This window comes from Nicotiana tomentosiformis, chromosome 2 (genome assembly GCF_000390325.3).
Source record: "Nicotiana tomentosiformis chromosome 2, ASM39032v3, whole genome shotgun sequence".
NCBI lineage: Eukaryota > Viridiplantae > Streptophyta > Magnoliopsida > Solanales > Solanaceae > Nicotiana > Nicotiana tomentosiformis.
Genome location: NC_090813.1, coordinates 10563792 through 10635880, shown reverse-complemented (window position 1 = coordinate 10635880; position 72089 = coordinate 10563792). Strand labels below are relative to the sequence as shown.

At 38.2% G+C, this 72089-nt stretch overlaps 5 protein-coding genes across 5 annotated transcripts; 3 read left to right on the top strand and 2 right to left on the bottom strand.

The window, feature by feature from the left end:
- The first annotated feature begins 1951 nt into the window (after window positions 1-1951).
- Window positions 1952-2503, top strand: LOC117277925 (uncharacterized). Its single transcript, XM_033657355.2, has one exon. The coding sequence runs from the start codon at window positions 1952-1954 to the stop codon at window positions 2501-2503; it is 552 nt and encodes a 183-aa protein (XP_033513246.2).
- Window positions 2504-21236: 18733 nt separating this feature from the next.
- LOC138904335 (uncharacterized) lies at window positions 21237-24959 on the bottom strand. Its single transcript, XM_070192836.1, has 3 exons — window positions 24191-24959; window positions 22090-22399; window positions 21237-21774 (listed from the first exon to the last, which is right to left on the bottom strand). Exons 1-3 carry the CDS (start codon window positions 24957-24959, stop codon window positions 21237-21239), a joined length of 1617 nt encoding a protein of 538 aa, XP_070048937.1.
- Window positions 24960-36681: 11722 nt separating this feature from the next.
- On the bottom strand, window positions 36682-40421 carry LOC104121179 (nascent polypeptide-associated complex subunit alpha-like protein 1). The gene is made up of 4 exons (XM_009633106.4): window positions 40220-40421; window positions 39238-39322; window positions 37399-37526; window positions 36682-37279 (listed from the first exon to the last, which is right to left on the bottom strand). Exons 1-4 carry the CDS (start codon window positions 40280-40282, stop codon window positions 36947-36949), a joined length of 609 nt encoding a protein of 202 aa, XP_009631401.1. The 5' UTR covers window positions 40283-40421; the 3' UTR covers window positions 36682-36946.
- A 1753-nt stretch (window positions 40422-42174) lies between these two features.
- Window positions 42175-52234, top strand: LOC104121178 (transcription elongation factor SPT6 homolog). Its single transcript, XM_009633105.4, has 17 exons — window positions 42175-42505; window positions 42640-42738; window positions 43765-43894; window positions 43963-44047; window positions 44172-44325; window positions 44401-44536; window positions 44659-44926; window positions 45055-45264; window positions 45346-45471; window positions 45560-45946; window positions 46690-46797; window positions 46886-47665; window positions 47839-47980; window positions 48053-49227; window positions 49412-49621; window positions 50508-50976; window positions 51607-52234. Exons 1-17 carry the CDS (start codon window positions 42472-42474, stop codon window positions 52026-52028), a joined length of 4935 nt encoding a protein of 1644 aa, XP_009631400.1. The 5' UTR covers window positions 42175-42471; the 3' UTR covers window positions 52029-52234.
- An 8365-nt stretch (window positions 52235-60599) lies between these two features.
- LOC104121177 (uncharacterized) lies at window positions 60600-66338 on the top strand. Its single transcript, XM_009633104.4, has 5 exons — window positions 60600-61019; window positions 63500-63612; window positions 63714-64085; window positions 64867-65596; window positions 65909-66338. Exons 1-5 carry the CDS (start codon window positions 60788-60790, stop codon window positions 65977-65979), a joined length of 1518 nt encoding a protein of 505 aa, XP_009631399.1. The 5' UTR covers window positions 60600-60787; the 3' UTR covers window positions 65980-66338.
- Window positions 66339-72089: the final 5751 nt, after the last annotated feature.

Below are 72089 nucleotides of genomic sequence, written 5' to 3'. Positions count from 1 at the left end.
AAAAATTCTTAGATAAATAAACTCACGTGGCAGATTTTGCCTTGAAAACATTGTGACTCTTCCATTCATTAAAATAGGTGGCATGAATCAAAATGAGACTTTGAGAAGGGATAGTTGGGAGTGGCAGTATCTAAAGGAAGGAAACATGGGAGTTAATTCCAATTCGTTCCATTCACTTTAAATTTAAGGAACATCTTTTGAAGAAGGGAGATATTATATTTTCTTGGGTGATCCGCAAAAACTAAGAGCAGACTCGTATCTATCTGCGGATTTCAACAACAACGAGCCATAAAATATTGAGGTATGTTAAGGTTAATACTTCTTTCTTTTTGCATGATCCAAGTAACGATACGGAAACATAATGTTATTTCATAAATGGTTCTTCTTTTAGTAACTAAGAAGGTCTACGTTATTCATTCCTATAAAATTATATTCAAGCATGTCTAAGTAAGTATCTAGTTCCCTATTGAGGTATTTGATAAATATGTTAATGTTCATAATGGTATTATATGCATCATCATTTACCACCGAGCTACGACCGGTTGGGCAGTTACACATTTACCATCGAGCTACGATTGGTTGGGCAGTTACACATTTACCACCGAGTTACGGCCGGTCGGGAAGTCATGCATTTACCACCGTGCTACGGTCGATCGGGCAGTTACCACTGATCAGTTGGGATGTTTACTTCATAAGAATGATGTAATCATAACTATTATATTGTAGTTTTATTTATATATACGAGATGTGTCTTATTCTATATGTTATGGCCATCAGTGGCAAGTCAGAGGTTATAAGTTGACTTTTATCCCTCCCTGAGATAGTATCTTATTATTGCGTTTCATTTCTGCCTTACATACTCTGTACATTCTTCGTACTGACGTCCCTTTTCCTGGGGCGCTGTGTTTCATGCCACGCAGGTGTAGATAGGCGAGCTGTGGACCATCCACTATTGGCTACCTCCAGATATCAGCTTTTGGTCGGGGAGCTCCACTTCTTCCTGGAGTATTGCCGAGTCACGTTCTATATATGTTATTTTATTTTATAAGGATGTCGGGAACCATGTCCCGACTTATATATTATGGTCATGATTTCTTAGAAGTTTTGCAGACAGTGTCATGGGTATAGTTTTAGGTGTGGCATATCAACGGCCTTGTCGACCCCTATGTATTTATATAAATCTTTTTAAATTAGTTATGTGAGTTAAGTTCTAATACTGTTAATTATATATATAGATGTAGCCTATCCGTGACGAGTCTTATAGTAAAGAAGGATAAGGTACATGGTGCTCGGTTGAGTAGGCATCGAGTGCCAGTCGTGTCCCTCCGATTTGGGTCGTGAAAAACTTGGCATCAGAGCAGATATGTCCTAGGGTTGTCTGCAAGCCATGTCTAGTAGAGTCTTGTTTATAAATGTGTTGTATGCCACGTTGTATAAACAGGAAACTATAGGGCATTTAGGGACCCATTACCCTTCCTTCTTGATATTAGATCGTGCAATAAAGCAGAGTCGTAGGGAATAAAGCCCTTGACCTTTGACTTGTTTTATATATACATCGATGCCTATGACCAGTAAAGCTACAACTAGTCAGAAGGGTAAAATAGTGGCAGATAAGGGCACGACTAGAGCACCAATGTCTAGTGAGGGACAGAGTGAGACCCCGAGGGGAATTGCGACACCCTCGTATAGTTCTCCGATTTCGCCAGCACCCGAGGAGATTAGGAGGAACCCAGTACCTCTACCTATTGCTCACGATGAGGATATGGATATGCGAAGTGTAGTACAGTTGTTGGCTAGATTGGTAGCCACTCATGCTTAGCGCCAGGTTGGTACAAGTGTTGGTTACGTTGACAGGGTTATTAGCGCGAGAGTTCGAGACTTTATAAACCTCGACCCTCCAGTGTTTACCGGATCCAACAAGGATGATGACTCGCAAAACTTTATAGATAAGATGCAGAGGACTTTGAGGGTGATGCATGCATTAGATATTGAGTCAGTAGAGTTGGCCTCTTACCGATTGTGGGATGTTGCGGTTCAGTGGTATGAAACTTGGGAATTGTCTAGAGGGACAAATGCACCTCCAACGGTATGGGAAGAGTTCTCAGGGGCTTTCTTGCCTCATTACTTGCCGGCAGAGATTCGTCAGGCAAGGGTAGACAGGTTCTTGACTCTTAAACAAGGGAATATGAGTGTGTGGGAGTATAGTCTCCAGTTTGATTCCTTGGTGAGGTATGCCCCCTCGATTGTGGATGAGATGAGTGATCGAGTGCATCGGTTTGTGGTAAGACTTGGGCCGCACCTGATTAATGAGTGTTTCACGGCCACTCTGCTTGATAGTATGGGTATTTCCCGCATCCAGGCTTATGCTCAGAATTTTGAGGATTGGCAACGGCAGCAATACGAGAATCGTAATGAGGGTCAGCGTAAGAAAGCTAGGTCTGCTAGACAACCTGAGGATTTTTCGGGTGATCCTATGCCACCATATCTTGTTAATAGTGTCTGACAGTTGCAGAGGCTGCATTATGAGGGATCTGTCTATTCTGAATCAGGCCAGGGCTCGAGAATTTTGGGTTTTCAGAGTCGGAGGGATTCAGCGCAGATGAGGGTGCCTCCTTCACGGTGTAGTCAATGCGGTAGAGCTCATTCTGGACAATGTCGTCAGGGATCTAATGTATGTTATACCTGTAGAGACCCTAGTTGTTACATGAGGGATTGTCCTATGAAGGACAGAAGCGTGATGCTTCAGCCCACCAGATCTATAACAGTCTCCTCCTCTTCAGTACGCCTTCTAGAGCGAGGCCCTCAGGTAGCTGGTAGAGGTAGAGGCAGGGGTGGAACATCTAGCTCCAGCAGTATTCAGAACCGCATGTATGCTTTGGCAGGCCATCAAGACCCAGATGCTGCACCGGATGATGTGTCAGGTACTGTGACTATGGGGTTCGATCTTATTAACGCAAATTAACTAGTTAATATGATTAATATAAGAGTGAGTTGACATTACGTGTGAAGGGTTGAGGGAAACCAAGGCTAGCTTGAAAAGCAAAGTAAGAACATAGGGATAGTGGACTAAGGGAGGAAAGAGGAGTAACCTAGGACATTAAGAAGTTAGAACTCTGATAGCTCTAATGCCCAAGGGAGGAAACAACATATAGTACGCAAGATTTTGGGAAAGTTAGTATAATGGAATAGAAAATAACTAAACCCGGTTATTAAGATTACAACTAGTAGGTGTCAGCGCCTAGAAGATAGATTAACAGAATCGTAGGTGACGAATGGATTAGGAAGTAGTTTTATGGAGGGACGATGTCTCGGCCCCGTGAGAGTTTGATATTTGTTTCATTGGAGTATAGCCTAGGAAGATATATACATTTATAATTGATGAGTAAGTTATGTACATCTTGCAAGTTTAAACATTCGAGGACGAATGTTTCTAAGGGGGGAAGGATGTTACATCCCACATTTCGTACGTTAAAGTTTTGTCGTAAGTTAATCGACGTAGACTCAGGGATGAGATTATTTTTGAGGTTATAAGAATTTATGTTATTTATAACAGGCGATAAGTAAGTGCCGTGAAGGTTAAAGGGTAAACAGATCAAAGAAAATGAGTTTTGTTTAGGGTTGCCAATTTGGGATAAAATACGGTCCGAGCTATAATACCCGGTATTTATGGATTAGTGTCATACCAGATACCACATAACAATGATAGTAAGGTGTGTAAAGTATGTTAAAAGTGAGTAGTATTTTAAGTAATTTAAGATAATTTTTAATTATGTGGATAATTAGATAATTAATGAATTTTAGTGGGAGATAATTAAAAATCCTTGGATAAATAACCTCACGTGGCAGCTTTTGCCTGGAAACATTGTGACTCTTACATTCATTAAAATAGGTGGCATGAATCAAAATGAGACTTTGAGAAGGGATAGTTGGCGGTGGCAGTATCTAAAGGAAGGAAACATAGGAGTTAACTCCAATTCCTTCCATTCACTTTAAATTTAAAATACATCTTTTGAAGAAGGGAGATATTGTATTTTCTTGGGTGATCCGCAAAAACTAAGAGCAGACTCGTATCTATCTGCGGATTTCAACAATAACGAGCCATAAAATATTGAGGTATGTTAAGGTTGATCCTTCTTTCTTTTGTCATGATCCAAGTAACGATACGTAAATGTAATGTTATTTTATAAATGGTTCTATTCTTAGTAACTAAGAAGGTTTACGTTATGCATTCCTATAAAATGATATTCAAGCATGTCTAAGTATATATCTAGTTCCCTATTGAGGTATTTGATAAAGATGTTATTGTTCATAATGGTATTATATGCATCATCATTTACCACCGAGCTACGACCGGTTGGGCAGTTACACATTTATCACCTAACTACGATTGGTTGGGCAGTTACACATTTACCAGCGAGCTACGGCCGGTCAGGTAGTCATGCATTTACCACCGTGCTACGGCCGGTCGGGCAGCTACCACTGATTAGTTGGGCATTTAACGTCACGAGAATGATGTAATCAGAACTATTATATTGTAGTTTTATTTATATATACGAGATGGGTCTTATTCTATATGTTATGACCCTCAACGGCAAGTCATAGGTTATAAGTTGACTTTTATCCCTCCCTGAGATAGTATCTTATTATTACGTTTTATTTCTGCCTTACATACTCAGTACATTCTTCGTATTGACGTCCCTTTTCCTGGGGCGCTGTGTTTCATGCCATGCAGGTGTAGATAAGCGAGCTGAGGACCATCCACTATAGGCTACCTCCAGATATTAGCTTTTGGTTGGTGAGCACCACTTCTTCCTGGGAGTATTGCTGAATCGCGTTCTATATATGTTATTTTATTTTATGAGGATGTCGGGAACCCTGTCCCGACTTATATATTATGGTCATGTTTTCTTAGAGGTTTTGCAGACAGTGTCCTGTGTATAGTTTTAGGTATGACATGTCAACGGCCTTGTCGGCCCCTATGTATCTATATAAAACTTTTTGAATTAATTATTTGAGTTAAGTTCTAATATTGTTAATTATATATATATATATATATATATATATATATATATATATATATATATATATATATATATATATATATATGGCCTATATGTGACGAGTCTTATAGTAAAGAAGGATAAGGTACATGGTGCTCGGTTGAGTAGGCATCGGGTGCCAGTCGTGGCTCTCCAATTTGGGTCATGACACTCACACTTCCTTACAGGGGCATCGGTGCATCTCCTCTTCACATGCATGTACCATCTCAGTTTTGCTTCCCGTATTTTGTCCACCGCCGCATCTTGTCCACCATTGAGGCCCCCCACCTTGTCTCGAATACTTCATTTTAATTTTATCATTTCTAGTATCCACACATCTATCTCAAGATCCTTATTTCCGAGACAAAAAAATTAAATATTGAGAATCCTGTTTGTTTGACGCCCAAGAGGAACAAAATATTGAGACCCCAAAGATTGGATCATAGTGGATAGTAATATTTTTACAATTGAGCCGAAACCGTTATTATAATTCTCGTATTATAATCCTAATATAACTTTTTCATAAACCAAATGATTCCTTCAAATACAAATAACATGGACTAGAGATAGCAGTATTTAAGATTTAATGTTGGACATGATAGAATATATTCAAAAATCTAATATACATATGGTGCAAATAAATAATCTACCATTTATATGAAATTAATAGTATGTATTTGAAACAAATAGAGCAAGAGTTGTAAAGAAGTTGATGACCGCCAAACCGGCCATCTTGATTGATGCACTAAATGACGAATATCTATTTGAACGTTTCAATAAATCAAAGAGTCAAAGAAAGGGTGCTGTACTTGATCGTACTACTGTCCTTTTTAGTTTGAATTGACTCAAATTTCTTTAAACTGTATAATAATCGCACAATTAGAGAAGATTGAATTTTGCTTCACTCGGTACCTTAAACTTAGAGTTGGATTTAACTTCATCATTAAAACATCACTCTGGAATTCCTTCTTTTCGTTCTACTTAGGTGGACCAATTTTAACTCTCAACGGAATTAAAATGAGGATCATAAATTTACATGTCTGTATAAACACCTCAACAAATTCATGTGAATATTCTGTATCCCTAAGACAATTTCTCAAACATGTTTTTAATGTTGTTAACCCATTTTTCTTTTCTTTGCTAATTTTTCTTAATGAAATTTTCATAAAATGTTCTTCTAAGTTTGCATTTTTGGAACACTTCCTCCAACAATGCTTTCCATTTAATTAGAGAATTTTTACCACCATTGCATTATTAGTTAATCCCTTCAGTTTGAATAATTGCGAAGAAACATTTAAACTAATTAGTTTTGAACAGTTTATTTGTGAAAAGAATTGACGACAAGAACAAGGTTCGTCCCGTTTGCATTCTAGTTAGCAATATTTTCGCTTAATTATCTTAGAGTTGTATTTTTTTTTTCCTTCTTTTGTTTCACTTTTCGTCAGTTTAACCTTTTAGGTAAAAAGAACACACCAGAAATCTTCTAGACCGTAGACTTACGTGGTAGTATTATGGTTGGGAAAGAAACAGAGAAATAAATTTGGGGTATTGTTGACCTACGACTTTGAGGCCCACTTTAGGGTGTTTGTTAGAAGAGCAATGACGTGTCCACTGGTCAATATCAATCAACATCCAATTATTAAATGAAATTTTTGGCAGTTTATAAGATGTCAAGTATGAAGTCATGCTTATTACAGCATGATGCTATAAGTTTTGTTTAGTATGATGAGTAATTCTGTATATAATCCTCGGGAAAAAAGTAAAACGAGAAGAGGAAAAGGAATACTCCCTCCAATTCCTTTTAGTCTATCTTTAAAAGAAAAATATAAATTAAATTTCTCATTTTACATTTAATGACAGTCTCTTATTACCACACAAGTATTATTGTGAGTTTACGATCACATGTTTGAAAAGTTTTATATTAAAAAATTCTATTAATATTGTTTTTACCTCTGTGCCTAATCAAATAAGCTCTATTAAGATAAAATATGAGATATTTTTCCTTTTGTTTTCTTTCTTATTTCCCGTTTTGCTTGGTTGGTCATGGGTACAAAGCATGAAAGCAAGAGGGAAGGATAATACTAAGCTTTTTTTTCCCTGAACGGCGAGATGTATTAAAGCAGGAAATTAAAGAGTGTTAATACAATATGGAACACATCTTAACGATGCAGTTCCTAACAAGTCTTTGCGATAAGTAAAGAAAGCAAATAAAGGCATTGTGCTCCAAAATATGTCTTCACGTTCAGCATTTCCTTCGAGTATTTGTGTACTTGCATAGTTTGCTAAAACGTGGGCAACTGAGTTGGCTTCATGGTATATGTGCTTGACTAGTGGCGGTCCATGGATGCGATGAGGAACCTGCAATCATGTAATAAATTTGTGTAAGCATCATTAATCATATGAGGTTTTATAACTATGGGCAATACCTGACAGCCAGTTTTCACTATCAGTGGCATTAAGTTCTTAGTAAATGCCAGCTCTAATCCCTTGAGTAGGGCTGTAATTTCAGCTTGGAGTGGCGTAGTTGCCACAACGTGGCTGAAAAACCCTGCTATCCAGCTTCCATGGAAATCCCTAATGATTCATCTTACTCCTCCATAGTTGGAGTTCTTTTTGTGTGCATTATCTATACTGAGTTTATAGATATTTGGTGGTGGTGGTTCCCACCGTACTTGAATTCTTGTGGTTTGCTGCTGAGCTGCTTTTTGGCTTGTGAGGCAAAGGTATTCAATTGGTTGGGCAATTGGTGTATTGCTAGTAATGGTTGCGGATAATTTTTTGAACAAGTTGTTATTGCGGTGTAACCAGATATGCCATAGGGTAATGGGGGTGATAATGGACAATGGGACTTGAATTTGGTTTGGTAGAGTTATTGAGCCATTGGAAGTGCATAGTTCTTTAACCCACATACTGAAATTTGGTGGTTCAAAGTCTATATGCAGAGTGTTCCAGATGATATTGTTTCGTGGGCAATGGAGGAAGATGTGTTCAGTATCTTCCACAACATTACAGTGAGGACAAAGCGGGGATGAAATTATTTTCCTGTAGTATAGCATGGATGATGTAGGTAGGCGCTTTATGAGTAACAGCCACAACAAGTGTTTGAGTTTATTATGGCAATTCGCTTTTCATATCTAAGTGTGTTCGAAATCCCTTGGAATTTGTGTAGAAAGGCATTGCCTAATTAAAGAGTAGGCTGACTGGGTAGTGAAGGAGCCATCAGTGGTTGGTTTCCAGAAGAAGTTATATGTGGCAGCTTCAGAGAATGGTAGATATGTGTTGTGGATTAGTGACTCAATGTCTGCAAAACGTTCAAAGGATAACTGGTTTAGGTCCCAAGAGTTTAATTGTAATATGTGTAAGAGCTTTTTTTCCCAAATTTGTATTTGTTAGTGGACCTTGTGTGATAGCCCAAAAGGTTATCTTTAAATTTAATAATTATTTTTATATTCTAAGACCTCAAAAATCACTATTCATCATTCACCGACTTGCGTGGACAGCCCGTATAATTTTCTGAAAAGTTTTTATGTGAAAAATGGATTAAATGTGAAATAGAGTCTTAAAACTCAAATGAGTTGACTTTGGTCAATATTTTTAGCAAACATATCCGAATCAGTGTTTTGACAGTTCGGGTAGGTCCGTATCGTGATTTGGGACTTGGGCGTATGCCCGAAATTTAATTTGGAGGTCCCTAACTCAAGTTATGACCATTTAACGGAAACTACTAATTTAAAGGCTATAGATTTTCAAAGTTTGACCATGGATTTGACTTTTTGATATCGGGGTCAGAATCCGATTCTGAAAATTGGAATAGCTCCGTTATGTCATTTATGACTTGTGTGCCAAATTTGAAGTCATTCCGAATTCATTTAACATGTATACGCGCAAGTTTTGTAAATTGAAAAGTTTGAAACTCAAAATTCAAATCGATGTGTAAATTATAATTTCAGCGTTGTTTGACATGATGTGAGACCCTGAGTAAGTCTGTATTATGCTATGGGACTTGTTGGTATATTCGGACGGGGTCCCAAGTACCCCGAGTGTGATTCGAATCGAAATCGGAACAAAAATTGGACTTAAGAAAAATCTGAAAGTTGTTGCTTCCGGTACCTTCGCTTCTACGAAGTGTTGGCCGCAGAAGCGAGCCATGCCTCGCAGAAGCGGACAGTCCGCAGAAGTGGATGAGTTATCGCAGAAGCGCGATCGCAAACGCGGCCCACGGGTCGCAAAAGCGGGAAAGGAGGAAGGGGCAACCTTGCGCAGAAGCGAACTCCACCTCACAGAAGCGAGTCCGCAGATGCGGAATTCGGTCCGCAGATGTGAAACAACTCGGCAGAATACATAAAAATCAGGTTTCAGCCATTTTTACTCATTTTTTAGTTTTGAGTCTCGGATTTTGGCGATTCCAAAGGGAGTTTTCACGACTTTGAATTGGGTAAGTGTTCAATAACCAAAAGTGATTATATTTCATAAATCCATGTCTATATTCATCATTTATTTCGGATTTAGATGGAAGAATTTGAAATTTTTGTAAAACTTTTCAAAAATAAAAAATTTAGATTTGAAGGTCAATTTGACATCGGAATTTAGTAATTTTTATAAGGTTGGACTCATCTCACAATGGGTGTTCGGATTTCATAAGTTTTTCCGAGATTCGAGACGTGGGCCCCACTGTTATATTTTTTAGATAAATTTCGGATTTTAATCCAGAAAAATAGTAAATTCATATGAAATAAATTCCTATGATTTGTATTGAGTATATTGAATTGTTTATGACTAGATTTGAGGATTTCGGACACGAATTCGCGAGGCAAAATTTTATTGAATTCTTGAATTTAGTTGCAAAGCGAGGTAAGTGTCGTGGTTAACCTTGACTTGAGGGAGTATGACTTAATTGTCTATTTGCTACATGATTTAATATGCGGGTACACCGTATATATGAGGTGATGAGTACTTATGCATTGTGGTTGAGTCAAAGCATGCGAGTGGAATTTGTTTATTGTGAAGAATTGTCTATTTAATTAAGATATTCCTGCTTATGTTTATTATTGATTATTTGATCATTATTCGTGAAATTATTATTCATTTAATTATTGTTGAATATTTTGGAAGGTGAAGTCGGTATTTTGGTATTGAATTAATTGATAAGTGTATATCCCCGTACTTAAATACTCTTATGAATTTTTATTATTATTTTTATGGTAAGGAAGAGTGTAAAAGCACGAAGGGTGTTGTCGTGCCATTTGTGAATGTAAAAGCACGAAGGGTGTTGCCTTGCCATTTGTGAGTGTAAGAGCATGAAGGGTGTTGCCGTGCCATTTGTGAGTGTAAAACCACGAAGGGTGATGTCGTGTCAAATGAGAGTAAAATCAGGAAGGGTGGTGCCCTGTCATTTTTATATTATCATTTGCTCATTTTATTGTTGATAAATTAATTGACTGCTTAGTGACACTCCTCCTGCTGAAATTATTATATCCTTCCCCTTCGCATGTTCCCTCCCAATTTATAAATTGTTATTTGTTGTATTATTGTTACTTTGTATTTGTATATACTTGTACAAGTGGTTTACATACGTGTATTGTCATAGCCTCGTCATTACTTCGTCGAGGTTAGGCTCGGAACTTACCAGTACATAGGGTCGGTTGTACTGATACTGTACTCTGCACTTCTTGTGCAAATTTTCGCAGTTGGTCCCAGCGGCGTACTGTAGATTTGCCCGGATACAACTACCAGTGGATACTTGAGGTATAACTGCACAACGTTTGCAGTTCTAAAATCCCTTTCTATATTATCTCAGCTGTGTATTATATTTCAAATAGCTTGAATTTTATTCAGACCTTTATTTGTATTATTTTGGACGCTCGTGCACTTGTTACTTCAGTTCTGGGATGGTATTTAGACATCGCTATTATTATGGAATATTCACTACATTTCAGACCTTACTTTCCCATTTGTTTCTTTGTTATTAATTAGTTTAAAATTATTCTAAAATGGTTAATAGTATTCTAACGTTGGCTTGCCTAGCAAGTGAAATATTGGGCGCCATCACGGTCACGAAGGAGAGAATTTTGGGTCGTGACAGTTGGTATCAGAGCACTAGGTTACATAGGTCTTACGAGTCACGAGGAAGCTTAGTAGAGTCTGAAGGATCGGTACGGAGACGTCTGTACTTATCTCTCAGAGGCTATGAAGTTTAGGAATAATATCCCTTCTTTCTTATTCTATCGTGCTATTTTATTCAATCATCGATGATTGAACCATTCTATTCTTATTCTCTCGCAGATGGTGATAACACGTAATACATAAATTGATGGACATGGACCAAAGCCCCCGGTGGCAACTATGGCTAGGGATAGAGGTTGAGGCTGAGGTCGTGCTAGGGGCCGAGGCAGAGGCAGAGGTAGAGCTCAGTCTAGAGCTCGAGCAGCAGCACCTGTTGTAGAACCTCAGGAGGATCTTAAGGAGGAGGTTCCCGTTTAGACTGTACCGGTTGGACCAGTTCAGGTCCCGGAAGGATTTATAGCTACTCCAGTGCTTCAGGACGCTCTAGTCCGCTTGGTGAGTCTTATAGAGGGCATGACCCAGAATGGTACTATTCTAGTGGCACCAGTCGTCTCACAGTTGGGGGAGGAGCACAGACTCCCACTACCCCCGCTCCGAAGCAAATGTCTCCCCAGAATCAGGCTCCATCAGCCCCGCCAGTTGGGGTAGTTCAACTAGTTGTTGCGACGCAGGCCAGTGATAGGCCCCGCCATGTCTTCTGAGGCCTTACTGAGACTGGATAAGTTTACTAAGCTCTTTCCAGTTCACTTCAGTGGTATACCTTCTGAGGACCCACAGGACTATCTTGACCGCTGCCATGAGGTACTGCGAAACATGGGTATAGTTGAGACCAATGGGGTCATTTTTGCTGTATTTTAGATTACGGGTTCCGCCAAGAGGTGGTGGAGATATTATACATTGACCAGACTAGTTGGATTGCCTGCATTGACTTGGGAACAGTTCTCATGACTATTTCTAGAGAAGTTTCTCCCTGTCACATTGAGAGAGGATTACCGTAGGCAATTTGAGCGTCTACAGCAGGGCGGTATGACTGTTACTCAGTATGATTCTCGTTTTATGGATTTAGCCCATCATGCTCTCCTTTTACTACCTACTGAGGGAGAGAGAGTGAGGAGGTTTATTGAGGGACTCACTCACCCTATCAGGCTTCAGATAGCTAACGAGGCCGGAAGTGAGATTTCCTTTCAAGCGGCTGCTAATGTCGTGAGGAGGATCGAGATGGTTCTTGCTCAGGAAAGAAGGCATAGGTCTGGTAAGAGGCCTCGTCAGTTTGGTGGTTTCAGTGGTGCCTCGTCTGGAGGCAGGGGTAATTTTGGTAGGGGTCATCCTCCCAAACCGTTTCATTCAGCACTTCAGGCATCGCTCGGTGCTTTAAGGAGTCACGGTCCTATTATGCCTTGCTCTAGGCAACCAGCATTTAATGCACATTCAACTCCTATTAATGCACCACCACTCCAGAGTCACTACAGCGGTTATTCGGCCCGTTCGGTTAGTCACAGCAGCCGAGGTCCTGTTATACTTGTGGTGATCCGAGGCACATTGCTAGATTCTGCCTCATGTCTCAGGGAAGCATGCAGCAGCAGGGTTCTCGTGCTATGGTTCTAGCACCAGTTGCTTCACCGCCTGCTCAGCCAGCTAGAGGTAGGGGTCAGGCAGCTAAAGGTGGAGGTTAGACCGTTAGAGGTGAAGGTTTGACCGTTAGAGGTGGAGGCTAGCCAGTTAGAGGCCGTCCGAGGGACACAATTCAGAGTGGCGAGGCCCAGCCCCGATTTTATGCTTTTCCAGCTAGGCCTGAGGCCGAATCATCCGATGTCATGATTACATGTATTGTTCCAGTTTGCCATAGAGATGTTTCAGTTCTATTTGATCCAGGATCTACTTATTCCTATGTGTCCTCTTATTTTGCTTCATATCTGGGATTCCTCGTGATTCTCTGAGTGCTCCTGTGTGTGTGTCCACTCCGGTGGGAGATTCTATCATGGTAGATCATGTCTATCATTCATGTGTGGTTACTATTGGGAGTCTTGAGACTTGTGTAGATCTTCTACTTCTTGATATGGTAGATTTTGATGTCATCTTGGGAATGGATTGGTTGTCACCTTATCATGCTATATTAGATTGTTATGCCAAGACGGTGACCCTAGCCATGCCGGGGTTACCTCGATTAGAGGGAAAAGGAACTCTTGGTCATTCTACCAGCAGTGTTATTTCTTATATGAAGGCTCGGTGTATGGTCGAGAAAGGGTGTCTAGCCTATTTGGCTTATATTCGCGACCCCAGTGCGGATGTTCCTTCTATGGACTCAGTACCAGTTGTTCGTGAATTTCCAGAAGTATTTCCTATAGATTTGCCGGGAATACCACCCGACAGAGATATTGACTTCTGTATTGATTTAGCTCCGGACACTCAGCCTATTTCTATCCCACCATACCGTATGGCCCCGACAGAGTAGAAAGAATTGAAGGAGCAGTTACAAGACTTACTTGATCAGGGATTCATTAGACCCAGTGTCTCGCCCTATGGTGCACCAGTACTATTTGTAAAGAAGAAAGATGGCTCAATGCGAATGTGTATAGATTATCGGCAGTTGAACAAGGCTACTATCAAAAAAAAGTATCGACTGCTAAGAATTGATGACTTATTCGATCAGCTTCAGGGTGCCAAGGTGTTTTCAAAGATTGACTTGAGGTCTGGATACCATCAGTTGAAGATTAGGGCATCTGATGTCCCTAAGACAGCTTTTCGGACTTAGTATGGGCATTACGAATTCCTAGTGATGTCATTTGGGTTGACAAATGCCCCAGGTGCATTTATGGATTTGATGAATCGGGTGTTCAAAACCTATTTGGATTCTTTTGTGGTTGTACTCATTGATTATATCTTAATTTACTCCAGCAGTCGAGAGGAGCATGAGAAGCATCTTGGGAGTGTGCTTCAGACTTTGATGAATAATCAATTATATGCCAAATTTTCAAAATGTGAATTTTGGTTAGACTCAGTTGCCTTTTTGGTGCATGTTGTATCGGCAGAAGGCATAAAATTGGATCCTAAGAAGATTGAGGTTGTTCAGAATTGGCCTAGACCTACTTCAGTTACAGAGATCTGGAGTTTCCTGGGTTTGGAAGGTTATTTTCGTCTATTCGTGGAGGGGTTTTCATCTTATAACAAGCCCATTGACCAGACTGACCCAGAAAGGTGTCCCATTCAGATGGTCAGGCGAGTGTGAGTTGAGCTTTCAGAATCTCAAGACTGCTTTGACTACGACATTAGTGTTGGTATTACCCACGGGTTTCGGATCTTATACGGTCTATTGTGATGCATCTCACGTTGGGCTTGGTGCAGTATTGATGCAAGATGGCAGGGTGATTGCGTATGCGTCGCGGCAGTTGAAAGTTCATGAGAAGAATTATCTTGTTCATGACTTAGAATTGGCAGCCATTGTCCACGCTTTGAAGATTTAGAGACATTACCTTTTCGATATTTCGTGTGAGGTATTTACTTATCATCGTAGCTTGCAGTATCTGTTCAGGAAAAAAGATCTCAATTTGAGGCAGAGAACATGGTTGGAGTTGTTGAAAGATTATGATATCACTATTTTATATCAGCCCGGAAAGGCCAATGTGGTGGCTGGTGCTTTGAGTAGAAAGGCTGTGAGTATGGGCAGTCTTGCGTATATTCCGGTTGGTAAGAGACTGTTAGCTGCAGATGTTCAGACTTTGCCTAATCAGTTCGTGAGGTTAGATGTTTCGGAACCCAGTCGGGTCCTAGCTTGCACAGTCGCTCGGTCTTCTTTATATGAGCGCATCGGAGAGCGGTAGTATGATGATCCTCATTTACTTGTCCTTAAGGACACGGTGCGACACGGTGATGCCAAACAGGTTGTTGTGGGTGAAAATGGAGTTCTGCGAATGCAGGGTTGTATTTGTGAGCCTAATGTGGATGGGCTTCGTGAATTAATTCTTGAAGAGGCACACAGTTATAGGTATTCTATTCATCTAGGTGCCGCCAAAATGTATCAAGATTTGCGTCAACATTATTGGTGAAGGAAGATGAAGAAGGATATATTTGCATTTGTAGCTCGGTATCTGAATTGTCAGCAAGTTACGTACGAGCATCAGATACCTGGTGGTTTGCTTCAGAAGTTAGAAAGTCCTGAGTGGAAGTGGGAGCGTATCACTATGGATTTTGTTGTTGGGCTTCCACGGACTCAGAGAAAATTCGACGCAGTTTGGGTCATTGTAGACAGTTTGACCAAGTCAGCATATTTCATTCCAGTGGCAGTTACCTATTCTTCAGAGCGATTAGCTGAAATTTACATTCGTGAGATTGTCCGCCTTCACGGTGTGCCCGTGTCTATCATTTCTGATCGAGGTACGCATTTCACTTCGCATTTCTGGAGGGCTGTACAGCGTGAGTTAAGCATGCAGGTTCAATTGAGTACAGCATTTCATCCACAGACAGACGGACAGTCAAAGCGCACTATTAAGATATTGGAAGATATGCTTCGCGCTTGTGTTATAGACTTTGGAGGTTCTTGGGACCAGTTCTTGCCACTTGCGGAGTTTGCTTATAATAATAGCTACCAATCGAGCATTCAGATGGCTCCATATGAGGCATTATACGGAAGGCGATGACGTTCGCCAGTTGACTGGTTTGAACCGGGAGAGGCTCGGTTGTTGGGTACCGATTTGGTACAGGATGCCTTGGACAAAATCAAAGTTATTCAAGATCGACGTCACACAACTCAATCTAGGCAAAAGAGTTATGTCGACAGTAAAGTTTGTGATATTGCATTCATGGTTGGAGAAAGAATATTGCTCCGGATTTTACCTATGAAATGTGTAATGAATTTCGGAAAGAAGGGCAAGTTGAGCCCTAGGTATATTAGACCTTTCGAAATTCTTGAAAGGGTGGGTGAAGTAGCCTACAGGCTTGCACTACCATCTAGTTTATCAGCAGTTTATCCGGTGTTCCATGTGTCTATGCTCCGAAAATATCTTGGTGATCCGTCCCATGTGTTAGATTTCAACTCAGTCCAATTGAACAAGGATTTGACTTATGAGGAGGAGCCGGTAGCTATTTTAGCCCGGCAGGTCCTACAGTTGAGGTCTAAGAGTTATCCTTCAGTTCGAGTACAATGGAGAGGTCAACCGGTAGAAGCATCTACTTGAGAGTCCGAGTCGGATGTGTGGAGTAAAGATCCACACATTTTCACCAGCTCAGGTACTTTTTCTAATTCTGTTCGAGGACGAACGTTTGTTTTAGAGATGGAGAATGTGATGACCCAAAAGGTCATCTTTAAATTTAATAATTATTTCTGTGTTCGAAGACCTCAAAAATCGCTATACATCATTCATCGGCTTGCGTGCGCAGTCTGTATAATTTTTTGAAAAGTTTTTATGTGAAAAATAGATTAAATATGAAATAGAGCCTTAAAACTCAAATGAGTTGACTTTGGTCAACAATTTTAGCAAACGGACCCAGATTAGTATTTTGACACTTCCGGTAGGTCCGTATCGTGATTTGGGACTTGGGCGTCTGCCCGAAATTTAATTTGGAGGTCCCTAGCTCAAGTTATGACCATTTAACGGAAACTAGTAATTTAAAGGCTAAAGATTTCCAAAGTTTGACCATGGATTTGACTTTTTGATATCATGGTCGGAATTGAAAATTGGAATAGCTCTGTTATGTCATTTATGACTTGTGTGCCAAATTTCAAGTCATTCCGGATTCATTTAACATGTTTAGGCACAAGTTTTGTAAATTGAAAAGTTTGAAACTCAAAATTCAAATCGAGGTGTAAATTATAATTTCAGCATTGTTTGACGTGACGTGAGACCCCGAGTAAGTACGTATTATGTTATGGGACTTGTTGATATATTCGGATGGGGTCCCAAGTACCCCGAGTGTGATTCGAATCGAAATCAGAACAAAAATTGGACTTAAGCAAAATTTGGAAGTTGCTCTTTTTGGTGCCTTCGCTTCTGCGAAGTCTTGGCCGCAGAAGCGAGCTTGCAGAAGCGAGCCGTGCCTCGCAGAAGCGGACAGTCCACAGAAGCGGATGAGCTGTCGCAGCGCGACCGCAGACGCGGCCCATGCGTCGCAAAAGCGGGAAAGGGGAAAGGGGCAGCCTTGCACAGAAGCGGACTCCACCTCGGAGAAGCGAGTCTGCAGATGCGAAATTCGGGCCGCAGATGTGAAACAACTCGGCAGAATACATAAAAATCAGGTTTCAGCCATTTTTACTCATTTTTTAGTTTTGAGTCTCGGATTTTGGCGATTCCAAAGGGATTTTTCACGACTTTGAATTGGGTAAGTGTTCTATAACCAAAAGTGATTATATTTCAGAAATCCATGTCTATATTCATCATTTATTTTGGATTTAGATAGAAGAAATTGGATTTTTTGTAAAACTTTCCAAAAACAAAAAATTTAGATTTGAAGGTCCATTTGACATCGGAATTTAGTAATTTTTATATGGTTGGACTCATCTCGGAATGGGTGTTCGGATTTCGTAAGTTTTTTCGAGATTCTAGATGTGGGCCCCACTATTGATTTTTGAGATGAATTTCGATTTTAATCCAAAAAATTAGTAAATTCATATGGAATTAATTCCTACGATTTGTATTGAGTATATTGAATTGTTTATGACCAGATTTGAGGATTTCGTACACGAATTCGTGAGGCAAAGTTTTATTGGATTTTTGAATTTGGTTGCAAAGCGAGATAAGTGTCGTGGTTAACCTTGATTTGAGGGAGTAGGACTTATGTCACGCCCCAAACTAGGGGAGGCACGACTGGCACTCGATACTGTATTCGATCGAGTTAGCCACTAAACATACTAGCTAACTAGACTGGGGGCCCAACAGATCGGGCAGCACAACATCTGAAATACTAAGCCTGGACCGTAAGGTTATGACATGAATAACAATAAGCCATATAAACATAGGTAGACAAGCCAAAATAATAAAATACTAGTTGGCTGACGAGGCCGCGACTGAAGACATACATGCCTACACACCTATATATACATGCCAAGCCTATGGGCTGGAGACTGAAAGTAGGAAAAAGAAACCCAGAATATTATGTCCACAATAGCCTCTAAGAGTGTCATAAGCACTGTCGGGATAAGGCCCCAACTATACCCAAACTGTACAACAAAAGTAACCATCCTATGAAAGCTCCAGGAAGAGGTAGAGCTTACCAACTCACAGCTGAACCCCGAAATCCTAGCGGAGGGGTCGATTAGAGTCCCTACCTGGACCTGCATGCACGAAACAAAAATGCAGTGTCCCCAGGCAACGGGATATCAGTACGAATAAAAATGTACTGGTATGTAAGGCAGAAAGTAGAATCATACATAGCTGATGTAAAAAGGTAATAAAGATACCCCCTGACACTGAAACTCTGATAGCCTCTATGGCCGACATCCGACCTCATAGTAATAAAATATGTATGGTATGCTCGTGTAATCGTATGTCCTGAATACATATAAATTGATGTAAATGCATGACATACCCAACTAAATGCTAGCAATGGCGGTCTCTCCCGGTAGCTAACCGGTATCATATTGCCAACCTGTGGCCATTTGTACAATATATATAGTCTTTCGGGCAAATAGGCCCCTTACCTCCGATTATAGCTCGAAGTCCATGCATAATATGTTATGTATGATATGAACTTTGAATGCACATAATAGGCCATAACAAGAACTTAGCCAACCTTGGCTCATTGGTACTCTTATTCTCATAATCTCATAATCACCTTCGTATAGCATACAAATATCTCGTGGAACCTCATATCTTTTTTTAATAAGTTTGAAAACTTAACTCGACTTTTAGAAAGATAACTTAACTCTGAATATGTTCATAAAAAGCTTAAGGTGCTTCACTTAGTCCTTATACCTGATTTCTTGATAATTAGTAAAAGAAAGTATTTCAAAAAAATCAAATATTTTAGTAGTTTAAACATAAAAATTATATTTGAGAATTTTGAAATCGACGTGTCACTTTAGAGATTTTAAAATATACTTTAACAAGGAAGAAGGACAGATCGCAAATACTAAATGCCTTTATTTTTAAGTCACACAACCCAAAGACGAATAAGAATTCATATATATGGACATATATGTAAGAAAGCCGACAAAATGACATATATAGATGTCGAATACCCTTTTTAACCGAACGAGTGGAATATCAACCTAATAGCATCATGAAAATACTTCAGCTACGATACCAATGCCTTTCACAGAAGGTCTTTCTAGCAACAGAATAGTATAATATCACATTTGGCGTCTTAGGAATTTCCCAAAATTCGTGCTAAAAGGAAGGACGAAGCTTAGCCTTAACATACCTCTCCAACGAATGTCCGAATGCCTGTAGTTCCTTCACGAAAGTTGTTCCTTACGTCCTAAGCTTCAAAACCACTATATATATACAGCTTATACGCACATATAAACAGTTCATAAATGAGTTTAAATCGGCAGATTTGCCATATGACCCTAACTTGACGAAATGCCTGTAGAACTTTGTAAAAACGATCATAAAAGAGTCCCAAGATGATTACCTTGGCAAACCAAGTATAAATCCTGAAGAACCAGCAAGAATAACAATTTCCTACCTTCCAAAAATAGCTCCAAACACAGCTAATAGAAGGGTAAAACGATTGCAAAGCGTAGAGATTGCGCTTCTAGGAACGGGGGCAAACTTTAACGATAGAAATCGTTAAAAACGTACCTTAATCACTCAAGAACACCATGAAACCCTCTCTTAAGCTTTCTCACTGATTTGGGACGAAGATGAAATATTTTGGGGTCTGAAAAGTCGGATTTTCCGACTTATACCACTTGTTTGACCCGACCCGATTCGCGACCCGATTTCAGCCCGGACAGTCCGCGGTAAAACAGTCATAACCTTTTACTCTAATGTCGGTTATATGTGATATTTCTTTGGTTGCAAACTAGACTCGTAGACCTTTGATTTGGTAGGTTGTGGGTCCCACAACTCTTTATATATTGGGAGAAATGATCATGATACATTTGACCCAAAGTTTAGGAAATTTATTAGAGAAATTTACGATAACTTTTGCTGACCTTTATTTCGCAACTTGCTTGACTCCAAAACTTAACATGTGACCAGTGTGATATTATAATACCTCATAACACATTATTCTTAGCATATTATATACTCTTAGTCTTATCCCACAGGTGCAAGTTAACTTAAACCTTCCGAACGCGCGGGGTGCTACCCGAGCTATTTCTTTAACCATGAACCTTTGTTTAAGGGATTCCTTTGACTTGAAGCTTTAGTTTAGTTCCTTGATATTACCACACATTTTCAGTCTTATTCTCCCAATGTGCTATACCTAATCATACCTAATATAACCACGCCACGTTACGTATATTACGTAAGAGAAGAGAGAAACACCTGGGGTCTCACAGTCTCCCCCTCCCTAAGAACATTCGTCCGCGAATGGGTCAAGTCAATTCTTTGGTTTCATTTCTTGTCCGCTAATACGTTATTTGCGAGGCTATATTTGTTACATTTGCAAAGTATAAATCAAATTCTGAAGATTCCAACTACTAGGCTTTGTATAGCTATCTCGCAATAAGAAATTTAAATTGCACTTTCAAGTCATTTAAAATCCAATTAAGTTGTTGTAAAGAAATAATTGGCAATTATTAAAATGCGACTCACCTTAAGTCGTAAATAGGTGGGGGTACTTCTTCCTCATTTCCTCCTCAGCTTCCCAGGTCATTTTCTCGATGTTGTTATTTCGCCATAACACTTTCACGGAAGCCACTTCTTTAGTTCGAAGCTTCCTTACCTTCCGATCTAAAATAACTACTGGTACCTCTGCATAAGATAAGTCTTCAGCAATGTGAATATCCTCAATGGGCGTAATACGTGAAGGATCTCCAATGCATTTCCGCAACATAGATACATGAAACACATGATGGACTGCTTCCAATTCTAAAGGCAAATCAAGCTCGTACGCCACCCTACCAATCCTCCGAATAATCTTATACGGTCCAATATACCTGGGGCTGAGCTTCCCCTTCTTTCCAAATCGCATGACGCCCTTCATAGGCGATACTTTCAGGAAAACCCAATCTTCTACATCAAACTCTAAGTCTCATCGTCGAACATCTGCATAAGACTTTTGCCAATTTTGTGCTGTACGCAGCCGGTCTCTAATAAGTTTTACCTTTTCCATTGCTTGCTGGACTAAGTTAGGACCTAGCAACTCTGCTTCCCCGACCTCGAACCAACCGATCGGCGACCTACACTTCCACCCGTGTAGTGCTTCGTAAGGAGCCATCTGAATACTAGCTTGGAAGCTGTTATTATAAGCGAACTCAATAAGAGGTAGATGATCATCCCAACTTTCTTTAAAATCTAGCACACAGGCACGTAACATATCCTCAACTGTCTGAATAGTACGCTCTGCCTGTTCATCAGTTTGCGGATGAAAAACGGTGCTAAGATTTACCTGCGTGCCTAGACCCTTCTGAAAAGATTTCCAAAAATATGCTGTAAATTGAGCCCCTCGATCAGAGATAATAGATAATGGCACTCCGTGAAAGCGAACAATCTCTCGAATGTAAAGCTTGGCATAATCCTCGGCTGAATATGTCATCCTGACTGGCAGAAAATGAGCAGATTTTGTAAGCCTATCAATAATTACCCAAATAGAATCATACCTCCGTGGAGTGCGAGGCAAACCAGTGATGAAGTCCATATTTATCATGTCCCATTTCCATAATGGAAGCTCAATACACTGAGTTAGGCCTCCAGGCCTCTGATGTTCGGCTTTAACTTGCTGGCAGTTGGGACATTGGGCTACCATCTCCGCGATATCTTTTTTCATTCCATTCAACCAATAGATATGTCGAAGGTCCCGATACATCTTTGTCGCTCCGGGATGAACTGCATATCTAGAATAATGGGCCTCCGAAAGAATCTTGGCACAGAGCTCTCCTACTGACGGTACACATAAGCGGCCCTGGTATCTAAGGACTCTATCTCCAGTTAGCTCAAATAAAGGTTGTCGCTGCTGTGGAATACTTTCCCTCAGTTTTATAAGCTCAGGATCCTCGTGTTGTCGTTCTTTCACTTCAGTAACAAAAGAAGATTTTGCCGTATTCTGAACGAGAATGCGTCCACCCTCTGCATCTACCAAACGCACCTGCAAACTAGCTAGCTTGCATAGATATTTGGTCATCTTGACCTTATCAGCTTCAACATGGCTTAGACTGCCCATGGACTTCCGGCTAAGGGCATCAGCAACAATATTAGCTTTGCCGGGATGATATAAAATATCAACATCATAGTCCTTTAGTAATTCTAGCCATCTTCTTTGTCGTAGGTTCAGCTCCCTCTGTTTAAATAAATACTGAAGGCTCTGGTGGTCGGTGAAAACATCAATATGAACCCCATATAGATAATGCCGCCAAATCTTTAGGGCAAATACAACTGCGGCTAACTCAAGATCGTGCGTAGGATAGTTCTGTTCATGTTTTCGCAACTATTTGGAGGCGTACGCGATAACCTTACCATGCTGTATAAGAACACAACATAGGCCAATTCTCGAGGCATCACAATATACAACATAACCCTCGGTGCCATCCGGAAGAGTCAAGACAGGTGCCGTAGTAAGCCTTTTCTTTAGTTCCTAAAAACTTTGTTCACATGCCTCAGTCCACTGAAACTTAGCTCCCTTATGTGTCAGTTTCGTCAATGGTGCAGAGATAGAGGTAAATCCCTCCACAAACCTTCGGTAATACCCTGCCAAGCCTAAAAAGCTACGAACCTCTGTCGGATTCAAGGGCCTCGGCCAAGTCATCACAGCTTCAATCTTTTGGCCATCAACCTTGATACCATCACCGGTAATAACATGACCAAGAAAAGTTACAGAAGTTAGCCAAAATTTACATTTAGAGAATTTAGCATATAACCTGTAGTCTTGGAGAGTCTGCAATACAGCTCGCAAGTGGTCGGCATGCTCGGCTTCCGATCGTGAATATATTAGGATGTCATCAATAAACACAATCACAAATTCATCCAAGAATGGTTTGAACACCCGGTTCATAAGATCCATAAAGGCTGCTGGGGCATTTGTAAGCCCGAAAGACATGACAGGGAATTCAAAATGGCCATACCTCGTCCTAAATGTTGTTTTTGGGATATCAATATCCCTGACTCGTAGCTGATGATAACCGAATCGCAAGTCGATCTTCGAAAAGCATTTGGCACCTTGTAACTGGTCGAACAAATCATCAATCCGTGGAAGAGGATACTTATTCTTGATAGTGACTTTATTTAGTTGCATGTAGTCAATGCACATCCGCAAGGACCCATCTTTCTTTCGAACAAAGAGCACCGGAGCACCCCATGGGGATGTACTTGGCCTAATAAAGCCTTTATCGAGCAAGTCCTTCAGTTGTTCCTTCAATTCCCTTAGCTCTGCAGGAGCCATTCTGTAGGGAGGAATGGATATAGGCTGCGCATCAGGAAGCAAATCTATAGCGAAATCGATTTCCCTTTCGGGGGGAATTCCTGGAAGCTCGTCAAGGAATACCGTCGGGAATTCATTCACAATAGGAACCGACTGAAGAGTCGCTGGCTCCTTATCTATATCCCTAACATGAACCAGATGGTATATACAACCTTTAGCAATAAACTTCCGAGCCCTAAGGTATGAAATAAACTTACCCTTGGGCGTGGCTGCATTACCTTTCCATTCAAGGACAGGCTCACCAGGAAAATGAAATCGGACCAACTTTGCACGACAATCAATATTAGCATAACAATCTGCCAACCAATCCATACCCATAATGACATCGAAGTCTAGCATAACCAATTCAACTAAATCAATAGAGGTTGGACGGTCATTAATTAACACTGTACAATCTCGATAGACATGATTAGCTACAATAGAGTCGCCAACTGGCGTAGACACCTCAACTGGCTGTGGCAACAACTCAGATCTCATGTCAAGCTTACCAACAATAAATGGAGTAATATATTAAAATGTAGAGTCGGGATCCATCAATGCATAAATGGCATGAGAATGTATTGTCAATATACCTGTGACTACATCTGGTGATGCCTCTGAATCCTGTTGGCCTGTGAGTGCATAAAAGCGGTTCTGGTCACCACTAGAACCTGAGGTGTCTCCTCCACCTCTCCCCCTACCACGGCCCTGAGTAGACTGTGGACCTGGTCGGGGAGCACGGACTGAGGGCGAAGAGGCTACTGTGAATCCTGAAGGCTGAGCTGGTGTACCTCTGCCTAACCCCGGGCACCGGCTAATATAATGTCCTGTCTGCCCACAATGAAAACATGCACTCGAACCCTGTCTACATTGCCCGGTGTGAAGCTTACCGCACTGAGTACATGGAGGAGTAAGTTGTCTCATCTGTGCAGAACGCTCCTGTCGATGGCCCTCAGGCTGGCCTGAGCTCTGCCCTGGTCCTGACTGAATATAACGATCAAACCACTGGCCCTGCATCTGTGGTGGGAAACTACCTGCTGACCGAGGTGGATATCGATGGAGTGGGGGCCTAAAATCAACTCGTGGCTCCCTATAAGACCCCATAGTACGAGCCCTCTTACTCTGCTCCCTATCCCTGCGAGTATCACGAATCCGACGGGAAAGGTCCTCTGTAGTCTGAGCGAAAGCCTGTATGCGGGAAATATCTACATCATCCGATAGGGATGCAACCCTACAGTCTCTAATCAGATGATCCCCCAAACCATCCACATAATGATGAACTCTAGCCCTCATGGTACGTACTATATCTGGTGCATACCTTGCCAACGAATTAAACTTATGGCTATAATCCCTCACACTCATATCCCCCTGCTTTAGGCTAAGAAACTAGTCAAGACGGGCCTCCCAAAACTCCCGTGGCAAATAATAGGCTAAAAAAACCTCAGAGAAGTCCTCCCACTTTGCTGGCGGAGCATCAGGTCCTCTAGATCTCTCCCATGCCTCATACCATAGGACGGCTACATCACGTAGTCGAAAAGAAGCCAACTCCACAGCCTTAGTGACGGAGACATGCATCACCCTCAATACTCTATACATATGGTCTATAAAGTCCTGGGGATCCTCAGTGGAACTGGATCCTGTAAATAATGGAGGGGCCAAGTGAAGAAACTCTCGTACTGTCGAGCTTCCTATCCGATCTCTCCGGGCATCTGCTCCTGACTCTAGCTGTAGCTCATGAATAGAAACCATCCTAGTCAGCAACTGAACAGCCTCCCTCATCCCCTGCTCCCCAGTCTCTGATAGGGGAACAATAGGTGTTGGAGGTCCTGTGTCTCTAGCTGCCTCAGGTACCAATGGAACTGGTGAGGCTGGGGGTACTGTGTCTCCCTGGGCTCCAACAAGTGCTGGGGAAGCTGAAATTAGGGGTACTGGAGACTCATTGTGAGCCTCTAAGGGAAATCAATCCCTCTGACCCGGTGGGGAACGACTGGTACATTCTCCCGGATCCATACCTATCTCTCGCTGTGCCATCTCCTAAGCGTAGGTAGTCTATTAGATAGGAAACACAAAGCACAATTTAGATTTCATATGTTCTTATAACTTCGCTCTATTGCACGATCTATTAATTGAAAGAAATGTAACCATTCCTAAATACCTCATAGCCTCCTGATTATAAATGTGGTGCACAACACACCCATAAGCAAGACTCTACTAGACACGGCTTGCGGACTCCCTGGGATACGACCTGCTCTGATACCAAGTTTGTCACGCCCCAAACTAGGGGAGGCACAACTGGCACTCGATACTGTATTCGATCGAGTTAGCCACTAAACATACTAGTTAACTAGATTGGGGGTATAACAGATCGGGCAGCACAATATCTAAAATACTAAGCCTGGACCGTAAGGTTATGACATAAATAACAATAAGCCATATAAACATAGGTAGACAAGCCAAAATAATAAAATACTAGTTGGCTGACGAGGCCGCGACTGAAGACATACATGCCTACACACCTATATATACATGCCAAGCCTATGGGCTGGAGACTGAAAGTAGCAAAAAGAAACCTAGAATATTATGTCCACAATAGCCTCTAAGAGTGTCATAAGCACTGTCGGGATAAGGCCCCAACTATACCCAAACTGTACAACAAAAGTAACCATACTATGAAAGCTCCAGGAAGAGATGGAGCTTACCAACTCACAGCTGAACCCCGAAATCCTAGCAGAGGGGTCGATTAGAGTCCCTACCTGGACCTGCACGCACGAAACAAAAATGCAGTGTCCCCAGGCAACGGGACATCAATACGAATAAAAATGTACTGGTATGTAAGGCAGAAAGTAGAATCATACATAGCTGATGTAAAAAGGTAATAAAGATACCACCTGACACTGAAACTCTGATAGCCTCCATGGCCGACATCTGACCTCATAGTAATAAAATATGCATGGTATGCTCGTGTAATCGTATGTCCTGAATACATATATATTGATGTAAATCCATGACATACCCAACTAAATGCTAGCAATAGCGGTCTCTCCCGGTAGCTAACCGGTATCATATTGCCAACCTGTGGCCATCTGTACAATATATATAGTCTTTCGGGCAAATAGGCCCCTTACCTCCGATTATAGCTCGAAGTCCATGCATAATATGTCATGTATGATATGAACTTTGAATGCACATAATAGGCCATAACAAGAACTTAGCCAACCTTGGCTCATTGGTACTCTTATTCTCATAATCTCATAATCACCTTCGTATCGCATACAAATGTCTCGTGGAACCTCATATCTTTTTTTAATAAGTTTTAAAACTTAACTTGACTTTTAGAAAGATAACTTAACTCTGAATATGTTCATAAAAAGCTTAAGGTGCTTCACTTAGTCCTTATACCTGATTTCTTGATAATTAGTAAAAGAAAGTATTTCAAAAAAATCAAATATTTTAGTAGTTTAAACATAAAAATTATATTTGAGAATTTTGAAATCGACGTGTCACTTTAGAGATTTTAAAATACACTTTAACAAGGAAGAAGGACAGATCGCAAATACTAAATGCCTTTATTTTTAAGTCACACAACCCAAAGACGAATAAGAATTCATATATATGGACATATATGTAAGAAAGCCGACAAAATGACATATATAGACGTCGAATACCCCTTTTAACCGAACGAGTGGAATATCAACCTAATAGCATCATAAAAATACTTCAGCTACGATACCAATGCCTTTCACAGAAGGTCTTTCTAGCAACAGAATAGTAAAATATCACATTTGACGTCTTAGGAATTTTCCAAAATTCGTGCTAAAAGGAAAGACGAAGCTTAGCCCTAACATACCTCTCCAACGAACGTCCGAATGCCTGTAGTTCCTTCACAAAAGTTGTTCCTTACGTCCTAAGCTTCGAAACCACTATATATATGCAGCTTATACGCACCTATAAATAGTTCATAAATGAGTTTAAATTGACAGATTTGCCATATGACCCTAACTTGACGAAACGCCCGTAGAACTTTGTAAAAAACGATCATAAAAGAGTCCCAAGATGATTACCTTGGCAAACCAAGTATAAATCCTGAAGAACCAAAAAGAACAACAATTTCCTATCTTCCAAAAATAGTTCCAAACACAGCTAATAGAAGGGGAAAAACGATTGCAAAGCGTAGAGATTGCGCTTCTAGGCACGGGGGCAAACTTTAACGATAGAAATTATTAAAAACGTACCTTAATCACTCAAGAACACCATAAAACCCTCTCTTAAGCTTTCGCACTATTTTGGGACGAAGATGAAATGTTTTGGGGTCTTAAAAGTCGGATTTTCCGACTTATACCACCGGTTCGCGACCCGACCCGATTTAAGCCCGGACAGTCCACGGTAAAACAGTCATAACTCTTTACTCTAATGTCGGTTTGATGTGATATTTATTTGGTTACAAACTAGACTCGTAGACCTTCGATTTGGTAGGTTGTGGGTCCCATAAAGCTTTATATATTGGGAGAAATAATCTGATACATTTGACCCAAAGTTTAAAAAATTTATTAGAGAAATTTACGATAACTTTTGCCGACCTTTATTTCGCAACTTGCTTGACTCCAAAACTTAAAATGTGATCAGTGTGATATTATAATACCTCATAACACATTATTATTAGCATATTATATACTCTTAGTCTTATCCCACAGGTGCAAGTTAACTTAAACCTTCCGAACGCGCGGGGTGCTACCCGAGCCATTTCTTTAACCATGAACCTTTGTTTAAGGGATTCCTTTGACTTAAAGCTTTAGTTTAGTTCCTTGATATTACCATACATTTTCAGTCTTATTCTCCCAATGTGCTATACTCAATCATATATACCTATATAACCACGCCACGTTACGTATATTACGTAAGAGAATAGAGAAACACCTGGGGTCTCACAACTTAATTGTCTATTTTCTACATGATTTAATATGCGGGTACAATGTATATGTGAGGTGACGAGTACTTATGCGTTGTGGTTGAGTCAAAGCATGCGAGTGGAATTTGTTTATTGTGAATAATTATCTATTTAATTAAGTTATTCCTGCTTAAGTTTATTATTGATTATTTGATCATTATTCGTGAAATTATTATTCATTTAATTATTGTTGAATATTTTGGAAGGTGAAGTCGGTATTTTGGTATTGAATTGATTGATAAGTGTATATCCCTGCACTTAAATACTCTTCTGAATTTATATTATTATTTTCATGGTAAGGAAGAGTGTAAAAGCACGAAGGGTGTTGTCATGCCATTTGTGAGTGTAAAAGCATGAAGGGTGTTGCCGTGCCATTTGTGAGTGTAAAAGTACGAAGGGTGATGTTGTGTCAAATGAGAGTAAAAGCACGAAGGGTGGTACCGTGCCATTTTCATATTATCATTTGCTCATTTTATTGTTGATAAATTAATTGGCTGCTTAGTGACACTCCTCCTGCTGAAATTATTATATCATTCCCCTTCGCATGTTCCCTCCCAATTTATAGATTGATATTTGTTATATTATTGTTACTTTGTATTTGTATATACTTGTACAGGTGATTTGCATACGTGTATTGTCATAGCCTCGTCACTACTTCGTCGAGGTTAGGCTCGGCACTTACCAGTACATGGGATCGGTTGTACTGATACTGTACTCTACACTTCTTGTGCAAATTTCGGAGTTGGTCCCAGCAACGTACTATAGATTTGCCTGGATACAGCTAGCAGTGGAGACTTGAGGTATAACTGCACAGCATTCGTAGTTCTGAAATCCCCTTCTATATTATCTCAGCTGTGTATTATATTTCAAACAGCTTCAATTTTATTCAGACACTTATTTGTATTATTTTGGAAGCTCGTGCACTTGTTACTCCAGTTCTGGGATGGTATTTAGACATCGCTATTATTATAGATTAGTCACTACATTTCAGACCTTACTTCTGCATTTGTTTCTTTGTTATTAGTTAGTTTAATTTTTTTTAAAAATTGGCTAATATTATTCTAACGTTGGCTTGCCTAGCAAGTGAAATGTTAGGCGCCATCACGGTCCCGAAGGTGGGAATTTTGGGTCGTGTGGATGCGAGCCCTTAGAGGTAGCTGGGCGATGACCCAGTTGTCCTTCCAAAGATTAATACGGTTGCCATTCGCCACATTCCAAGCTAATCCTTTTACAAAGAAGGGATGAGCTCTAACAAGGCTCTTCCACACATAAGAGTCAGTTGTGTTTGAGATGAAATCTTTATGCTCCTGCCTTGCCAGATATTTTTGACCTACCACATGTGCACATAGGTTTTTTGGGATGTAGTAGTGGCGTCAAATGATATTACAAAGGAGTGCTAGGTTTTGTCTCTTGGAATTGACAAGGCTCAGGCCTCCTTCTTGTTTTGGGGATGTTACAGTATCCCAATTAACTAGGTGAACCCTTCTTTCTTTTTTTGCAGTTGATCCCCATAGGAAGTCTCATTGAACGCGGTCTATATGTTTTCTAGTAGACGTAGGCAGGTAATTGAGTTGCATTAAGTGTGTTGGTATAGCTGCCAGAACTGACTGAATAAGGGTGGTTCTTCCTGCTTGGGTTAGGAGCTTTGCTTTCCAGCCTTTTAGTATTGTATTCATTCTATCAAGGATAAATTAATAGTCAAAGCTTTTTGGTTGTAGATTGGTAATTGGGAAGCCAAGATACTTCCCTACATGGTTTGTTGCCTTAATGTTTAGCATTGTGGAGAGCCTGCTCTAGGTGTTGCTATCCACATTCTTTGATAAGAGGATTTTTGATTTTGTGAAGTTTATCCGCTACCAGATTGTTGGGTAATGGAGTTGAAGATATTTATGATAGAGGCAACACTAGTTGCATTTGCCTCAGAGAAGAGGATAAGGTCATCTGCGAATAGGAGGTGGGATATGGGGGGGGGGTCCTGATCGTCTAATTTTTATAGGTTTCGATTGACAAATGTCCACAACATGGTCAATGTACCTAGTAACTGATTGCATACATATGATAAAGAGGTATGTGACAGTGGGTCCCCTTGGCGTATGCCATGAGAAGGTTTAAATAAATCGGTCGGTTGACCATTAGCTATGATAGAGGTAGATGATGTTGAGATGTAATTCATAATTAGTGTTATTAATTTGACAGGAAAGTTGAGGGCATGTAGGGAGTTTCGATTAAACGAAAATTCCAGGCGATCAAATATTTTTTCTAAGTCTAGTTTAAGCATCATTTTCCCTATGCCTCCTCGATTCTTTTTAAAGGAGTGAATAGCTTCCTGAACTATCATTGCATTATCAATAGCACATCTTCCCGAAATGAAGCCGCACTGATTAGGGCTAATTATTTTGTTAAGGAATGGTCATATCCTATTAACAATAATTTTGGTAATTGTCTTGTAAATCGTGTTGCAAAGGCTAATAGGTCTATAGTGGGAGATGTACTGTGGATTTTTTATCTTAGGGATAAGATATACATATGTCTTATTTATCTTAGGGTCAATTGTAAGGATTTGGAAATCTTGTGAGGATGTGTTGATAATTGAGGGACTTGTGTCCGCCCAATATTTTTGAAAAAATATTGGGTGAATACCATCTGGTCCGGGTGCTTTGAGTGGCTTAAAAGACTTTATTGCTTTGTGAATTTCTAAGGCATTTAAGTCTCAACTAAGAAATTATTTATCTCTGTCACTGAGGATATTGAGAGTGCTTGGATTATTGGTAACATGTCTAGACCAAAAGGGTAATTCATTAGTGTAAATGTCTGTAAAGTGATTAAGATTATGTTCCGTATATTCTGTCAGTCAAAAATCCAATTGCCTACAGAGTCATCGAGTCCTAGGATTTTATTTTTCTTGCTTCGATGGATAGCCGAGATGTGGAAGAATTTAGTATTGGCATCTCCATCATTTAACCATTGGACTCAAGATTTTAATTTCTAGAAGTCCTCTTCATTTTTTAAGATTCCATTATATTCGAGAATGAGTTGTTCCTCAAGGTCTATGTGGAAGTCCCTTTTGTAGGTAGGATGCATACTTTGGATACCTAATATTCTATTTTGTAATGTTTGTTTCTTTTGGAAGATATTTCCAAAAGTGCTCTTGCTCCATGACTCCACATGTTTCGTAAAGGATGATATGGCATTCATGTAACATATGTTGTTTGACCAATGATAGTTAACGATATGTTAAAATCAGGATGGTATAACCACATTGTTTCAAAGCGGAATATGTAAGCGGATTTATTCATAGGTTTTGTTAATTTCAAGATAACGGGACAATGATCAAAGTACGTACGGGACAAATGAGCCACATGCGCATCTGGGTATGTCCCCACCCAGTCCAGGTTGGCAAAGAAGCGGTCTAGCCATTCCAGGATTTGGTGGCCCTTTTTTTTCTTTTATTTGTCCACGTGAACCTGGGTCCCATGAACCCTACGTCAATCATATTGAGATTTTATATGCACTTTAGAAAGGCAGCCATCCTAACATTATTTATTGGTCTTCCTCCAAACTTTTCGAAAGTAGATGTTACTTCATTAAAATTCCCACAGAGAAGTCATGGCATAGTATGATTCTTAGCTACAGTTTCTAGGTTATTTCATAAAAATATTCTATTAGCTAGGTTCGTACTTGCATAAACTAAGGATAAAAGCCAACAGTGTGATGTTCCTCTAACCTAGATATTGACATGGATCACCTAATCAGTAGTGGTGACTGGGTCGGGCTCAAGCTCTTCCTGCTTCCACATTAGGGCAGCACCTCCTGAGTATCCATCTGCAGTAAATCAAATAGGTCAGTAAAGTTAACAAAATCCATGAGACCGTAGTGACTCTACATGCGTTTCTCTGTAAGACAGATGATGGAAGGGTTGTTCCAGTCTATGAGGTCCTTGAAGCTCCGCCTGAATTCAGGGTTGTTGCACCCTCTGCAGTTTCAAAGAAGTATCTTCATCTGGGGCTCATTAACGATCCTCAAACTCTCGCCCGGAGCTAGTGACATGCGCAAATGGGTGGTCAGTGGGTGGTCGACCCCATTGTCCATCGAGATGTCCTCCCCCGTCAGTGTTGGAATTATCGAAATAACATATTTGTGGAGGATTGAGAGTGGGTAGGAGCGGATGTTCATCGCAATCCTCATGACGTTTGTTGGGACATTTATAAAGCACCTTTTTCTCTGTTTTCGTGGACTGTAATTGACAGTGATTCCTGCAGTGTGATGTTCCGGAGAATTTGATCGAGGATGAATGGCGCCTGTTGTTCGGGATCGAGCATTATAGCCACTGCCTCCTCCATGTTCAAAGGGGATAATGGCTCTAGTGGGGTTAGTTGATCCTCGATGTCCAGATTCTCCGGCAATACTTGTTGTGGCGACAAGGGCAACCAGTTGACCTGTGGGGATGCAATCTCCTCGTGGTTCTGTGGAGAATGCGGGAACTCTTGCTGCTGGTGTGTGTTGTGGTTGCTTAGTTGTTGAATAACAGTATGCTTTTCTCTTTTATCATTTCCTCGTCCACATAAAGACTCGTTGCTTTGACTGGAAAATGAAAGTGTAATCTATCTATCTATATAAAATAAGAAAAGCAAATCCATATGATTATGCCAAGTGTCAAAATAAAAATTCAACATGTGTCAAAATTTAGGACAAACCTCCAACAAATTTGGAGATTCAAAAATTATTTGAAATTTAAAAAAAAAACTTAAAAATTATTAAATCTCCAATTCAGTTAACTCACGGAATCTCACGTTTTTGGGAAGTTACTTGGTAAAATATTTGTTAAAACTGAATATAAGGAAAGCCAATATAAAGTAAAAATAATTGGCAAACAATTACTACCATATTAGCAAAACAAATAAAAAAAATTCTATGCGGGGCTAATATAAAAATAAAATATTAGTACTTAATTAAAACGACTTTAAATCTATCTATCTATCTATATAGAATAAGAAAAGCAAATCCATATGATTATGCCAAGTGTCAAAATAAAAATTCAACATGTGTCAAAATTTAGGACAAACCTCCAACAAATTTGGAGATTCAAAAATTATTTGAAATTTAAAAAAAAAACTTAAAAATTATTAAATCTCCAATTCAGTTAACTCACGGAATCTCACGTTTTTGGGAAGTTACTTGGTAAAATATTTGTTAAAACTGAATATAAGGAAAGCCAATATAAAGTAAAAATAATTGGCAAACAATTACTACCATATTAGCAAAACAAATAAAAAAAATTCTATGCGGGGCTAATATAAAAATAAAATATTAGTACTTAATTAAAACGACTTTAAATCTATCTATCTATCTATATAGAATAAGAAAAGCAAATCCATATGATTATGCCAAGTGTCAAAATAAAAATTCAACATGTGTCAAAATTTAGGACAAACCTCCAACAAATTTGGAGATTCAAAAATTATTTGAAATTTAAAAAAAAAACTTAAAAATTATTAAATCTCCAATTCAGTTAACTCACGGAATCTCACGTTTTTGGGAAGTTACTTGGTAAAATATTTGTTAAAACTGAATATAAGGAAAGCCAATATAAAGTAAAAATAATTGGCAAACAATTACTACCATATTAGCAAAACAAATAAAAAAAATTCTATGCGGGGCTAATATAAAAATAAAATATTAGTACTTAATTAAAACGACTTTAAATCTATCTATCTATCTATATAGAATAAGAAAAGCAAATCCATATGATTATGCCAAGTGTCAAAATAAAAATTCAACATGTGTCAAAATTTAGGACAAACCTCCAACAAATTTGGAGATTCAAAAATTATTTGAAATTTAAAAAAAAAACTTAAAAATTATTAAATCTCCAATTCAGTTAACTCACGGAATCTCACGTTTTTGGGAAGTTACTTGGTAAAATATTTGTTAAAACTGAATATAAGGAAAGCCAATATAAAGTAAAAATAATTGGCAAACAATTACTACCATATTAGCAAAACAAATAAAAAAAATTCTATGCGGGGCTAATATTAAAATAAAATATTAGTACTTAATTAAAACGACTTTAAATCTATCTATCTATCTATATAGAATAAGAAAAGCAAATCCATATGATTATGCCAAGTGTCAAAATAAAAATTCAACATGTGTCAAAATTTAGGACAAACCTCCAACAAATTTGGAGATTCAAAAATTATTTGAAATTTAAAAAAAAAACTTAAAAATTATTAAATCTCCAATTCAGTTAACTCACGGAATCTCACGTTTTTGGGAAGTTACTTGGTAAAATATTTGTTAAAACTGAATATAAGGAAAGCCAATATAAAGTAAAAATAATTGGCAAACAATTACTACCATATTAGCAAAACAAATAAAAAAAATTCTATGCGGGGCTAATATTAAAATAAAATATTAGTACTTAATTAAAACGACTTTAAATCTATCTATCTAAAAAAAAAAAATTCATTTAGAGCAAAATAGAGGCGCACTATATGCCCTATATCAGCGAACTGGTATCTCTTATTCAAACGGCTCTACAACTTCTCACACCAAATTCAGTTTCTAGGCAATTTGACATGAAAGAACAGAAGAAACTCACAAGAAAAAATTGAATATGCATACGGAAGCAGAAACATGCTAAATATTCCTTGCGTAAGAATGGTATGAACTTTTATCAATATATACAGATTTGCACTATAAAATCATATACTATTGTTCTTAAAATTACAAACAATTAAAACTGATCATGTCTTTTGAGAAGAGATAAATTTGATTGTTATGCAGTCTCTTTAATCCATTGCAATTGTCCTCTGTCTTTCTTCTTTGGCGTAAATTAAATATACCCTTTTAACCTGATTTGGCTTTGTAACTGCCTGTTTATTATGCCCAAAAGTTCAGGTTACGTTTCTAAGTTTATTTAACATACATATGTTAACTTTGCTTCGGATTGTTACTGAAGTTACTTTGTATGTCTGCTACTTGAGCTTTGATTTGTGATGCAAAATTTTATTTTTAAATTTTATTGAAGTTGATTGCAGAAGTGATATATGTTGTGGTATTTAAATTTTTTTAACTAAACTAGCAATTTCACAGGATGTGATGTCTTGAAGTTGTCGTCATTGCTTAACTTTATTAATTAAAGATTTATATATAATTGAGTTCAAAAAATGAAAGACACAAAAAAGACTATGGCTTTGTCGTCTTTCTGAATTTTTAGGGTATTAAAAACCTTTGTTTGTTGCACTCTAGCTGATATACATTGCTTGCTTTTTTGAGGCTATAAAGAATATTATATTGGAGTTCATGAAATAACTATATGTTTCTTTATTGTGCTTCCTTATGACTTCATTGTAGGAATATCAATTACATTTACATGTTCCAAAAATAATAACATTTCCATGCTCCTTTGTATCTGCCGTATTTTCAAGATATATTTTCTTATGAAAAATTATATTTATTATTCTCCGCACAACGAGCGTGTACGGATACTAATAGAACAGAATAGAAGGGAAACTAATGGTTTGGATTCTTTATTTGGGTTATAACAACAATGGAAGAAAGAAGAATCCGAATTGTCTGGCCCTCAATTTTTTTTTTTTTTTTGGACTATGTATCGAGGATATATATACATAGAGTGATGTTGAACTGACTAATATTACAAATTAGAGAATATAAGTCACAATATTGGATTGATGGACCAACAATTTTGTTACTAGAGATTTTGCAAAATGTTAACATAAAATAAGTCGATTTAGTGAATGTTTTACTATCTCAATCAAACAGTACATGACCTTGGAAGGACTTGCTTTCATTTACTAATTTTATTAGGATGATTCAACTTTAATGTGAAATTTCCTCTGAGAAAACACTTTCAAAACAAAGTAAAAAAGTTTGCGATCAACCCGTTTCTTCTGCTATATCCCCTTGAGCAATTAAGACATTTTCAAGTGTTGATCCAGAAAATTTAGGGCCACTACCTTTGCCTTTAACATTAACTTCAGTTGATTTATATTAATATTTTTAGCAAAAGAGTAGTAATAGTTCACTACATTTCACATCGATATCACAGAATAAATGTAAAAGCTTTTGCGATGTTCATAAATTTTCAGTTCAAAAGCATGGAACAAAGTTGAGTAATTTGGGATCAAGATAGGTTGTTTAGCCTGGCTCGTTTGCACCCCGGTAATGGAGCAAGAAGACTGATCGAGACAAGATTTAGTTAGACAGAAAGGTGCAGCATAAGTTAAACCTTCCCTCTTACATAACAATCCAATCTGGTATGATGAACAGAACACACAGATAAAAAGAGGCAGCAACTCAAAACCTTTAAAACTCACGACCTGAATGTTTTTTCAAAGAAAGCACTGCTCAGAAGATTGGGACAGCATTCCTAGCAGACATCCTAATTTGTAAGCTCCATGATAGCAGAGACAATATCACCATCAGCAGCCTTGAGAGCTTTGACAGCTTTAGCTCGGGAGACTCCTGCTTGAGTCATCACCAACTCTATATCCTTTGGTTCTACACCAGTCTCATCCACATCCTCATCATCCTGAGCCACAGTCGATGGCTCAGGCTTCGATATAACATTGCTCAGATTAGGTGCCTTAAACTGCTCTGCAGCTTGAGTCTGCAATTGCGAGCTCAAATCCTCAATCTTTGCTTCACCAAATATGACATATGTATCTGAATTTGGGCTCTTGAAAACATCTGGTTTTGAGATGACAAATAGAATCTGAAGTAGAAATCAACAAAGAATCAGAAGAAAGTTATCGCTACAACATAAGCAACTAAAATAGAATTAAAACAAAACAAGGGAAAAAGAGAAGTGAGAAAATAATAATGTCAACTAACATTTTTGCTCTTCTTGACAGTTACACGGCTGACCCCTGGGATTGGCTTCATTCCTAGCTTCAGCATAGCTTTGCGACTCTTCTTCTCACTCCTGCTCTGCTTTGACCTACCACTACCATCTCCGAGTTCTGCCCACAATAATACATTTAAGTATTACCACAATAATCAGAGATGAAGAACTCACCTGGCCTTTCAGTTGTTGCATCAGGACAGAGATAAATATGTAGCACTCCTATTTAAACCAAATGCAACTTCCAACATTAAGATCTTGGTTCTTAAGGATCCCTTTAGGCGAACACGATGACTTTTGTTTTTTTTTAATTAACGACTTTTGTTAGTTTTTGATATAATTTCATTTCTACGGGTTTAGCTTGTCCATATTTTGCGGTGAACTTTTGGTAGAGGGCAGCCATCCCTTTGGAGCCAACCTTCTAATACATATTCACCCATTTAGCTTGGTTATTTGAAATACCCTGAAATTGGAACTTATCATCCAACACAAGTGTTTATTCAATAATATTTCAAACTTATCTATTGTCAGTATTGTAAATAACATATAGGATCACAATTAAAACCTAAAAAAAGGATTTTATTGAAATTTTTTACAAATTGTGTGGCTGTTAAAATAAGATTCCCATATGACTTTATTTGTGGATAAATAACACTTAAGAGTATCAAAATGTATAAATTTCAAATCACTACACCCAAATATGTAGGGTTAAAAGGCAGATAAGTTCACACCACCTCGAAAAGATGAATTGCAGGTAAAATAAACCTTTATTACCAGCTCAAATGAAATATCAGGCTGTACCTCAATTAAAATTTTAGACATGGTTAGGGGATAGAGAATAATATTCATGCCTTCGTTGGTTGGAATGGAAAGGTTCAGGAGATTTTTTGTCTCAGACAGGAGGCCAAATCCATCGGACACGATCTAAATCTATGCCTAATGGGAACTAATCAGGAAAATTAACTAAAAACATGAATCAATTCACAAAAATTTTATTTGATAAATAGATGTACATGCTTAACTTACAAGAGATTAGAACAAAAGCAAGCTCTAGTCTTTATTTTCTTAAAAATAACTAAGAATAACAAATGGGTGAAAGGGACAGGGGTAACTATTAATGTGCCAAACAGATTGCAAACATCAACACTATCTCTATTGCATTTTATGTGAGATATTTCCTACATTGGGAATAAACTAAAACGCTAACAAACTTACAAAAAAACAAATAAAAAAGTTAATCAGCTTTCACAACTTCAAGAAGTCCAGTTTATTAAACAATTTAAAGCCTATAATGACCTTTCCAAGCAGACAAACTTAAATACAAACACTTAAAAATAAGACTTTCCTTGTCACGAAATAGATTATATACACAATTAACTCCTTAATCCTGGTACCTATCAAACTGCATCTTAAAAAATCAAGAAGGGAATACAAAAAATATATAGAACAAGAAAATTACAATAAAGTCAGGTACACAAGATTTTATGCAAGCGGTGTTGGTCTATTATCATAATTCCGCAGGTGGTTTAGGGTCTAGGACTATGTTGGTTTTGAGGCTTTACTTCCTGTCTCATATTGATATTACTTTATATTATTTTAAAGATTTTTTATCCTATTATATGCATATAATTGTTTCTTAGAAAAGTACTTTCACACGTGTAAGAAACTTTTTTTTTTTGCGAAGGGGTGTCAGATGGCATCCCTATCTAAAGGGCATCTCCACCACTACTGGCATTGATATGTTGAATGATATGATACCATCTTTATGTGAACTGACAGAATATTAACCTAAGCAGGACTCAGAATTAACAGTTAGGTTCTACATTTACCTTCAGTATCATCATCATCATCTTTGTCATCATCATCATCGTCATCGTCATCATCTTCTTCATCCTCGATAATAGGTTCCTCAGACTACAAGAGAACAATTTAAAAACATAAAAGCTTACACAAAGAGCAAAATGACCTGTTCTCTCTTGAGAAAAGATATTTTAATGCCAAACAATGAGAATACACTTAAAGTTTATCAATTTTAGCATCCACATATGAACCAAAGAAGCGTTTACTGCATTTTCCTTCTTTCTTTACACTTCTGTTCATAAATTAATCCTACTAATTCTGTTAGTAGCCTCGAAAGTTTCAAACTCTTACCTCTTTATAACAAAATTAAAACTTTCACTTAAAACATCATTTAGAGCCTCCATGGTGAACAACTAAATTAATTTTTGTTCTCCAAATCTTTATTATTTTTCATTTCTGAACAATTAACTAGCCTCCCAATGCAATTGTAACACCCAGAAAGCTATTTTTTTGTTTAACCATCTAGTAACCGGAACCTACTAGCCCAACTAATCCAGATTGAACAGGGCCCATTTAAAGGGGCTCAGCTAATTCAATATCTCGATACATACCTTAAAAAAAATGTTCAATCTTTCAATTGGAAAGACCATTCAAAATTTCTGGAGGAAAACAGTGAATCATCAGTCTTTTTACATATCTTTGCTTTTTTTCAATTTCCAAACTGAGAAGTACCCAGGAATTTAATAGCCTCAGAAATCAAATTTTTACCATATGAACATGTATATTAAGTGTTAACAGGTCTTTTCTCAAAAAGTTAATTTATCTCCCAATTTCTCTACAAATACAATTTTTTCTATTTCACTTAACCCAGACAGTCACAAGACAAGCACGTAAGTACAACAAAATAAAAAATTAAAAGAGTATGAGATAAATCTCAAACAATAAACGAATCTTACAAAACAATAAATCGAACTATTAAATCAATTTTAACAAAAATTAATGGAGAGTTACTTCAATCTTCTGTTGTTCGAGATGAGCGGCTAAGAGCTCTTCTTGCGATTGAGCAGCAGTCATGGCTGAGAATGAGTGAGGAATTTGAGAAATTAGGTTTCTTTTGAGAGAGATAAGGAAGAGTCCTAAAACCCTAAAACGGCGAAGAAAAGCCTTTTTACCTTGAGATCTGAACACCTTGCCACTACTCAAAATCGAGAAAATTACAAAAATGGTCACTTATGTTTTGAAATAAGTAATTTACTAGTCTCATAGTTTTAATTGTTTTTTTTCAATGAACAGTTTGGTTGTTTAAATTCGTTAAAAATCAGCAATTTTTAGTTTAAATCAAATATCTAATGAACTCTGAAAGTTAGATATAACGAAACTGTGGAAAAAAACTTATAATTACTACTTATATAGAGTGGCTAAACCTTAAATATGTATTGAAAACTAGCTATTTTTTAAATGATGCCATTACAAGCGGCTGCCAAGTGTCATTGCCTACCTTACGTGAAAAACTCTTGTGCTTGGGCTTTTGTTAAAGATTGTTAATAAGTATATTATGTTCTTCGATCTAGAAGAATTAACTCAATAGTTGCGCACCTAATCTCTTAAACTATAAATAGCAAACACATATATAATATATGTATAATATATATATAAGTGTGTATAGTCTATATATACCACCTAGAAAAAATAAATATTGAATTTGGCCGGTTATTTATGTAATAATTCCTTTTTTATATTTTTGCCTAAAATCTATTCTTTTGAAAATTTCAGTTTCCTTTTTAATTAAAAAAGATAAACACACAAATACATAAAGGTATACGTAAACACTTGAATTTATATTGTTCATTAGAAAACAACAACGGTACGTAAATTTCAGTTGAGGGTTTTAATTATCTATACTACTTTTAAAACTTATTTATTCTCAATATTGAAGTTCTAATTTAATTCCAAGTTGATATACGGTTTATCATTTTTATATATATGTTAGACTCCAATTTTGCCCATCTTCTTTCTCTCTTCTTCCTTTCCCATTCCACTCATCTCTCTCAAAAAAATATCCACTAATTACTAATGTAATAGCGAGGACATTGGCTGAAATGAACTCAAAACCGATGTGCAAACAAATATGTAATTCAAATGACTCTGATCAAAGTGAGTAAAGTGTTAATACAAGGGGAATGAACTTGTTTTCCAATAACAATGTGTTAATATTAGGGGAATTAATTTGATTTCCTAAATACTCAATTAATTTTCAAAATATTCAATTACTGAAAAATATCAAACACGTTGTTAGCCCGCATAAGATTTGAAGTTTCTCATTACCATCTCTTTAATAGTCATTGACATCCATTAAAAAGTTTCGTAACTTTGAATTGGAAAATTATTTTTTGTAAAATTGTTATTTTTTTTGGATTGAATGTTATTGTAAATAATTGCTAGTATCCTTTGAAATTTATATCTCAAATTTGAGAAAAATTGGTGAAGATTCAAGGTGATTTTGGTTAGAATTTTAGATTGAACGCGAAGAAGATATAAACAAATTGTATACATTTTGTATGTCGAATGTAGAAACGCTATACAAAATATATACAACTAACATAATTCTATTCAAGTTGTATATAAATTATATGTAAATTTTAGTTTTTGACAGATTTTTGTAGAAAAAATATAAGTTATAGATAAATTGTAGATCTTGACCGAATTTATATATATTTTGTAAAAAAAATTAGTTACTCTCTATGAATAGGAAAACACAAATAAACCGAATAAATAAGTTTGAAAATTTTATATATACGAAAAAGTCTTTTCTCCTTATAGCTTACTATTAAACTAGTGTTAATATAAAACATTAATACTAGTGTATTTATGAAAGAGCGCAATATAAATTATTTATAAATATTCATCAATATTCTAAAATTTTATCTTTAATCAACTATTTAGAGCATTATTATAAATTCATTGCCAATTCGCCTCATCAAAATAAGTAAGTTCCGTAACTGAAGTCTGCCCCTTTGCATTGCCAATTGCTACTGTGTCAGTGCCACGGACCGCCATAGTATTCTCTTCTCACGCGATATATATACACACATTTGTTCATCTAGTATATAATTTCAGCATCTTTTGCTGTTCAGTAGCAGGGAGAGGAATCGAAGCGAAAAGCCTAGGGTTTGGTTTCAATTTTCACATAGTTTTGTGTGCAAACTTTGTGAAATACTAGGGTTTTCCCCGTGCCCTAAATCTCGTCTTCGCATTTTGAAAAAATGGCTGGAAAAAACGTGATCTCCGATGACGAAGGTTGTTTTTCTTAAACTTAATTTTTTGAAAATTTTCGAGGAATATGTTTCTTATATCAGCTGAACATGTTAGTAGTTATGTGCATGTATTTTTTATGCTATTTTATTGATAAAAATCAAATTTTTGGTGAGCAGATGAAGTTGGAATTGAGGATGAAGAGAGGGATGAAGAGCCTGTTGATGGAGACGGAGTAGATGAACGGGACGAGGAGGATGAAGACGAAGAAGAAGATGGTATTAACCCTAATTTTAATATGGTTGAATTTTCATATATTTTTTTAGCTTATTATAATGAAGATTGACAGTGTTTTACCTTTGTTATTGCTTGAATTGTGGAATGAGACGGGCCAGAACGGAATTGGAATGTTTATAGAGGATTCATAGTAGACCCAACTAGTTTAAGATTGAGGCTTGTTAGTTTTTGTTTTGCTAATGTTTTGTTGGAGAAGGATTAGATTTAGAGAGTTCAAGACAAATTATTGAGTATTTAGATGAACTTATCCTGAATATAGTGGTCTATGGACTGGCTAAAAGTTGTGGGAGATCGGGGTTCAGACTTATGCTGAGTCTAAAAATGCCAGGTGATTTTTTCCTATCTTCCCGATTCTTGGTGAGCAGAGTTTCTGGGTATGGCGGTACTTGTAGTGGTGGGAGGTAGTGGGTACCGGTGGAGTCATCGAGGTGAATGCTAGCTGGTCCGGGCACCACCATTGTGAAAAAAAAAGATCCCAAATAATAGCGGAATGGATATACAAGTTTCATAGAGCCGGCATCAACTAGTTTGGTACCAAGGGATTGTTAATTGATTGCTAATATTTGTTTTGGAGTTCCAAATCACGTGGATTAAGGTTTAAGGATGCATGGTTTGTCGAATTGGCATTTTATTTTTTGTAAGGAAGTGGATCAACTTCCCTTGAGGATGTGGATTTGGTGGAGACACTGTTTTTTCTGTTCAAGTTAAGTGCAGTTATACTCAGTGAACTTCTGTCCCCCCCCCCAAAGCAGTTACTGCTGAGTGCTGACAACATTAAAGGCTTTTAGCCTGCTATTATAGTTATCAGATGGACTAATAATACATGGTCCTAGCAGAAATTCTTATTTTAGATGGTTGATATTATGGAGGATAAGATAGGGAAGCCTTTATGGAATAAGACGATTTATCTTTGGCTGTTTTCTCTTTTTTGAAAAGTTCCGCTAGTTGTTTTGAAGGTTTCTTTGTACTTGTTCTAATCGGGTATTCTGATGCTTTTATTTGGGCAGAAGAAGGTCAGGATGAATATGAGAAAGATGGGTTTATAGTAGATGATGTGGAAGAAGAAGAGGAAGAGGGTGAAGAAGATAGAGCTGACAGTGATGATGAGAGGCAAAAGAAGAAGAAAAGGAAGAAAAGGTGAGTTATTTTTTGCAGTAATGCATATGTTTTCTCGTGTATGGTTGCCTTATATATTGCTGTTTCAGGGAGTCAGAGAGGAATTACATGCTTGACGAAGATGATTATGAACTACTTCAGGAAAGCAACATTGCGGTGCCTCGTCCGAAACTTGTGAGTTGTGATTTTGCTTACTGATATAAACACGCAGACAAACACATGTATATGCATTTCATATGTAGTATATTGATTTGTCAGTCATTGTTCACACCTTCTGATTTTCCCCTTGGCTGATCAGGAGAGCAAAAAGTTCAAGCGGCTAAAAAAAGCTCAGAGGGATATGGATGATGCGCGTTCTGGTTTTTCTGAGGAGGAAGAGTTTGACGAAACTGGGAGGCGTGGGCGTACAGCTGAGGAGAAGCTAGAGCATAGCTTATTTGGTGATGATGAAGGTAAATACCATTTTAATTGCCTTCTTTGTTGGGGTCTTTCTCATGATGTTAATTGAACTCCCGTAATATTTCCAGGGCCACCACTCGAGGATATTGCTGAGGAGGAAGAGCGGCTGGAGGAAGAAGAGGATGCTGATATTGGAGAGGAAGATGAAATGGCCGACTTTATTGTTGATGAAGAAGAAGTTGATGAACATGGCGCTCCTATTAGGTATAGCATTTGAAATATATGTGGCTGTAGGATTCATCTTGATGTTTTATTAGCTCTTTGGTTTATCTCACATTGTTTTTTTGGCTCCCTCTTAGTTGCTTACTTCTTAATTTCTGATGCAGAAGGAAGAAGGTGAACAAAAAGAAGTCCAGGCAGGCATCAGGAGTTTCGTCTTCTGCTCTCCAGGAAGCCCATGACATATTTGGTGATGTTGATGAACTTTTAATGCGTCGAAAACAAGATCGGGCAAAATCAGGCAGGCACGACGAATCTGGTGAATGGAGTGAAAGGAGACTTGAAGATGAATTTGATCCTACTATTCTATCTGAGAAGTATATGACAGAGAAGGATGAGCGCATTCGGAAAATAGATGTCCCCGAAAGAATGCAGGTGCAACACAGACATTTTCTTTGTGATTGCTTTTACATCTTAGTTTTCTTGTCTGGGTCGGTTGTGTTATTTTTCTTGTTTGCTATGATACCTTCTTAACAGTAGAATTTCTTGTTAATTCTTCGTAGGTATCCGAGGAAAGCACTGGTCCTGTGCCACCTGAAGCTATTAGTGTGGAAGAGAGTAACTGGATCTACAATCAGCTTGCTGCTGGCGTTGTGCCTTTCTTTAAGATTAAGAAGAAAGATAGTGGGAAAACTGATGAAGAGAGTGAGCTACCAATAGATAAAGATGACATCATGAGATTTCTGGATTTGATGCATGGGCAGAAGCTTGATGTGAGTTCTAAACCTTAACTAGGATTTGATCTTGTCTATGCATGACATTTGAAACTCTGCAAATTTTTGCTTTCTTATTAGGTCCCGTTCATTGCCATGTACCGGAAAGAGGAATGCATGAGCTTATTAAAGGATCCAGAAGAGGATGAAACTAGTGATGATGGCCCCAATAATTCTGACAAAAAGCCTGCTGTAAGACGGCAGAAGGTGAGACTTGTTGTCAAAGTATTGTGGATTGTCCCATGCCGAGAAGCTTGGGAATTTGAAATGAATATTGAAAGATATTATGCTGCAGGTGCTTTGGGCAATCCAAGATTTAGACAGAAAGTGGCTCCTCCTTCAGAAGCGGAAGTCTGCGCTCGAGTTATACTATAAGAAGCGCTTTCAAGAAGAGTCCCGTAGGGTGTATGATGAAACACGTCTTAAGTTGAATCAGCAACTCTTTGAATCAATTACAAAATCACTCCAGGTGGCGGACTGTGAAAGAGAAGTTGATGATGTTGACTCAAAATTTAACTTGCACTTTCCACCTGGAGAGGTTGGTGTGGATGAAGGACAATATAAGAGGCCAAAGAGGAAATCACAATACAGTATTTGCAGCAAAGCCGGCTTATGGGAAGTTGCAAGCAAGTTGGGATATAGTGCCGAACAATTTGGTTCACACATGTCTTGTGAAAGTATGGTAAGTGTGGTCTTATAAGTTCCAAATCTGCTGAATGTTGAAGAAAGTAAATTTGTTTACATGATAACTATTGCCTTGATCGGGGAATCAGTGGAGGGGGTACCATATTTCTGATTGCACCAATACATTTGAACTCACTTTTAGAACATCGTTACTTCTGAACTCTCAATCTGCTTGTTGACATACAATCAGAAATGAGATGCGTTCAACTAAGTAAACAGTATAAAATGATGACCAGATTTTATTTAAATATGCAATCTTTCCCACATAGACATGCATCTTATTCGCAAAAGGATGACATGCTAACACACATTTATTTATGTTGGATACCAAGCTATCTTATCAATATATTTCCAAAAAAACCTTTGATGTAGTGATGAAATTGTGATACATAATCAATCCTATTTGTTTTGTTCATTACTAAAATGAAAGCAGTCTCTTTTAAAGAGGGTTAGAAAAGCCAATCCAGTTGTTTTCTTGCAGCCAGTGGATGAGAGTCCCCTTACATATAGTTCCAGGCCAGTTCCTTTAGTTAAGACCTTTCAATCACAGAATCCTGAGACTTATATTGCAGCCCCAAAATATTCTCCAAATAGCTGGTTGTTCCCTTCGTTTCCTCATTCCTGTTGCTGGATTTGGGTTTAATTTCTTTCTCAAGTCTCTTAGTTGCAAAGGGAGATGTGGATAACATTTGTACTAGTTGGAACTAGGAAATTATAGTGAAGCTGTGAGTTTTCTTGCAGGGGGATTTGCTGGAGGATGCTAGGGAAACACCGGAGGAGATGGCGTCGAACTTCACCTGCGCAATGTTTGAAACACCGCAAGCTGTGCTTAAAGGCGCTAGACACATGGTATGAGGATGTTTATGCAATACTTACTTTGGGACAATTTTGTTGCCATGTTTGACTGTAATAGCTAACTCTCATTGAGCTATTTTAGGCGGCAGTTGAGATAAGCTGTGAACCTAGTGTCCGGAAACAGGTGCGCAAGACCTTTATGGATGACGCCAAAGTATCAACGAGTCCTACTCCTGATGGGAATGTGGTGATTGATTCCTTCCATCAATTTGCTGGAGTAAAGTGGTTACGGGATAAACCTCTCTCTGATTTTGAGGATGCACAGTGGCTTCTCATACAGAAGGCAGAAGAGGAGAAACTCCTCAAAGTTACTATCAAGCTGCCCGAAGTTGTTCTTGACAAGCTGATAACTGACTCGAGAGATCATTATCTCAGTGATGGTGTGAGTAAATCTGCTCAGTTATGGAATGAGCAGAGAAAGTTAATACTTGAGGATGCATTTTTCAATTTTCTTCTGCCTTCGATGGAGAAGGAAGCTAGATCGTTGCTGACGAGTAGAGCAAAGAGCTGGCTGCTTTCGGAATATGGAAAGTTTTTGTGGAATAAAGTGTCTGTGGGACCATATCAACGCAGAGAAAGTGATGTCGGCTCTGATGAAGAGCCTATGCCCAGGGTTATGGCTTGCTGTTGGGGCCCTGGAAAGCCAGCAACTACTTTTGTGATGTTGGATTCGTCGGGAGAGGTTTTGGATATCCTGTATGCTGGGTCTCTCAGCCTTCGTGGACAGAATGTTAATGATGAGCAGCGGAAGAAGAATGACCAGCAGAGACTGTTAAAATTCATGATGGACCACCAACCACATGTTGTGGTGCTGGGAGCTGTAAATCTATCTTGTACGCGGCTGAAGGAGGATATTTATGAGGTGTGCATCCTTGAATTTTATTTGATTGCAACTGTGTGATTAGGGGATAAACTTGGCGGTATTCTGGTAGGATATGTAGTGCCTAATTATGCCATATTATAAACAGTTTCTTAATCAGCATAATTTCTTTATTGAGGTGGCTAAAGTATTTCTTGACTGTTTTTGTGGTTCAGATAATTTTCAAAATGGTGGAGGATAATCCAAGAGATGTTGGTCATGAGATGGATAATTTGAACATAATATATGGAGACGAAACCCTTCCACATCTCTATGAGAATTCCCGCATTTCAGTTGACCAGCTCCCTGGGCAGTCAGGTAATTACTTTCCTTGTGAACTTTTATACAGCTATTAGGATTTAGCAGCACTTATCCACTCCAGGGTTTTAGGTATTGTGAGGCGCGCTGTGGCACTGGGACGTTATCTTCAAAATCCTTTAGCAATGATAGCGACATTGTGTGGACCAGGCAAGGAGATTTTATCTTGGAAGCTGAGTACTTTAGATAGTTTTCTTACATCAGATGAGAAGTATGGGATGGTTGAACAGGTTATGGTTGATGTAACTAACCAGGTGGGTGTTGATCTTAATTTGGCTATAAGTCATGAATGGTTGTTTGCCCCTCTGCAATTTATTTCGGGGCTAGGTCCCAGAAAGGCAGCATCTCTTCAAAGATCCTTGGTAAGACAGCAGACAATCTTCACTAGGAAGGATCTCTTGACTGAACATCATCTTGGTAAAAAGGTATTTGTGAATGCAGTTGGCTTCTTGCGAGTAAGGCGTAGTGGATACACTGCTAACAGTAATACATATATTGACTTGTTGGATGATACAAGGATCCACCCAGAATCCTATGGTCTTGCACAGGAGTTGGCCAAAGATATTTATCTTAATGATATCGGTGAAGAAAATAATGATGATGATGAACTGCTTGAAATGGCAATAGAGCATGTTAGAGAGAAGCCACATCTGGCGAGGTTGCTTGAAGTTCCAAACTACGCCAAAGCCAAAGATCGTCAGGACAAAGAGGAAACTCTTAACGATATAAGGTTAGAGCTGATGCAAGGGTTTCAAGATTGGCGTAGACAGTATGTGGAGCCAAGCCAGGATGAGGAGTTCTATATGATTTCTGGCGAGTCTGAGGAGACACTTTCCGAGGGAAGAATTGTGCAGGCAACAGTTCGCCGAGTTCAACCTCAGAAAGCTATCTGTGCTCTCGAGTCTGGATTGACTGGCATTCTTACCAAAGAAGATTCTTCAGATGATTGGAGAGATGTCAATGATTTGACTGAAAAAATGCGTGAAGGTGATATCTTAACTTGCAGAATCAAGTCGATCCAAAAAAATAGGTACCAGGTTTTCCTTAGCTGTAAAGAGAATGATATGAGAAATAATAGGTATCAGAATAATCAGAACTTGGATCCATACTACCATGAAGATCGCAGTAGTTTACAGGCTGAAAAGGATAAAGCTCGTAAAGAAAAGGAGCTCGCAAAGAAGCATTTCAAGCCAAGGATGATAGTTCATCCTCGATTCAAAAATATAACGGCAGATGAAGCAATGGAGGTATGTTATTATCTTCGCAGATATTGAATACAAACTTGGTGCATAGTTCTTATGATGCGACATTGCAATGAAAAGACGCAAGCATCTTTTCTTTTATGACAAGCATGAATTAAGCGTTTTTAGAATGGCGATTCTAGCATTTGATGCCTAAGCTATCTTGATACTCTCTTCATACTTTGTGCAGTTCTTGTCGGACAAGGAACCGGGTGAAAGTATCGTACGTCCCAGCTCACGCGGACCATCTTATTTGACTTTAACTCTCAAAGTGTACGATGGAGTTTATGCTCACAAGGATATTGTGGAAGGTGGAAAGGAACATAAGGACATAACAAGCTTGCTCCGTATCGGAAAAACATTGAAAATAGGAGAGGATACTTTTGAGGATTTAGATGAGGTACTCTGGCAATTTTTCCAGTTATTTTATATATAATGAGAGTTGTTCCTAATCTAGTTTTTGGTATGTGTTTTCGTTTGGTTTTGTGGGAGGGAGGATTGCAGGGAATAGGGAACATATGTTCCCCGTAGTCAATATGAATTGAGGGATCAGCTATCTTCACAGGTCATCCAGCTGGAGAAAAGAGTTGTATAAAGCAACAAATAAACAAACAAATTAATTAGTAATAAATGGAAATCCTTAAGATGATGATGGTTGATGCTTTCTGAAAGTAGAACTAGAACATAGGTATGAATGCAGTTCGCTTGCATTAATGTCATGGTTGAGAGGAAATAGAATTTGTTCTCTCTCTCTCTCTCTCTCTCTCTCTCTCTCTCTCTCTCTCTCTCTTACACACACACTCACACTCCCACACACTCGCACAGAGACCTCTTCTCCATATCTCTTTCTTTACATTCTCCTTGTGCAAAAACAAAGGTTTTGTGCTCAAATAGTGGACAAATACATTGGGCAAGAGAGGTCAAGTTTGATGAGTGAAGGACCTGATTTGCTCGACTTTTTTCTTACTATTGTTAGAGCTGGTTGGAGAACTTAAATATTTGCTACTTCCTTTTTATTACCAAAAAAGTATTAACTGCTCCCAAGCATTTTGCTTGTTGGCATTTAGTTGAGGATGGCTTTCTTTGATATGTTTATTTTCGGTTGAGTGGAGCCAGAAACTTCATGGAGATTTATTGTACATTTTGTGGTCCTTGGCAAATTTTCATAGGACACTTGTTTGATTACTTTATTTATCCCCTGGTACAATACATTTCTTGGGTATATTATATTTTAGTTTCTTGGAAACACTGAGAATCTCATTGGTTTTGTGTTGTGTTTATTTCAGGTAATGGATCGGTATGTCGATCCATTAGTAGCTCATTTGAAAGCAATGCTGAATTACCGCAAGTTTAGGAAGGGAACAAAGGCAGAAGTTGATGAACTTTTGAGAATTGAGAAATCTGAGTACCCTATGAGGATTGTCTATAGCTTTGGTATTTCTCATGAACACCCTGGGACATTCATTTTGACTTATATACGGAGTTCCAACCCGCACCATGAGTATGTTGGTCTGTATCCGAAAGGATTTAAATTCCGCAAGAGGATGTTTGAAGATATTGATCGCCTTGTGGCATATTTTCAAAGACATATTGATGATCCCCATGACTCTGCACCATCAATACGATCAGTTGCAGCGATGGTACCTATGCGCAGCCCTGCAGGTGGGGGCTCAGGATTTGGTGGCGGTTGGGGTGGTTCATCCAATGATAGTGGTCGAAGAGGTGGTCAGTCTGGGGACAGAGATTCTAGACCAGGTAAAATCTTCTGTTTTTGTCCCTGCCTATTCTCTCTCTGTCTGTTCTGTCTCTGCTTCCCCTTTGTTTCATGATAAAAAGGTTGCTCTTCATCAAATTCTGAAAGCTCTAAACCGACCTTATTGGTGACTCCTCTTTAGACACCTGCTTTTTCTTCGAAATAGGTTGGGCCTATATTTGCAGCTAGTAGGAATTCCTTTTTTTTAAAGACTTTCTTTCCAGCACTGTTTGGCCCGTATCTTCAAGTTGGGGCAGCATGCCCCTTCTCTCGTTTTCCCCTAAAAATTAGTCTGGGTTGGGGGTGGGGGGTGGGTCTTGTGGTCTATATAGCAGGCGAGCGTTGTTTCAACTGCTCTCCATTTTCCCTTAAGATCTCAACTTATGTTGGTCCATCAACTGAGCTGGTTAAGATTTGTGACTTATTTGCCCTAAATAAGATTAAGGAAACTCTCTTGGGGGTGAGAGAGCGTTTACTGCTTATCCTACTGTGTGTCTGTTTATGTCTAGAATGTCTTTCATTCCATTGGAAGTCTATCCATTGTTGCTTTGTAATGTACAGTTGTTCATCGAGGTTGATAAAAGAGCAGAAAGATGCATACTGATTGCCAATGGACTTTTCCGGTTTTGCAGGTAGAAATGACTACAGAAATCGAAGCAGTCAGGATGATCCAAGTGGATTGCCGCCCAGGCCCTATGGTGGTGGTGGGCGTGGGCGTGGTCGTGGACGTGGTCGGGGAACATATGGACGTGGTAGAGGAAATAACGATAATGACGGGCAAGATTCAGATTATGGCACTCAAAAGTGGGGTTCTAAGGAAGGTGGGGGAGGATGGGGTGCAGAAGTCCAAAATTCACCTGCTAGAGACACTTTCTCTGGTGGTTGGAGTGGTGGTGGAAGTGGTGCCGGAGGTGGTAGCGGAGACGGAGGTGGTTGGGGTGCTAGTGGTAGTGGTGGTGGTGGCTGGGGGCAGGATACCGGTGGTCAGTCCGATGATTCTGGCTGGGGTGGCGGTAAAAAGGGTTCACAGTCCGGTGGCAGCGGAGGGTGGTGACTGTATCTATGATCACAGCAATTCATTCGATCAAGTAATTCGTACTTATGCAGCCCTTTGGATGTATAACCACTGACTTGTTTTCTTTTTGCAAACATTGTTATCCAGGTTTCAATTTTGCATTCTGGAATTGAATTGCTAAGTGTAGCATCTTTGTAATTATGCCTCTATGTCCGTCCTCATAATGTTTTCCCTTCCCTGTCAAAGATTCTACTGTTATTTTTACTGTTTTATGCTCTACCCAAAAATCAAATTGATTTTGCATTCGTGTAATGTAGCTTGACGAGTGAATTAAGAAGTTAAAAATCATATTTTTGACTAATAATCAAGTAAATCAGGATGGAGGGAGGTGATTTGCCCTTTAATAGAAGGATTAAGAAGATAAATTTTTCTTTTTGTCATGTTTTTGTTTCTTCCGGTACTCCATTATATTTCTTCTTCTGTCATCTTATGCGTGGGAAGAAAATAAATTTCTCTTTACATTGGCTTCTTTACCAATGTTGGATCGGTGTATCCATATTTGGGTCTTTCCTTTTCTGATCGAAATATGTCTGTTTGATTTGGACATTCCTGGGCTAGTACCTCAGGTGACATAGTATTCTTTTCAAAAATTTACTATAATTGTGGTATTTAGATCAGCTTGCGATCCTTGACAATTCCCCGTGTGTGTTGCAAACTTTTGCCCGTAGGTACTCGGGCCTCACGTTTTAATCTTCTATTTCGCCTCAAAGGATTTGAACCTACTCGTGGTTTTCATTTCATTGATAGTTAGGCTAATACCGTTAAGCTAGGTGCCATAGGTGAGTTGATAGATGACAATAATTTTTGACATTGTTTCTTTATTTATATAGCCGAAGTTTTGTAAAATTGTCTAGGCAGTGAATCTCGCAATGTCGAAACTCAAAGCTGTATACAACGAAGAGGCAGTAGACGTTTTATCTCAACGATAATTCAAGTTCTGGTGAAATAATTTTCATCATCCATGAATAAATTGAGAAAATAACACTTGGGCATTACATGTGCATAAATTGAATTTGGTCACGGGTGCTTGCGGTGTACCCCACAACACAAAATTAAGGAGGAACCTTTGTGCCCGTGATTGGATCGTTTTGTTCATTGTACTTCAATCCGTTTTATTATTTATTGCATGGTCTAATTTCGTTTTTTTGTGTATTAAAAAAAAGTTGTTACCATCATATTAGTGAAACCGTAAAATTATTCGCATATCTTGTTTCTTAGAGGAAACTAAATAAAATAAAACTCTCATTGCTTTTAGTGTGGTATCATTTTCCTGGCCTTGTTGTTGTTATTTATTTGTTCCTATTCTTCCTTTCGGGCCAAGAATTTTTCGGAAACAGTCTCTCTGCCCTTCAAGGTAGGGGTAAGGTCTGCGTACACATTACCCTCTCCAGACGCCACTTGTGGGATCCCACTGGGTTGTTGTTGTTGTTGTTGTATTACCGTATTTAGTTATTCTTTTACAATCTTATAAATAAAATAAGTATAAGTTATGAGTCAATTTATGTATAACTTTATGCATGGTAAATGATAGAATAATTAAATCCAAATAATTAAATTATGCATAACTAATTCCTGCATTACTAATGTCATGTGCTGCTTTCCATCATTGACCCATGACCCCTTGGACGCGCCCCGTGGCGTCCTGGCAAGCCTCCCAACGCCTAGCGCCACGGTCGGCCCAGTGGTCTCGGCAGCGCAAAGTGACAAGCGTGCATGCGCCTCTGTCGCCCCCACCGATAATCAGTGCCAACGCCTAGCGGCTGGTGAATGCCATCAGTGCCGCGCGCATCGACAATGCCGCGCGCACAAACCATCATGTTGCCAACAGCGCCGAACGCACAGACAATGCCCCGCGCGCAGATCCAATGCCAAGCACCAGCGCCCAACCGTTGGCAGATCCAAATAGTGCCGCACACGCCAACAACAATGCGCGCGCAGACCCTGATGCTCAAGACAAAGTTGCTGCCATCGGACTTACTTCCACCTTGTAGAAGACTAAGTCCTTTTCATTGTAATTATAGAGTAGTTTTACTTCATTCATTTTGAGTGTGTTTCTACAACTTTCTTAGGTCAACTCATGTAACTTTGGTTTATTTTTTTTAAGCATTATTAAGGGGACGAAAGCATTTAAATAATTCTCTGTACTGGTGTCTCTCCCCCCCGACACCGCATAGCATCTTGTAATAGCTTTCATCATCATCAATACAATCATCAGCTTTCATCATCAATTGCTCATTTTCCGCTGCTCAATTGCTCACGATATTGGTTTTCACGTACGGCACTGACAATCTAGTCTAGCGTACGGAGGGGACCTCAGTTGGCGCATAGCAACCGCACTGATATCAGTTGCTTAGCCTTACGTCGCCCTTCAAAGGAACTTCAGGAAGGCGCCGCGTAACAGTTGGTATAAGAGCCTAGGCTCGACATCGGACGAGGGAACTCATTACCATCATCACCATTTCTGACCATGGTGAATTACGGGGATCGCATCATAACCCTTCAAGAGACGGTTGACGAATTACGGCCCATCGTGGATACGTTACAAGATCTAAAAACCAGCCTAGTGCAAAGGTTGGACGACCTGAACCGCAGAATGCGGCAGACCGAAGTTGACATAGCAAACATCAGTCGCGACTCTGAGGAAGACCGACAAACGGCAGCCGTCGAGGCAACCGAAATTCATGGCAAATTCGAGGACCTCCAATAGGAGCGTGCCGAGGATTTAGCCCATCGGGAACTAGAGGCTGACAGACTGACCGTCATGCAGCAAACCATAGACAACTTGACAGGCCAGCTCAATGTTGTCAATGCTGCCCTTCAAAGTCTGCTCAAAAGAGGCGAAAACCAAATTAGGGGTGCCATGAACATTGCCCCCATGCCACAAAAGCTGAAAATTCCGGAGCCAAAGCCATACAACGGAGCCCGGGATGCTAAAGAAGTGGAAAACTTCATCTTCGACATCGAACAATACTTCGATGCCGTAGGACAATTGGAAGAATCCAAAAAGGTAGCAACTGCAGCCATGTATCTTCAAGACGATGCAAAACTCTGGTGGCGAGTCAAATACGAAGCCATCAGGGTCGGTGAAGATACTCTCAACACATGGGCAGAACTGAAGGCAGCCGTACGCCTGCAGTTCTTCCCATAAAACGTGGAATACAATGCACGGAGAAAGTTGCATGAACTCCGCCACACCAGGTCGGTGCGGGACTACGTGCGAGAATTCTCCGCACTTATGCTAAACATACGAGATATGGGGGACAAAGACAAACTGTTCGCATTCATAGAAGGATTGAAACCTCATGCTCGTATGGAGATGCAAAGACAACGGGTAGATATTCTGCCCAAGGCCATTCAAGCTGCAGAGTGCCTTGGGGATTATCAGTTGGAAACTCAGAAGGATAGGCCCCAGCCGCCTGTCCGAGGGGGATACAACGGGAGCCGACCTAGCAATGGTGGTCCTAACAGAAACGGAGGAGATCGAGGTGCATCCAAATCCAAGACTCTTTCCTCAAGCAGTAACAGTGCTGCATCAGTCAACAACAATCAGGGGAGAAAGCCCCCTTCAGAATGTCGTCATTGCGGCAGGGAAATTGGAACAATCAATGTCCCAATACACATATCAATGCTCAACAGACTGCTGAATGACGAGACAGATACCGACGACTCAGACGGCCCCGATCAAGTAGGTGCCTTCAACGCATTTGTCGGCTCCATTCATGATACCTTGGCGGGAACCAGTACTGGCAACCCCAAGAAGAAAGCATTCCCAATCGACAAGAAAGGGAAAGGAAAGGCGAACGAGAGGCCTCCCACATCACAAAAGAGGACCTTAATGTTCGTTGACATGAAAGTAAACGGCAGACCTATTCGGGCATTGATAGACACGGGTGCTAGCCACAACTACCTGGCCTCAACTCAGGTGCAACGCCTCGGTCTAGCAGTGCAAAAATGCAAGGGTCGTGTCAAGGCTATCAACTCTCCATCTCAGCCAGTGAGTGGAATAGCCAAAGAAGTGCCAATGAAGCTCGGCCCATACAAGGGAATATTCGACCTGCGCATAGCTATCATCGATGACTTCGAACTGATAGTGGGATTGGAATTCCTCAGGCAGACCAACACTATACCGGTACCATATGCCAACATGCTCCTAATGATGGGAGACAACGGGGCCAAACCCCGCACCATACCGTGCATACCCATAAAGATGTCCGCTGGAAACATCTCGGCCATGCAGTCAAAGAAGGGAACCAACAGACTTGAACCTACGGTTCCGGCTGCCCTCAACATCATCAATCAAACATCAGATCATCGGCGTCCAACAACTCATGGCGCCCCTCAGTCTGTGAAGACTCATCAAGCATGCCAAAGGACAAGTTGGATCACTCAGCAGAAGCGGGACTCTTGGAGCCGCTACCAGTCCCACAAAGACCTTGGGAAAGCATTTCCCTGAATTTCATCACAAGATTATCCAAGGTCGGAAATCTTGCAACCATCATGGTGGTAGTAGACCGATTTTCCAAGTATGCTACCTTCATAGCATCCCCACATAACATATCAGCAGAAGATACAACTCGACTCTACTTCTCTCATATTGTCAAATATTGGGGTATGCCCAAAGACATCATTAGTGACTGCGACCCACGCTTCACTAGCAAATTTTGGACCCATCTCTTCAGTTGCCTCGGATCCAAATTGAGTCATAACTCAAACTTCCATCAACAAGCAGATGGCCAGCCAGACCGGTTCAATAACATGTTGGAGGAATATCTTTGCCAATTTGCAACCGGATCACAAACACATTGGGTGAAGCTTCTGGATGCTGCTCAGCTGTGTTTCAATTCACAAAAGTGCGCCCATACAAACAAAAGCGCTTTTGAAATTATTACCGGACAACAACCGCTACTCCCACAGACGGTGAATGCACCAATCATGCCAACATCTCCTCGAGCTGCCAGTTTCTCGACAGAATGGGAGCAAACTTTGAAGATAGTGCGGAGCTATCTTGTCAAAGCCCAAAAGAGGGCAACGAGGTATGCTGAACAAAACCTTCGCTTTGCCCAACATCAAGCAGGGGGACAAAGTTCCGAGGCGGAAATTGTTTGAAAAGAGGACCCAAGATCCTCGCCTATTGCAAAAATACATCGGAGCCTTTTCCATTGAAAGGCGCATCGGGAAATTCACATACCAGCTGAACACACCAGCCTGGTGGAAAATCCATCCAGTCTTCCATGACAGCCGCCTCCGAGCATTTCAGAAATACATGAAAGATCATTCAGAAAGCCACCTCACAACACTGAGGGGAACATACCTCCCAGCCAACAAGAGCCTGACCAATCATCCTCATTCGGCAAGTAAGGCTCCGAGGACGTCGCCAACTCAGGTGGGGGAGAATGTCATAAGCTGCTTTCCATCATTGACCCATGGCCCCTTGGACGCGCCCCGTGACATCATGGAAAGCCTTCCAACGCCTAGCGCCACGGTCGGCCCCGTGGTCTCGGCAGCGCCAAGTGATAAGCGCGCATGCGCCTCTGTCGCCCCACCGATAATCAGTGCCAGCACCCAGCGGCTGGCGAATGCCATCAGTGCCGCGCACACCGACAATGCCGTGCGCATAAACCATCATGTTGTCAAGAGCACCGAACGCACAGACAGTGCCCCGCGCGCAGATCCAATGCCAAGCACCAGTGCCCAGCCGCTGGCAGATCCAAATAGTGCTGCGCGCGCCAACAACAATGCGCGCAGACCCTGATGCTCAAGATAAAGTTGCTGCCATCGGACTTACTTCCACCTTGTAGAAGACTAAGTCCTTTTCATTGTAATTATAGAGTAGTTTTACTTCATTCATTTTGAGTGTGTTTCTAGAGCTTTCTTAGGTCAACTCATGTAACTTTGGTTTATTTTTTTTAAGCATTATTAAGGGGGACCAAAACATTCAAACATTCAAGCATTCAAATAATTCTCTGTACTGATGTCTCTCCCCCGACACCGCATAGCATCTTGTAATAGCTTTCATCATCATCAATACAATCATCAGCTTTCATCATCAATTGCTCATTTTCCGCTGCTCAATTGCTCACGATATTGGTTTTTACGTACGGTACTGACAATCTAGTCTAGCGTACGGAGGAGACCTCAGTTGGCGAATAGCAACCGCACTGACATCGGTTGCTTAGCCTTACGTCACCCTTCCAAGGAACTTCAGGAAAGCGCCGCGTAACACTAATGCTGCATAATTTTAACCAACAACTGAACCATCCCTTAATTACTTAACAACTTCGAATGACGAAAAATTTAAAAACGAGGGGGGAGTGGAGGGGAGAGGAGGGGAGAGAGGCATTTTTTTTTTTTTTTTTTGGTAAGACTCATTCAGGATTTTACTCTTGGTTGGATTTGATCTTTTATGTTTCAAACTCAATAAAAAGAGTAATTGAGTAAACTCAATAATATGTTATGCTTTCTGTTTTATTGGTTCACCTAGAAATAGGTTAGGCTTTCTATCCAAATCAATGAGAAGTTTCTGTTTGGTTGAGCGTCCTCTTCGAAATTCAAATAAAGAAAATGAAAAGGTAGATATATAATAACTAAGTGTGGCGATTGCTTACCATTTGACATTCACTCTTTAGATAAAGTTGAGAACAAGAAAGTCTTTTTTTAAAGTAAATTACCTTACCAAGTGTCACTTTATTTGCCCGTTAAGGTAGAATTTTAATACTAGTTTTTCTTCTTACGGGGTTATTATTATTTTTTTTTGTCCAATTATCCCTTTTCTCTATGTTGGTTTAAGAACAAAGAGTTAAATATCTTCTATCTTCTCCTTTTTAAATAAATTTTTGAACTGATTTTTCTCTTTTTAAAAGTTCTTGTGTACCAAAAGCGGAGGATAAACGATTAGAACGATAAATAGTATAGTAATAATGTTGAAGTGTTCTAAACATAATTAGAATACATGAAAATTAAATTCTTCCAATGGGTTTGGATAGAGATAGAAAGATTTTGTACACATGTTTTTTGGAAAATAAATAGCATAAAGTTTCAAGAATTTGGTACAAAAATATTACTACCTTTTGTATGAGAGTTTTGTTTAAATTTTCATATCATTTATGCCAGCTAATTTTTCAAGAGTTGTCTTCTTTTTATGTGAATAAATTCATTAGAAGGAAGTGGAAGTTTAGAATAAAAATGTTATTTTATGGAAATAAAATCCATTTTTAAAATAGGAGATGAACTATTTCCTTTCACATTTCAAGCTTTTATCGATTTAAGTAAATCACTAATCAAACAATCATTCCACTATATTTCAATCTTTTTTAAATCATACGACCAAGAGTTAAAAATTAACATAATTCTTATTCTGGAAAAAAAGAAACAAGACTTGATCAATCAATTAATTGTAGTTGGCTATATAAATTCATTATATCATTTCGTTCTGTTTAACCAACTTTTGCTAATTTTTTAATTAACAAATTAATCGACTTGATTCAAAAGCTCTAGGTTAAACTAAATATTTTGAAAAAATTACTACTCCACATTTTTTCAGAAACTTTTAATCATATTTATGTTGACAAGAAAAGGGACCAAAACGTGGAGAACTTCAGCCTTTCGTTTCTAAATATGACTTTATTACAAAATCCAAAACACCAACCGATAAAGCGATAAACAACAACTTAAAACAAAACGCTATTGTAGCAAACCGACATTACTGTCTCATTTTATATTTTTACAACCTTAAGAAATTTAACTTCATTGAATCATAATTTCTTCCTCCTACTTTATGTAATATTATTACCTTATTAATTCATTCATAAAAAAATATTAGAGTATATTTTTATATTTAAATATAATTTAATTTTAAACTTCTCTTTTTATAATTAATAGCATACTTTTATAGCTACAAAAATCTCATTACATATTTAAAACATTTTACTGTCTTTCTTAAACTTCATAATGAATCAAACTATGCCACATAAAATTAAATGGATAGAGAGTAATGATTAACCTTTGATATAACATATTTTCTGCAAAACTGCATTTCAATCTTATGTTAATAAGTTATTGTTATTATTATTAATACAGTTTAAGTTCTATGCTATATTTACATAATTAGATTATTTATAAGGTAATTGCAATAACAACTACAACATACTCAGTGTAGTCTCACAAGTAGAGTTTGGGAAGGGTATAATGTACGCAGACCTTACCCCTGCCTTTAAGAAGGCAAAAATATTGTTTCCGATAGACCCTCGATTCATGAAAAAAAAAAAAGGGAGAGAAAATAACAAGCAAACCAATCTGACAACCAAAGCGAAGAAAAAGTTAATTATAAGTAAATATAATTAATAACATGATATAAATGGTAAGTAATCTAGTAACACATGTTATATTATACTAGTATAAATTTTTTTTACATTATAAATGCTTATAACTTAAATTCTTATTATGGTAAATTTTATCTCATAAATTAAATTACTAATAACAGTGTTGAATTAAGTAGGAGAAAAGAAGTGGAGTAGTGGACTACATATATTACCACTCTATTTGAGTCTTACCAAATAGGAAGTTTCTCACTTTCTCTCTTTTTTCTCCTCCAAAACACACTCACAGGAAAAAAGGGAAAGAGAAAAGAAGAAACAAAAAAAGAAGAAGAAGCTATGGACTTTCTCTCACTACACACTCACAACACATATGGAGATTAGCAAAACTGAACCAAACCCACATTACTATTACTATTATTTTCAATGGGCAAAGTAGAAGAAGAGCATCAATTACCAATATCAACAGTAGGTGCAAATGGTACAGACCAAAATGTAGAGAATAATAGTTGCGGCAGCAGATTCAGTGGGTTTGTGAAGTTTAGATGTGTATTTGCTTTGCTATTTGGTGGAGCTGTTTTGCTTTCTGCTATATTCTTGTTGCCTTTTTTTCACACTGGAGATCTTGGGGATCTAGATCTAGACCCCAAATTTAGAGGTACCTAATTTTCTTGATTTTGAGTTTTTTTTCTTAATGTTAACATTGTCTTCTTTAGTAAAGTTTGATTTTCTTTTTGTTGGAATTGGTAAGTAAGAGTTCCTAATTTGGTTTTGCTTTTGAGATCTTAATTACCCTTTTGTTGATGTGTTTTTTTTAAAAATGTTAACATTGTTTGTTTATAGTAAAGTTTGAATATTTTGTGTTAGAATTGGTAATTATAGAGTTCCTAATTTGGTGTTATTTTGATTGTAGTATTTTTTCCCTTTTTTAAAAGAACTGGTGTTTTTTATTTTTGGGTTTCTTCTTATCTTGTGAAATGAAGTGAACTTTTCAAATTTGAAGTTGCTATTACCATGTCAAATTTGGTAAAAACATTACCGTTTACAGGTACCCCTTTTCTTTATTTTGACCTTTTTTAATATCAATATTGTCTTGCTATAGTAAAATTTGAATTTTGTTGTGTTAGAATTGGTAATTATGAGTTCCTAATTTGTTTCTTTTGAGATCCTAATTACCCTTTTTGGGAGGGGTTGTTTACCTTATGGTGTAATCTGATTTTAACTCTTTTTTTCCTTTTTTCTTAAATGAACTGATGCTTTTTATTTTTGGGTTTTTCTAATTTTATAATATGGTAAAATTTCCAATTTTGAAGTAGTGGATAATGCTAATATATGTTTGTCATTTTTCTTTATCTGGTGAAAATTGTTTTTTTGTTTTGTTTTTGTTTTTTGACTGAGAACAAGGCTGTGTTATGACATAGGCTGATGACTGATAAGTCTGGTATGAAAGCTTATGTTAGAATTCTTTTTAGGTAATCTCCTAATTTAGTAAGTTGTATATAATTTTCATCAAATCTTTTAAAGCAAATATGCTCACTTCTGTCTCAGTGGGAGGAGAGTAATAACCTTTAATTGAAACTAGAAATAAAAATAATTGTGTAATAATATTTTAATTGTAGGATTGTATATTGTTACTTAAGATGATCAACCCTGTTTCAGTTCTCCACAAAAATTTCCCCTTCTTTTGTCTTTTTTCTCTTTGTTTTTCTTTTTGGTGGTTTTCACTATAATCCTTGTTACATTCAGTCATACTTTATTTGTGTAGAAAGTTTATTAAGAAACTCAATTGCCAACGAGTTATTTTGACATGTGACCTTTGTGATAGTTGAGCATATAAGAGGTTTTAGTTACCCAATAGCATTATCCTTGTAGTATGAGCGCCTTCCATTATAACCCTAGTGTTGTTGACTCGCAACGAAAGCTCCAACTGGTCAAGCAAGATTTACTTTCTTTATGTTTTGTTGCCAATGGTAAAACTTGCCGCCATGTGACCAAGAGGTCACGGGTTCTAGTCGCAAAAACATCTTCTTGCAGAAATGCAAGGTAAGGCTACGCGCATAGACCAATGTGGTTCGTCCCTTCCTGAGACACTGCACATAGCGAGACCTTAGTGTACCAGGCTATCCATTTATGTTCTTAGACATTTTCTGACGTTAACATTCCCATCCTATATGCACGATGTTCAAGAAACAACTCCATAATTCAGGACTTTAATGATGGCTGAGCAATTAAAGATACCTCAGTGATCCGCTTTTGTTTGTATTCTTTTGCTTTAGGACCTTTCACTCTATTATTATTAAGATTATTGTCCAACTGGATTTAAAAGGGTGCCCCTTTTTACATATTCTTATGCATTGGCATGTGGCGATTTGTTTTGTCATTCTCATTTGTGGGCTAGACATTGATTATAAGTTTGTAAAGTACTGGGACCATTAGATCCACAAGCCTAAACATGCAATGTCTGGAGAGTTTGATAACTGACACTTAGCGAAGTTAGTGAATGTGTTTTCTGTCCTTGTTAGTAGAGGAGTTTCTGGTGGTCTCACCTCTTCTCTTCAGCTGAGTTGTCTAATTGATGTCATCACATAATAAGGAGTTGATCATTTGTTTTTATCTTCATTTCATCTGTCAGTGGCTCAACTAGCAGTCCACCCTTCAACAATATTGGTAATAAACAAATCTTACAATAAATTATCAAAGAAAGAAAGCACATTAGTTCCTAATCGAATATACAGAGAAAATAAAGGAATATCTAATTGATCTCCTCTGCAGATTTGAATCAAATTCTTGTTAATTTTTTACCGCTGCCTTCTTTTCTATGAGTATTAGTTTTACCAATACAAGCAACTTGTGCTAGTATAATTGAGTTGCGATTGATGGATTTAGTTGTAGGCATAGAGTAGAATATTCCTCGTGTGCCGTGTGACCCAGAAGCAAGTGGTTCCAAATGTTAGTGGTTGTTTTCCACGGGGATATAACATCCACTGCAAACTTTACTTTGAGAACTCTTCATTTCTTCTGTTATAGTAGTTTCAATAACTAATAATATATTTAAAAAATTATTGCAGCTGATTTTTGCACATTGGATATACTTTCACCTATTGATTTGTCTCTACGTTTGTGTTTGGGGCTTTATAGGTCATGATATAGTAGCCAGTTTCATGCTTGAGAAGCCAGCTTCTTTGATGGAGGACTATACCTTGCAACTTGAAGATGATATTTTTGATGAAATAAGTGTTTCCAACACTAAAGTATGTCAAATGTGGTTTCTCTTTGTTTTTCCTTTCCCCTCTCAGATTTAACTGCTTTTGCTACTTGTTCCTTTTCTTACTGATTTATGCTTTTATAACAGGTGGAAATAATATCATTGGAAAATATAACTGGATCAAACATAACAAGGGTTGTCTTCGCTGTTGATTCTGATTTGAAAAATACGAGGATCTCTCCAACTGCTCTGAGTCTAGTCAGATCAGAATTTGAAACTGTAATTACTCACCCGTCATTTCTGCACCTGACGGCATCTTTGTTCGGGGATCCTTTTTCTTTCGATGTGCTGAAACTCAGAGGAGGGATTACAGTGATCCCTAAACAGAGTGGATTCCTCATGCAGAATGTGCAGATCCGATTCAACTTCACATTGAACTCCTCCATCGATGAAATTCAAGATAAATTTGATGAATTAACAAGCCAGCTGAAATCAGGGGTACACCTTGCATCATACGAGGTGCGCGAATATGATTGCTGTCCTTTGCTTTCCTCTGATGTTGGTTGTTGATGCAATTCATGATGATGTCATTAAGCAAGTCTTTATGATTTTCTATTCTATTTACAATTGTCATTTCCTCATGCTCTTTGGCTTGTTGTTCTTGCTACATGACACCTACCGCTCTTCTCTTTTGCTTTCTTGTATAGTTGACTAAGTGTAGTAATAGCTTTCTGTCTCTTCAAGGAAATCAAATAAATGGAAAATGATGAATAGTAGCTTCAACTACCTGTAGTTTACTATATTTATCTGCCTCAAGTTGAATGTCATGACTATTAAGAAGGTGATTATAGGAGATATCAACTACCAAAGATAATATTCCTGGTGGGTTAATTTGACGGCATTTACAGATGTAACTATTTGAACTTCTAGGATATGACCTGCTTCTTCAAATTACGATTTTGTAACAAGATTGTCATCGATATAAACTGCTAGCATAGCGATAACCATCATTATGGTTCAGTAATTTCATTTTTTTGCAGTTCTGTTTTGAGGTATAAAACGTTTGCTGTGTTTCCATCGGAATCTGCTGCTTTACAGGAAGACGTTATTTATCACACAAATGTTCATGCATTCACATGTTGCACAAATGTATAAACATATTTTTTTTCGTATTTACATACCGTAATATTAGTTCTTCTGGCTGCTGGCGTCTTGCATAGTATGTATCTTTCTATTTTTAAGCATTCATGTTTACTGTTTGCATGTTGATTGATATTTCTTACTTCTCGTTTGAATGCAGAACTTGTATATCAAATTGACTAATACAAGAGGCTCCACGGTGAATCCTCCCACTATTGTTCAGTGTCAAGTTCTTTTAGCAGTTGGGATAAATCCTTCCAATTCTAGGTTGAAGCAGTTGGCTCAGACCATTGGTTCTAATTCTAAAAACCTTGGCCTTAATAACACCGTATTTGGGAGGGTAAAACAAGTTAGCCTGTCTTCTATTTTGCAACATTCTCTTGGTAGTCCTTCACCTTCTCCGGCTCCTCAACCTTATCACCCCCATCAACACCATCACCACCACAGTCGCCACCACCACCGCCAAGGCTCGAATGTTGCTCCCGCAATTTCACCTGCTCCGAGGGCTGAGAAAAGTGGATCAGTTAGCGGGAAAGTTTCACCAATATTGGCACCTGTGCCATCGTCTGCACCAGTGGTTGCACCTGCCCCTATACATTCAACTCACAAAGGTCATGTGGCGAAACCTCCTTGTCATTTCGAGAGATTCCCAAGGAAGGCGACTAGTCATCCTCCCGTACTACCACCTATTAGACCACCAGTCCCTGCACCTCATATTGCTCCCTCTCCACAACAGAAAACGCATGCTCCAACACCAGTCCCGCATGAAATCTCTGCGTCGAGCCCATTGCCCTCTGTTGTGTATGCTCACACTCAGCCTCCTCCAGTGACACCTTCAGTTGCAGAGCCTCCTCACAGAATACCTTCAGGTTCAAAATCGCCATCTTCATGTAAGTAGCAAGAACATTTTCTGTTTGTTTTATGCAGAAAAGCTAATAAGCTCTTGAGGCATGTTAAGCAATCATTCATCAGTCTTCAATATTCTTTACCTTTCATTCAAACGAGGAGAGGGACACGGATTAAAGCAAGTGAAACTCTTCTATTCTAGTTGTATTGTTCATTCAGTCGTGAAGAGTTTTGCTATTTGCTAATCACCTGCTCTGCTCCCTCTTGCTACCAGAAATATACTTATCACTCAATTGTTCTAGTATGTTTTTGCTCTTCATGCTGAAATGATAATCTGGTGTACTCCATTTGTGCAGCTTCTACAGCGATCTTTTCTTCAAGCTTGTGGGCGCTCTCGCTGTTTCTTCTTCTTGTACCACATTTATAGCTGCAGAATGAAGGATTTCCCCCTCTCTGGTGACGCTAAAATCTGCTGCGAGTATGAAAATGAGTTCCACGTATCATTTCATCTAGGCCGAAGAAAACTAAATGGAGGAGCTTTGCGAATTGGGAACAATGCCAAAGGGGCATCCCTCACACGCAAATGAATATATGTGGTTGTTTTGTGCTTGTAAATACTGTATCAAAGATTCAGTACCGCGATGCATTTTCAGGTCAAAGTCACATAGGTGACAGGCCTGTGATGACATGAATTACCACTGTTATGTATGATACCTCTTGCATAAATGTAAAGAGGTAAACAAAATCAACCAACAAATGTATAACAATGCCTTTTTGTTTCTAATATCTTCCGAGCCCGTTAAATACTCCGAAGTTAAGCATGTTTGGGGGAGAGTAGTACTAGGATGGTTGACCTTCTTGGAAGTCCTCGTGTTGCATCTCTTTGGTTTTCCAAAAAAAAAGAAGGAAATAAGAAACTCCCGAGCCTGTCAGCTACGATTTCTTGCTATGAACAAAACTTAATTTTAGTTCAGATAAAGTGTTTGAGTTAGAGTTTCATCGCGTTAACAAAAATGTTATATTACATAGCGTTAACAAAAATACGCTCATCTTCAGTTCAAATATGCTTTTATTTAATTTTAGTTCTGTAGACTGTAATACATTTGGTGATTCAAACTCATTGACAATGAAGGAGAATTAGAGCTTGCCTTTGGCATATGAAAAACAAAAATGGATTGTGTTGGGATATTTGATGAGACAAGAAAAAAGAAAAAGTGTGGTACGAGTTTAGTTTCTTCTTTCCCCTAGCCTTCTCCATAAGTCACCCAAGTATCCCATTGAAATTATTTGAAGAAAGAATTATTATTGTTTTTATCTTCAAAAGTGATAGATGAAATATAATGACTATTTGTTGGTTTCAAATTGGTGAAAGTGTCACTCATACTTTTAGTATTTTGGTCATTTTTCTTTAAATGTCCAGATTTGGTGTATCAACATATTTGGCTTGTGGGGGACAAGCTTTGGCTATGATTATGATAACTCATGTGGGTACTCTTTGATTTAGATATGTTATCCACAAATTTGAATACTAAAAAACAAACACTTTCTTCCATCTTCAATTAGCCTTCTTTATAATGGCATGTAAACATGTGATGTGACAATTTTTATTCTGTCAAGTGAAATCATCAAAGTGAGTATGCCACTCCTCCAAATATATAGTAATGCAAAACTTCTATAAGTTAGGTAAATTACACATAGAAAACCTTTACATTGTTTGGAAGGTAAGAAAGGAAATAGAAAGGGGAAAAGAAAAGAACAGGGGATAATCTTCCCTTCCATTGTCTGGTCTATGAAGAAACTAAGAGAAAGATGAGAGGAAATAGTCTCTCTCGCAAAAGTGCAAAGTAAAGTTAGGTGCAATAGATTCGATTTGGTCAAATTCTTACTTGTATTATATTGCGTATAGCTGAATCTTAATACACCAAAGATGTCTTTTTTTTTGAATTTTCTTACTAATACAAATTTTGGAACCTAAGTCAAGATTGAGGTTCTCGTTATGAATAATTAGGATGTAAGATAGGAAATCAAAATGCTGAGTTAGGAGTGAAGAAAGCCACATCAAATGAGTACTTTATTTTTAACCAACTTGTAATTGTTTTCCATTTGACAATTTCTAATACTTTTGGATTATTAAGAGAAGTTAGAATAAGACAGAATCATATGTGTGGGTCCTTTTTGGTGGGTACATACTGGCTGAAAAATAGTTGCACGAAGTGTCAAGGAATTATCAATAATTTTTGTTTTTAATCCTTTTATAGTGAAGTTGATCAAACAAAAATTTCTAAGTTTTAAAAATTAAAGAACTATGGCTTTCAAGTATAAAAAGGGGACATTTTTCTAAGACCATAAAAAATGGGGATATTCCGCCAAGATCAGCCCCTTTGGGGGTCACGCCGTACTAATTTTTGATATGAGCATATGCATCAAATATGATTTTAGGTGTTTATCTAAGTTTGGGCTTGAACTTTTCTAAGGCCCAAATATTATCGAATGATTCGGTACGTTCATACTTGGCAAAATAATAATATCAATAATGGATCTTTAAAAAAAATTAAAGAAATACAAATAAAAAATTATGCCAAATAAAGCAGCAATCTTAATTGTCTAATTCACCTTGTAAAGAGTAAAAATTGAAACCACCCTACTTCTTCGGTCGCTCTTAACTTCCCGATCCGCTTCTTCTATCTCGATGAACCTTAAACCGCCTTTCAGGCCCCTTCTTCCTCTAAACCCCCTTCTCGCCCCCCCCTCCCCCTGTTGGACTACTCACGATTCATACCCCAGAATAGGTAAACCGATTTCTCTCATTTTCTCCATACATAGTTTGGCCGACACACTAATTTCCTTTTCTTTATTTGTAGCTCATTCATCAATGATCCGGATCCTGATTTTGGAAGTATAAGTTCGAAATCAAAGAAGAGATTAGGCCAAACATTCATAATGCCATAGTGAAGTTTGATAATAATTCAATATTTGGTACAAATTGTATGACTATGTATTATGAGAGCTTTGAAAAGGATGTTCGAATTTATGTTATTATGCGAGATCTTTTAAAATGTCTTTACCAATAATGCCCGAATATTATCAAATGATTCGATATGTGTAAAATAATAATGTCAATAATGGATCTTTACAGAAAATAAAAAAAATCCTAAAATGCCTAAACCCCCTTCCAAGTCGTTCCTAAACCCTATTCCCGATCCCCTTCTTCTCTCCTTTTCTCTCGATTGACTACTTACGGTTCTACAATAAAAAGAGGTAAACATATCTTCTCTCCTTTTCTCTATACCAAATTTGGATAATAACTGAACTGATGGCCTTACATATAGCGGCATACTGTTTGTAGGTCATTGATCAAGGATCCAGATCTTGATTTTTGGACGTTATGAGTTCTAAATTGGCAAATAAAGTTTGAAAGATATTAGGCATGCCGTAGTGAGACTTGAGTGTATAACGGTACACGTATATGCTTTAAGGAAATATATATAGAAAAGTTCAAGTAAGTACTTTCTACCTTTCTTTTATCAAACTATCCCAAATCTGTTCCTATGATCTCAAATTTGAAACAAAGTTTTCAAATAGTAATACAAACACTCCCCAATCACCAATTTAGTAGAATAACACCAAATCAAAAAGGCTCATTTTATCTTTTTCAACACTTTCTAAGGTCTAACAATGGAGTTATGAGATCTGTACAGTAAATCACCACAATCTGTATCTGAACGAAAAATTTAAGAATAAATTATCAACATTTACACGGTTTTAACAATAATCAATCATAAACTTTTATTTTTCACTATTAAACAAAAATTGCAAGTTTCAAAAATTAAAGAATTATGGTTTTCAAGTAAAAAAAGAGATATTTTTCTAAGACTATAAAAATGGTAACATTCCGCCAAGATCAGCCTCTTTGGGGGTCACATCGTGCTAATTTTTGATTTGGGCGTATGCATAAAAATATGATGTCAGCGTTGCCCCGACACTAGAATATCGCTTAATATGAGCATGGTTGAATTCGGCTATTACGGGTTGTTATCATTGCTTATTCCCTCACTGTATAATGCCGGGGTATACAAAGTTTTTGATATTTACGGTAATCAAGCTCTGGCTGACAAGTTTGACAAGTTCCAATAGGGATTTAATGAGATGAAGAGTGCTGGAATATTGGTGCTTCTTCTAGGAAAAGATTATGTTGTCATTCGAAACCTAAAAGAAGGAGTATTGACCGGAGAAAGCAGTGGTATTGGCGTTGCTGCCGGAAGCGGCGATACTACTGGAATTTGAAGGTGTTATGACGATAGTGCATGGAAGCGATCGAAGTAATATCAGATGGTAAACTAGTGTCAATTGGAACCGAGTTTGTCATTATATCTTGTAAATAAGGTTACTTTTCAAAAGCATATCCCTGCTTGGCTAGTCTTAGATCGTGTATAACCTCGCTTTATGTTAAGTCTATCTCTTTAAGTACTTAATGCCATGTTGAAATATGAGTATTGCTTATATCCAACTCACTGAAGATGATAAAGAAGTTGCCTTTACAACTTTTTGATTAAATCATTGTGCATGGCACATCTTGATTTTTGTCCCCTTTATTGATCCTAAAAAAAATAAAATCTTAATTGCCAATTCACCTTATAAAAAGTAAAAATTATAACCAGAAAAGTAAAAACCCTGCTTCTTTAGTTGCTCAACCTTAAACTCCCGTTCGAGTCCCCTTCTTCCTCCAAAACCCCCTTCACGTCCCCCCTCTCCCGTTAGACTACTCACGATTCATAATCCAAAATAGGTAAACGAATTTCTCTCATTTTCTCTATACAAAGTTTGATCGGCACACTAATTTCCTTTTGTTTGTTTGCAGCCCATCCATCAATGATGCGGATCCTGATTATGGAAGTTACAAGATCCAAATCAAAGAAGAAATTAGGCCAAGTATTCATAATGTCATAGTGAAGTTTGATAAAAATTTAATACTTAGTACAAATTGTACGGCTATATATTATGAGAGCTTTGAATAGGTTGTTAGAATCTATGGTATTATTCTATATCAATTAAAATATCTTTACCAATAAGGCCCAAATATTATCGAATGATTCGGTTCATTCATACTCGGCAAAATAATAATGTCAATAATAGATCTTTAAAAAAATAAAAAATAAAAATAGAAATAAAAATATAAAAAACCCTAAAACGCCTAGACTCCCTTCCCTAGTCATTCCTAAACTACATTCCCGATCCCCTTCTTCTATCATTTCTTCTCGATTGACTACTCACGGTTCCGCAACAAGAAGAGGTAAAAATATCTTTTCCCTTTTCTCCATACCTAGTTTGGTTAATAACTGAACTGCTGGCCTTATGTATAGCGGCACACTGATTATAGGTCAGTCATCAAAGATACAGATCCTGATTTTGTACGTTATAAGTTCCAAATCGGCAAAGAAATTTTGAAAGACATTAATTAGGCATGCCGCAGTGAGATTTGAGTATATACACGTATATGCTTTAAGAAAAACTATATAGAAATGTTCAAGTAAGTACATTCTACCTTTCTTTTATCAAACCACTCCAAATCTGTTCCATTAATCTCAAATTTTAAATAAAGCTTTTAAATAGTAACATAAACACTTCCCAATCATCAATTTAGTAGAATACCATAAAATAAAAAAGGCTCATTTTGTATTCTTCAATACTTTCTAAGATCTAATAATGGAGTTATGAGATTTTACATTAAATCACCATAATCTATATCTGAACAAAACTTTTAAGCATAAATTATCAACATCTAAACGGTTTTAATAATAATCGATCATTAACTTTTATTTTTCAAATTCAAACAAAAATTTCAAAGCTTTTAAAATTAAAGAACTATGATTTTCAGGTAAAAAAGAAGATATTTTTCTAAGACCATAAAAAATGGGGAGATTCCTCCAAGATCAGCCCCTTTGGGGGTGAGTCGTGCTAATTTTTGATTTGAACTTATGTATCAAATATGATTTTGGGTGTTTATCTAAGTTTTGGGCTTGAACTTTTTTAAGGCCCAAATATTATTGAATAATTCAGTACGTTCATACTCGAAAAAATAATAATGTTAATAATGGATCTTTTAAAATAAAATAAAAAATAAAAATAAAAATGGAAAAGAAATTTATGCAAAATAAAGAAGCAATCTTAATTTCCCCGACGCTGGAATATCTCTTAATATGAGCATGGTTGAACTCGGCTATTACGGGTTGTCAGCATTGGTTATTCTCTCACTGTATAATACTGGGGTATACAAAGTTTTTTATATCTCCGGTAATCAAGCTCTGGTTGACAAGTTTGACAAGCTCCAATTAGGATTTAATGAGATGAAGAGTGCTAGAATATTGGTGGTTCTTCCAGGGGAAGATTCTGTTGTCATTTGAAACCTAAAAGAAGGAGCATTGACCGGAGAAAGCGGTAGTGTCGGCATTGCTGTCGGAAGCGGTGATACTGCTGGAATTTGAAGGTGTTATGACGATGATGCATGGAAGTAATCTAAGTAGTATCAGATGGTAAACT

Bases quoted from the DNA above. Each gene is read 5' to 3' on its own strand.
- LOC104121178 (XM_009633105.4), top strand. From the start codon at position 42,472: ATGGCTGGAAAAAACGTGATCTCCGATGACGAAG. The intron at 42,506-42,639 runs GTTGTTTTTCTT...TTTGGTGAGCAG, and splicing joins CGTGATCTCCGATGACGAAG to ATGAAGTTGGAATTGAGGAT. The intron at 49,228-49,411 runs GTATGTTATTAT...TACTTTGTGCAG, and splicing joins CGGCAGATGAAGCAATGGAG to TTCTTGTCGGACAAGGAACC.
- LOC104121177 (XM_009633104.4), top strand. From the start codon at position 60,788: ATGGGCAAAGTAGAAGAAGAGCATCAATTACCAATATCAACAGTAGGT. The intron at 61,020-63,499 runs GTACCTAATTTT...GGGGCTTTATAG, and splicing joins TCTAGACCCCAAATTTAGAG to GTCATGATATAGTAGCCAGT. The intron at 63,613-63,713 runs GTATGTCAAATG...CTTTTATAACAG, and splicing joins TAAGTGTTTCCAACACTAAA to GTGGAAATAATATCATTGGA.
- LOC104121179 (XM_009633106.4), bottom strand. From the start codon at position 40,282: ATGACTGCTGCTCAATCGCAAGAAGAGCTCTTAGCCGCTCATCTCGAA. The intron at 39,323-40,219 runs GTAACTCTCCAT...GTTCTCTTGTAG, and splicing joins TCGAACAACAGAAGATTGAA to TCTGAGGAACCTATTATCGA. The intron at 37,280-37,398 runs GTTAGTTGACAT...TTTCTACTTCAG, and splicing joins CTGTCAAGAAGAGCAAAAAT to ATTCTATTTGTCATCTCAAA.
- LOC117277925 (XM_033657355.2), top strand. From the start codon at position 1,952: ATGCAGAGGACTTTGAGGGTGATGCATGCATTAGATATTGAGTCAGTA.
- LOC138904335 (XM_070192836.1), bottom strand. From the start codon at position 24,959: ATGAGTGTGAGGGATTATAGCCATAAGTTTAATTCGTTGGCAAGGTAT. The intron at 22,400-24,190 runs GTATATTGACAA...ATCCCGGCAAAG, and splicing joins ATCACCAGATGTAGTCACAG to CTAATATTGTTGCTGATGCC. The intron at 21,775-22,089 runs GTCAGTAGGAGA...AATTATTGATAG, and splicing joins CAGGGCCGCTTATGTGTACC to GCTTACAAAATCTGCTCATT.